Genomic DNA, 72,089 nt, shown 5'->3' with positions numbered 1-72,089 from the left:
CTGCTCATGTACTCTCATCAACAAAATTTGGGATTGCCCTCTCTTTCAGATGTAAATCTAGTGCCAATATTGGCAAGCCCTATAGCAGGAGGAGGAAGGAAGAAGGAACAGACCTGACATGAGCTGCTGAGCTGGAAGCTATGCTAGGCCAGACACTAAGGATCTGCTGGAGATAAATCTATGTATCTAAGAAGTAGCAGAGTCAAAGTCATAGACTGGTAAATACCTGCCACTATCTTTCTATCTGTTACTGAAGAGATGGCATTTCCCAGATAGCTGTCAACATAATAAGTGCCATAAAAACTATTGCACTGCAATATTGTGGCTCACCTTTGATGGAGTTGCTGGGGGACCTTTCCTTTCCTGTTGCTGGAGACCTTTCCTTTGACTTCAATTTGTGTTGTTTGCTCTGTGTTGTATGATCCCAGACAGATTTACATGTGTGAAGGATTTGAGTGTGAAAGTAACACTTTACTCCAGCTACTGATTGTGAAGCTTATGATCTCTTTCCCTTGCATTTTTCTGTTCATACATCTGTTTATGCTTTTATTCTGGCATTACCATTACAGGTCTGTCCAAGACAATGCCCAAATCCCAAATACTGTGCTGCAGTATGGCTGAGAGGGGGACATTTATTCTCTTGTTTGCAATTTCTCTTCTGTAATTCAGCACCCTGTTAATCTATGTGTAATTTTTGGCTATCGGTGCTTGATACTATGTTATTTTATTTTATTTAGAAGGAACTGAAAACAAACAAGGTCTTGGCTGAAAGAGGTTTCCAGCCATGGAAACTACCAGTCTTGCTCATTCGGTGGCAAGCTGCCAAGTCAGCAAATCATGAAATTTCTCTCCCATACAGATAACTAGTTTTCTAATGGGTATTTGTAAAAATCACCCTTAATTCAGACTTTATTTGATTTTTTTTTTCCTGCTGAGCCATCTTTTTCTGTGCCTTCTTCAATTCACTCCCAATATTTTTTTTTTCCCCCTGGAGTTTTGTTGTTTTGGCTTTGTGAGGTATGGACCAGTCTCAGAATCTTTCAGTGTACCTTTTCCATCTGTCAGATAGTCTCTTGTAAGTTTTAACAGACTGGTCCTTATTTGCAGGGTACTCAAGGCAATTCCTACATAATGTCTGATAAAGTTATTGCACTGTTGCTGTATGATTTTGTGTTAACTGTTTAGTCACATCGTATCTCACAATTCAAGAATAGGTGAGTCAAGTGTGTATTTCTGGTCATTTCACATTGCCCACCATCTGAAAGATGCAGAAGGTCCTTCTGCTTTAGGTACACATGAGCAAATATTTTGGTACAGGCACCATGTATTTTATTCACACAACTAGGAATCTAAGGTCCCAAAGAATCATCAGAGCCTCCAGAGCAACCAAGGAGCCGAAGGAAGGAGAAAGTGAAAGAGCAATGAGTTGGAAAAAGGGAAGGGTGGCAATTGAGAGGAAGATTAGTTGATGCATACTTCTAAACAGTGCTCCACACTGAAGAGTCTGCATTGCCTCTGAATGCTTGATTGAAGATTCAGTGAAAGCAGGCTTCTATACCAACACTTAGCTCAGATGCACAAGGTTGGTGTGCATACCTGTTCACTTCCCCTCTGCCCCTTGCGTCCCTTTAATAAGGAGAAAATTGATTCTCAGTTTCTGAACAAAAGTTGGTAGCTAAGAGAAAGCATGGTCTCTCTGGCTGAGTAACAGCTGGGGAAAAATGAATAGACCATATGTCGGAGAGCAGCCGCCAGAACACTGGGACAAAGCTGTGGACCATTGCCAAGCTTACAGCGAAAGCCATGGCAGTCAGGGCAAGGGGTGGAGGGAGACTGCTCAGAAACACAGTCAGGGACCCTGCACTGGTGTGCTTTTTAGGGATTGCAATATATGAATCCTGAACAAAAGAAGGAAAAAATGACTTGTTTTCAGAAGGTTCCATGGAAAAGAAAGTCATTCACCCAAGTGGCTCTGAGCATCCTTGTTAAAACTTGCCTAGTTCCCTTACGCATACCTTTTTTTCACCTGTCTGATTATCTCTGGGAAAGCATAAAGATTTACAGAATTTTATCTGTGAGAGTCATTGATTTCTTTGTTTTAGCTTTTCTACCCTTACTTCTCTCTCCCCACAATCCAGTTCATCAGTATTTCTTCTATGACCTGGACTCAATGGAAAAATATGATCTTCTCAAATGACCGTCATGAACAGGTGCAACAATTCTGCAGCCCCTGGAAGGGGATCTTGGTTTGTAAAGACTTTTATGCAACAGGAATCAATTTGCAATATGTTCAGTTTGAAACTTTCTTTTGCCTCCTACCTATAAACTGATTATATGTACCAGTCTGTTCCAGACCCAGGAGGAGGTCCTTGGTGGTGATGCTTTATTGGAGGTGTAATGGAGGGCTGAAGCTAGTGAACTTGGTGAGCTCTGAGAGGGAAATTAGGAAGGAGTAGCAGCAGCGCTGAGACCTGGATTCACAATGTAACCCCACAAGATGTGGGACACAGACATTTTTTTCACACGAGATAGCATTGTGCGCTGGGGTGGTTGAGAACCACGGATCCAATTCTACACTTTGTGCTAAGCCTCCATTGAAGAGTACAGACCCCATTGGTCTCACTGTTCCCATGTAACTTGATAAGTGAGGATAAGTGCTAGTAACTTGATAAGTGAGGAAAAATAGAATCTTGGCAAAGTTTTAGTTTTTAAAAAAAATCAAAGTTTTAAAGTAGGGAAATTCTTTATAGAAAGAATATATGGATGTTATTAAAAAAACACACTTCAGATTTCTAGTGAGAATCACATTCATCATACTCCTAATTGCATTTCTTTAATCAGACAGGTCTCTTCTGAAACTTTGTACTTTTAAACAGAGTACCTGCTTAGAGACACTTAAGCAAAAACTGTGTAACAGTTCACATTAATCGATTGTGACTGATTTAAGTGAAAACTAATTGCCTACATTGCTGATACTTATTTGTCTAACACACCTAAATGAAAGCAATTGAAAAAAAAAAAAAGCCTTATACAGTGTTTTACATGTTGTTGGTTATTCCTCTGTAATTACTCATTTTAGATTCTAGATATCTAGTCCACTGTAACTTGTCATATATTGGCTTATAATTGTTAAAGGGAAAAATAAATGAGAATATACTTCTGGAATGGCAGTTATATCTACCAAATATCCTTTAAATATGCACAACAAAATGGATTGTTAAAAATAATCCCCTGAGGATGGTGCTTCTTTTGTCAGTTTTCTACCAGAGTGCACCCTGCACTTTGACAGAAAATTGCTCATTAATCTCAAAGGAATGACCAGTTTTTCAAAATAGTCACTCAGCTATGCTGCTGATGTTAATTTTTTAAGCATTATGGGTGCCATTAGTTGCTTGCTGTGGCTGGAAACAACACTAATCCTTTTTTGAATGGGACATTAACTCCAAAACAAGTCATTAGCTTTTGTCCACATATTGTAATTAACAATTACCTTCCAGAAGGTAAGCATCGTGCCTTCACAGAAAGTGCAAAGGCCACCATGTCAGATGTCTTCCTATGTAATATTTCGATCTAGTCTCAAGACACTCAGGTGGGGTGCTTTTCTGGCTAAGCATTGCCACTTGCATTTGGACTTGCAGACATAGTAAAGGTAAGGTGGTAAGGATCTTCACTTTCAGCCTGTGAAGAGCTTTCTCTCTTTTTTTTTTTTTTTTTTTTTTCCAGATTTTTTTTGCCTTCTAAGATAAGGGGAAGTGTATGGGTGCCTCAGATTGCTTCCTCTCAGGTGTGTGAGATAGCACTATGTTTAGATAAAGGGAAGGTTGAGTTGCCTGTACAAGGGAGTTTGAGGATTGTTTAGAGTGAAAAAGGCAAGAAAGAATATGTTTCTATCTCATCCACCTCATGCTTTGCCTTTGCAACCTCTGCTCATGTCTGCTACGACTCATTCCCAATGAGTGATGGAGTAGGAGGTGAAAAACGAGGGAAGAGCTAAGCTTCATGGAGTGGAAAAACCTTCCATAACTGCAGCTGCTTAGATGTAAACTTGGTTAAGAAAAGTCATGTCCTTTTATTAGCTTTATGAGAGAGGTGGAAGGGTTGGTTTTCTACGTCTGTTCCTCACTGATACATTTCTTGGTAAAAAATGCAGAATTAAGGGGCAGCTGTGCATGTATGTAATATGGGGCTTGAAATCTCAGCAGTGGAGTCATTTTTTCCCCCAGGCTACTTTTATATGGCTATAATGTCAGCAAAGTGACTTCTAATTCTTATGGTATTACTTTAGCATCAAATATCTGGTTTTGCTGTCTGGGAGCAAACACATTGTATTGAAGTATGCATGCATGGGCAGAAAGATGGGAGAACATGAAATATATTTACTTTTATATTTAAGAAAACATTTTTTATTTGGTCTATGCTTCATAAATAAATAAATAAATAAATAAATAAATAAATCTAACCTGAAAAATAAACCTCTTGTAAGTGTATTAGTTGAGATTTTTAAAAGCAGTGCATGATTTAAGGATATATGGTCCTGCCCGAAAACCTAAGAAGTTTGCGCTTCTAGGCTGCTAAAACATATTTGATATGCCTGTTTATATTGGATTCTCTATATTGGATTCACTGGTAGCATAGCTTGAATTGAAGCAGAGCTTTGGTATATCATTCCTCCAGGACTGAAATGTCAGCTCCCGACACAGTCTTGAATATTTTCTCTTTCTGGAATGTGTCTTTTCAGAACATTGCTCAGTGGTAGCAAAGGGCACTTCCCAGTGGCAGTTTCTGCTGGTTGAGAAATTAGTAACCTGGAGATGCTCATAAGTCTTGCCTACTTTGCTCAGAGATAGTAAACATTCAAGCAAAATTACACGCAAGTAATGCTCCCTGCAGACACTCCAATGAAGGCACTGGAATTTCCTAGCCCTGCAGCAGATATACAGCTTACTTCAACGAATCTCTCTTATCTAACTATTCTTTATCTAGTTGTTTCCATACTCTGGCCAACAGGCCTTACATCCCCGTGCACAGTTTGCCTACATACACCATGAAGTTTGTAGCAAAGGCAGGTATTAAGCTTCACTTCAGGTGCTTTAGCCATAAGATCATTTGTGTAGTATTTTTGGGTGATGTTGTTGTCTAGCAATACTTGATATTCTCTGTACACTTGGAAGTATTACAGAATTTCCAGTCCTCTTTTCTAATGCATTTTACTTGTTCCAGGTTTTGGGCATCTTGCATTAATTTGATCATCCATTTTCTAAGATTTTTTTTTTTTTTTTCCATCTGGGACGATATTCTTATGCTTTGTATATTTATTTATTTATTAAATATATTGAATCATAAAAATGACAGAGGTAAAGAATGCCAACGCTTGAGTCAATAGCTTAAATTTAAAAAGAGAAAGTGTTTTCCACTTAAACCAGAAGGATTTTAGACTTTGACCTTAATTTATCTTTTTTTTTTTTTTTTTTTTTTTTTTTTTAAGGGTTTTGACTGCTGATGCCTTTTTCTGTAATAGCTATTCTGATGAAGGTATATGTACAATGAAGTATAAATTATAGAGGGAAAGAGTTAAACCATATATATTTAGAGGTATACAAACAAATGTAATAGGGTCTATTAAAAGCCTGTATTAAGTGCTTGGTTGGCCCAGGAAGACTACTTTCATGTGGTAACAATACAGTATTGATAATCGTTATCAAATATTAGGGTAGAGTTAAGGCTGTTGACTATAAAATCAGTATAAAGATTAAAATTGTCTAGAAACACCTTTGAAACCAAAAGTCATTTGTCTGTATCTGTGTGTCTTTTTTTTTTTTTGGGGGGGGGGGGGAGGGGCAGTGATCAGCTGTCTAAATATGGGGTTATAGAAAAAGCTCCAGGGAGACCACAGCCTTTCAATACTTAAAGGGGTCTTACAAAAAGGATGGAGAAGGGCTCTACTCAGGTAGATATTGATAGGACAAGGGGGAATGGTCTTAAACTAAAAGAGAATAGATATAGTCTAGACATTAGGAGGAGTTTCTTCACTGTAAGGGTAGTGAGGCAGTGGCACAGGTTGCCCAAAGAAGTTGTGAATGCCCCATTCCTGGAGGTGTTCAAGGCCAGGATGAATGGGGCCCTGGGCGACCTGATCTAGTGGGTGTCATCCCTGCCTGTGGCAGGAGGTTGGAGTTAGATGACCTTTAAGGTCCATTCCAACCCAAGCCACTCTATGATACTGTGATCCTATGACTATCAATTTCTCTGTTTATCACAATTGTAAAGGTATCCACGTTTGCAAAGCTATTCTGAACATATTTGGATAGCCACATCTTAGAAAAGTAACAATATTTGAGATGGCTATAACAGGACAAGAAAAGAAAATGACCCAAAGCTTAAGGATGATCTACTACCACCATTTCCATTAATAATACTGGTTTGTGTCAAACTGGAAGAGGCAACAGCACGAATGACCAGGGCAAGGGCCCGCACTTGCCCTGGTTGCCTGGTTCCCATGTCATCAATTTTTCAGAAGTTGAGGAAGTTTTAAGATAATCATTCCAATTTTTCTTCTCAGCTCTAAGAAGCTCTAACATTTAGCAACACCCCTAGGGTTCTTTTTCTAGTACCTAGGGTACTTATTCTTTGAGGGAGCAGATAACACAGGTGACCTATGTTTTAACTTGGGAATTGAGGTGATTTTTTTCTCCACTTCAAGAGTAAAGAGTAGTCAGGATTAGCAAGTGATGTGATTTTTTTTTTTTTTAATTTATTTTTCTTTTGTTTTTGTTTTTGTTTTTTTTTGTTAATGCACAACAGCAGTGGCAACACAGGACCATCAATCTGTGTGGAACAACTTGTGATGGGATGGTTACAGAGTCCTTGTAATTCAAGATTTCAGTAGCATGAACTGCAAGTCTACTGAGACCCTACTATTCCAAGTCCATGAGGAAGAGAAAATGGGACAGCAAGGATTTTAGTAGTTTGGCAGAACATAGCCTATGGCGAGAGGCCAGAGGGAATAGTCTTCTTCATTAGGTCAGCTTGATTAGATAAATTGTATCAGGAGTATTCGTGCTGCCATAAAAAAGCTTAATAAGCAGAATAGATAACAATGTTCAGTAGAAATGGAGGTGTGGGATAAGAGGGACACAGATTTGAGAGCTGGGATTGTTGCATAGTGCTCCCTGTAAATCTGTATCTTTAGGGTTGGAGTGTCCCACTGAACCTGGTGGGAGTTCAAAACCTGTGTCACTTCAGGATTTGTTTTGCACCAATGTGGCTGCGATTGCTGATGTGTGAGAACATGAGTTCAGTGCAGTAAACAATGTACACAAGTCTGTTGTAATGTAACAAAATGCCTGACTCTTCAATGAATTCTAGGAGATTTGAATTCAGGTTTAAAATTGAACTTGTACTTATTGCTGGAGAGGAATGAACTTCAGTGATTTCTGAGTTGGGACCCAGAAAGTGACTCTTGTACTTCTTTTTTTTTTTTTTTTTTTTTAGTTTTGTTCTTCTAAAATTCCCTATTCCTGCAGGGTGTGTAACCACCATTCACTTTCATTACGAGAGAAGGGATAGTAGTTCAGTGACTATACTGCATACTTTCAGCCCCTTGAATCAAATGCTGAACTGAAATGCTGAAATGAGCAAGGGTATGGCTTACCCTTCCCTAACCTCTGACTGCATTATTAGGGTGATAATATTATTTAAGCCTAATGTATCAGAAGGAAATGGTTTCATTGTTATCCAGTGGAGACCCCATAACAATGCCACAGTGAAAGAGGCTATAATGAGGAACTCTAAGATTTCAATGGCAAAAGGGATTCATTGCTAGTCCATGACCTCATGATGAAATCATTACAATGCAGTCAGGGATACGAAGTTATTATGGGAAAACTATTTCACAGCAAGTCTATAAGGACCTTTTTGATGGTGCCATTATGAAACCATTACAATGTAAGGTTATGATGGCAAAATGGTTTCAATGAAACCCTGTTATGGTTTAAAAACAGATTAAATGGTGTCAGCAGAAGTTATTTTTCCTTTCAAAAACTAAAGGAATTAAACAGACCTCTCTGTAAACCAAAACAATGACAAATTAGAAGTTTGGCTGACATTTGATCAGAAGCAGAGAGATTATGAGCTCTTATGAACAGCCAACTAAAATTTCCTCTAGAGTTACCTCGCTGGAAAATAATGGCCATTGAGTTTCTAGGATCTTCTTTAATTAAGTAAATCAAAATGAAATATCATCCTCACATAAAAGTTTACAACAAATAGCATTCTTCTGAATCCTCCTTGCTCTATTACAAGTGGGTGTATTGCAGTTTCTTGTTTTTCTTATGGTTGTGTTTCTAACTTTCATTTGCTCTGGAAAGGATAGCTGTGGCATACCTCAAAAATACATTAAAATTCTACTGCCACTCCCAGTCTAGTATTTTGAGTGACAGCCGAGACTGACTGTCAAACTAAATAGTATATTTCAAAACTGAGTAAAAATCCCCCTACCCAAGACTGACATCTCGTCAGGTAATATGGTTACTATTTATCTGATTTAAAACCTAGCCTAATCTGATCACCTGCTCCGTCACTGGTGCTGGACAGGAATAAAATGTATAGTTAAAAGTTTCGGATGATGGTACTCTGCTATAGGATAATTAGAACGGTATACCCACTAAGAGTGGGTATACCCACCTCTGAAGTAATTCAGAGTTTTCCAGAATATCCAAATCTTTCTTGTTGGTGCTGTTTTATTTTCAGTGAATAAATACATATTTGTTAAAAAACAAACAAACAAACAGCTAGAACTGGGACTTGGTAGAGGTTGTGTTTGGGAGCTCACTAGCCACCTGGGAGAGGGTGCACCATAAGTACAGAAAGTCTGTCATAAGACCAAGAACACTTTTATTGGAATGAAAGATTCCAGTAAAATGTTCCAGGTTTGACAAATGTGCCTTTTCCCCTCTACATTTAGGAAAGAGGAAAAAAAAGAAGTTGAAATGTTTCCATTGGTCTCAGGTAATGCTTGTGTTGAATGTGCTGGAACATTTTTATGGGTTATGAAACCTAAAGTCTTATAGGAGAGTTTTTTTCAAAACCAGTCATTTAGGTGGGGTCTCACTATACCCTCCTCACTCAGTACGTGTGTAAAATGATCTGGAAGGCTGTCATGGAGGGACATTATTTTTGTTAATAAACCGCAGTGTGAGGTGTGAAACCTTGTGGGTAGTAGTTGGTGTGCTCTTATTAATCAAGCATCCACAAGTTCTAAGACAGCTTGAAGTATAATCATTTTGCTTGTTTCTTTGTTAGTTTGTTTTCCTGTGTCTGCCACTGAAGAGGCATTTTTAGGGAGAAAGACCAGGATTCTGCTTAGCTCCTGAAGAATCCCATTTCTTTGCAAAATTTAGAGTAGAAAGCAAAGCCTTGAGCAACAAGAGTTTTCCTCTAGAAAAACAATCTCATTTACACTAGTTTGATTTGCACCTTTTGCATCTGCTTTGCAGACTCCATTGTGTAGATGCTCACTTTTCTTTTCTGGAACACATGCCATTTCTGTACAGAGACAGCAACAGAAAGTTATATTAGTAAATGACAAATGAGTTCTGTATTTCCCATTTGAGATATACTAGAAATTATAGATTTTTAAAATGATTTTGGTATTAAAAACTATGACCTAGCTATCAGTTCATCAGTCAAATAAATATCATCTAATATGGTAAAGGATGGATTTTGACTTCTCATGTGTCGTATACACAGAATAAACAAATTCTCCCAAACTTGGTAAGGAAAGCCTCCGTGCAACATTATAGAAATGCATAATATCCCAGTATCAAGCGTCCCAAATAATTCTGCCATCTTTTCAACATCTTAATAAGTTCAAAACCTATTTGACATCCTTGGAACAATACCATCAATCTCTGTTATCTCTGGTAATGAGGAAGTTATTCTGGAAAATGTTATAAATTGAATATCACAGTTACTGTGAAGCATATTGCAAGGAGAGATCTAGAGATCTCCGAATATGCCTCTATACTGCCAGCTTAGGTCAGTCATTGATAGAATTGAGATGGAGATGATAATTCTTCCTGGACTCACTGATTACTTGGATACCTGTATCACAGTCCCACTGAGGTGGATGCTGGGAAGGTGTACTGCCTCAGGCACTGTTCAACACAGAGTCTGCTTGTATACGTGCATGTCATACTACATCCAAGATAACGTGAAAGGATTATCTTGTTATGTGCAGCAAAACATAGGACAGACTGTCCCCATCACATCTTCAGGTCATGCTGCTATTCACAGGTCATAGTCTTTGCCTGAGAAGAGATACCTACAAAGATGCTTTTCAGATATTTTGTCTAAGAGTAGTAGCCTTATAGTTACAGCACTTGCCAGGGAAGAGGAGTTTTCATTTCAGTTTTAATTTAGTGCAAAGTGTTCAAATCCCATATCCCTTCCTGTACTCTGTAGAGTACCATGTAGCACAGTGTGGTATATCTACATACTTAAACTGGGCTACTGCAGCCATTTTGCATCTGGCAGGGCTGTGAGACAAGAGGGCATGTCTAAGACATCAGGCTTTCAACATCACCTGTTTTTAGACTGTGAGTGACAGAGGTGCATTGTGTGCATTGTCTGATGGTTTTTACTTCTGTGATCAGACCATATATCACTACCCTGCTTAATTAACTGAATATTCAGTTAAGTTAATGGGCTAATGTGTATGTGTGAAAGTAAAAAAAAAAAAAAAAAAAAAAAAAAAAAAAGAGCTCTCTCTCTTCTTGTTTTGTTTTTATTATTGTTATTTCACAGTCACTCATCACACCTTGTCCTCTTCTGTTTTGATGGTGACTATTATCTTTGTTTAATCAGCAAATTTCATCCTCCTTTTATCCCCCCTGGAAGTCATTAATGAAGGTCTTAGATAGGATCTGTCATATTAAATAAATGTACCCTTAATAGGTTTTGCTAGTTGTCTCTCTTTAGCTTGGTAACATCCTTTTCAAACAAACCTGGAAGAAAATGCAGATGAAGTGAACTCTCTGTTGACTGGTTTGTGACCAACTTTACAGAATTCCCAGGAACCAATTCATATGCCAATTTTAAGAACAATTTCCCACACTGTACTGAAATCCACACAGCTTAGATGACTGCCTCTTCTTTGCTTGAAAACAAGAACATGGTAATTATTTTGGAGAATAATAGGTTACATTCTGTTCATTACTTTTCTATCTATTTCTTTGTTGGTGACTTAATGGAATATTGTCTTGATACCCAGTCTGACCATTGCAATTTGACTATTGTTTTTTATTACAAGTAGGATAAATAGAACTAGAGATTTATGTAAAAATAAAAAGGTTGAGTAGAGTGGGGAGATTGTTACATAATGTGAGAAACCACTAACAAAACTGTTGGGTTATTACAGTTTAAGACATGTTTTAGCCATATGAATAGAAAGTTTAAAGATATCTAATATAAGTTTGGCATTATGAATTCTCTTTATACTCTTCTCACTTGCTTTGCTATAATGTTAGCAAATGAATAACTTGATCAGTGATAGCTGATGTTCAAAGCTCCCATTTAGGACTCATCTTAACTCAATTATTGTAGTTTTTCTGCTTTCACTTCTCAAGTAGCAACTGCCAGAGGAAATGTAAAAATGAAAAAAAAAAAGAGGATGTAGCCCGAAACAAACATATGTGGAGCATCTAATTTTTACAAACATGGAAAGAACCTTCAACTGGCAATTGGTTAATGAAAAGTCAAAATCTTTGGTGAACACATGTCTTGAGCATTTTGAAAATCATCAAGAGACTGGAGAAGGAATACCATTTTTTAAAAATATTATTGGTAGCATTGGGGGGAAGAATAATAAGATACTCTGTATTTACATCTTGTTAGAGTCACACCCTGATCTGACATGAATCAAATATTTTCTTACATGTTTTCCTGATCACATTGTCCTGTTCTACAGGATTGTTTCTAAACACATTTGCAATTTAAAATAGCAAGGACAGCAAAGAGTCTTTTGGTTATATGTGCCTCCGCAGGGCTTTTTATTTTCAGTATGTCAATGATTCAGACAAAAGACACCTTTTTAAGACTAAATTTACACTGAAAAAAAAAAAGGTCCTTAAATATATAAACATTTAGTCTTGCTCCATCATGGCAATGCTATAGTTTACTTTAGCTAAATTATTTTCTGAATATTTGTTTGCATAGAGGACATCTGGATTATAAAGATGTTTCAGAAAGCCCTTATTTTGTAGCACTGTTGTATATGGATATTTCCTTTTTTTCAGTTTCCCGGTATTCTTTGTCTTCCCAAAGGATCAAGACGGAGTCCCCTAGGAAACAAGGGCTTCAAATATCCTGTTGAAGAATGGGGCTCTGCACAAGCTCATTTACAGAATCTATCATATAGAAAATGCAGGAACCACAACTGCAAATCATATCCAGAAGAACTTAGTTTAGTTAATAAAAATGAGCAATGCAAACTAGGTAGGTTTAAATATATATTGAACAAAGCCAAAACTAGACAAAATTACTGAAACAATTTCAAGAGGTGCCTACCAGAGATGTAGAAGTATTAGTAAGTAGAATTCTTGTAAACCTTTCTCTGTGTTGCTACTACTACTATTAATACTACCACTACTATTATCAGTCACCATGCAAGATAGTGCTTAATCTGTCTAATATACACAAAGATAAGTCCGGACCTGGAAAGCTTATACTTTGAAGTATAACTACTCTTTTGAAGAACATAGAGAAATATCTAGGGGTTAAGTTGTTGCTTGTGTTCATAATGGCAGAAAGCAGCATACTAGAGGGGAGCTATCAGCAAGAGCGTGAGAGAAGAATGGTATATGTCAGGGCAGCGTGGAAAGTGAAGATAGGCTCTCAAAATCACCATTGTCCAGGAAGCTCTGTGTACATGTTTACAATGGACTGAGGTCTATTGTATCGACAAGGGCAATATTACAAAGAACCATAACAAAGAGTTTTAGAGTGTGACCTCTTAAAGGAGGAAACTATCTCAGTATTTATATGAGGGAAGACTGTTAATGTTCTGTGTAGGCTGGCAGAGTGCCAGAAATATGGAGGAGGAGGAGTTCCAAATACCATTCATGGACTGGGGTTGAGTTTGACTAGGAAGAGAAGGGGTAATATAGTTTGGACATCGATTTTATGAAAGATCCAGAGGAAGGGAAAATGAAGATCTTATCAGGGACAGGGAACTGAGGAAGAAGAATGCAGAATAAGCTCCAGGTTAAACTGATAGTGTCAGACATTAGCAAGGATCCTTGGGAAACTAAAAGAGAGAAGCTGAAGGTCAAAACAGGGAACAGGATGCAGAAGTGGACTGTGACTCAGCAGCACACAATGACCACAGCAATACATGAGAAAGGATGAAACAGCCAGTGGAAATCAGTACTCTGACGTAAGGACCATTTTCAATAGAATGGGGTCAATGGACTAGAACATGCTAAAGGGCTAAAGCATAGGTTTTGCAAAGTCTCATTATAGCATTTTGGCAGAGTCCAATCCAAACAAATACTGAACTTTCTTTGATTTTGTAATTGCTGGTCTTACCAGTAATTAAGTCTTTTTATATTCAAAAGGGATAAGATGCATATATATCCCTTTTGTGTCCTCACACATAAGCCTAAATCCACAGGTGTGAATCATCAATACATTTGTCCCTAAATAATAAAGGTTTGATTTTTTTTTTTAATGAAAACATCTCTTATGATTTCTACCATGCCTCTTCACTTTATTTTATATATCTTATTATCTCTGTGTAACGTTTGATAGTATTATTTCTTCCATGTAGTGCAAATGCACTTAATCCTCAGAAGAATTTTAGATTAGCCAGGTAATTTGTTTTCTTCATGAAGAAGCAAAATGATGTTTGCATAAAAGTCCATGGACAGAGTGAGTGCTGTATTTCTAAACACGGAAAGTGGAATTTCATATGGAATTCAGCAAATAGTTTCACCTCAGTTCTTTTAGGCATATAGTGATTCTTGTGTTGCATAAATGATGGAATTATTGACTTCCCTGCTATGCCTTAACTAGTGTGCTGTGGTTTGTCTGGCTTGATTCATGCTAGGAATCTCCAAATATAATCACAGTGTCCAAGTTTCAAGCAAAACAGGTAATTTTTTTTTTAATTTTTAATTTAATTTTATTTTTTTTTCAGTTAGAGCACTTTGCCTGGCTATTATGGAACAAAAAAAAGAAAGGAAAAACAAAAAAAGACACAGCATCTGTGTACACTGCTGGGTTAGGAATACTATGAGAGGCTTCTGCTGTCTGGGACAAGAATTCTCAAATCAAATCAATATATTCCCTTAGTGATGCATGGAAATTTGTTAAATGAAACATGATGAATGTTAAAATAGCTTTAAAATACATGTTAATGAAATTCTTTGTCTCACTGTGAGGTTTCTAGAATAGTAAACTATAGCTAGGAGTTTTCTTTGCTTTACTGAAGTCCTGCAGTAAAACCTTGTGTCAGAAGCAAGTACTTGAAGATGCATTTTCTACTTATTCTCACTCTTGAAAACCTAAAAAGAATCCAATTTCTATGGATGGTAACTAGGAGAAGTAAAAAAAATGAAGAACTATGGAAACTGAAGAGGTGTTTCTCACTCCTACATTTGCATTCTTCCCCTTTCAAATTGTTTTGATATATTTCTATCACATCATTCCTTCCTCATCTCTCTTACAAGCTGAAGTATCTTATTTAAAATGTCCTCCTGTGAAAGGCTTGCTATATGGTAATCATTCTGTTGCCCTACACTCTTCTTTTACAGGTCCCACCATATCTTTCTTGGGATGACAAGCACTGAGTGCAGTGATCAAAATGTGGGCACACCATGTATTAACACAGTGGCATTATGATGTTTCCTGTTTTGCTAGCTACATCTTTTCAATTAATTCCCTTTCTGAATACTAGTTTATCCATTTGACAGCTGCTGGCCGCTGCGCTTTTTCAGAGAACTGCCCTTATAAAGCGTTCATAAAATGTATGATTTCATTGAGGAACTTTTACTGCCTTTTTTGTGCTTCTCTCTAAACCTATGCTATTGGCCTCGGTCAGGCAGAGTATGAGGCTAGATGGACCTGACTCAGAATGTCCATTCTTATGTTATGTTCCCACATAGCAGCAGTATTTAATATATAGACCATCAATATGTTACTTTTGTTTTTCCCGTGCTTATGATTGTGCATTTATCAGTCTTGCAGTTCAGCTGGCAATCCAGTTGCTGAAGACTGGAGACCTTTTGAAAGTCTCTGTCATAGATCCCTGGGAGACTGCCTTAATAAGATTCATCTGATGCGTAGCTGGCCTTTTATTCTTGGTCATTTACCCTATCATTACTACTGCAGTGTAGTTTCTTTAAGAGTCACAGAATCACAGAATCACAGAATTTCTAGGTTGGAAGAGACCTCAAGATCATCGAGTCCAACCTCTAACCTAACACTAACAGTCCCCACTAAACCATATCCCTAAGCTCTACATCTAAACGTCTTTTGAAGACTTCCAGGGATGGTGACTCCACCACCTCCCTGGGCAGCCTGTTCCAGTGCCTCACAACCCTTTCAGTCCCTGCAAATGAATGTCTTCAGACCCTTTTGTATCATCCTGCTCCACCTTCTTTTTGCTCTTTCACAGAATTTTAATCTATTTGCGAGACATAACTCCTAAAAAAGTGTAAAAGTCGAACTGATACCTACCTGGACACACCAGGGAAGTGGGCCCACACGAACTGCATGATGTTCAAAAAGTCCAAGTGCAAGGTGTTTCACTTGGGTTGGGGCAATCCCAGACAGGAGTACTGACTGGGACAAGAACTCATTGAGAGCAGCTCTGCAAAGGACTTATCCAGGACTGTGCCAAGATTATTGTCTTTTTGTAGTAAGTAGTGGCCAGAATGTCAGTCAATGCCAGTGTCTGGTAGGGTGGCTGGTGCCAACAGGCTGTTTCGGAAAGCAAAGGACTTCTAGGCTTGTTCATTGTCTAAACAGCAGCTGCACAAGGAGTGACTGTGTTGTGGTGTGTGGTTGGCCTGGACATGTGACAAGATGATGGCTGTCCTAACAGCTGCAATTGACTTATTTCCTCCCTCAGCTGTGGTCTGATATTCTTCAGTAGCTCCCATGCCAGCCCTGCATGTGATGTAGCACATCAACATGATGCATATGATGAATAGTGAAGAAGATACATCTAAAAGCTGCAAGTAGTTCAAGAACCATAAGCCATTCATCCTCATTTTAGAGGTAAGGCTTTTTGTCCTTGGGGTCTGCAAACTCCGTTTTTCGGGCTATGGCCATCGATGAAATGTAGTTCTTTATTCCTCTTGGCCATCAACAGTTTTTAACCCTTTGAAATGTGGAGGATATTGTGACTCTTTTACTCATAGGTCTGTTCTTGGATTGTCCTCTGGCTTAGATTATTCCCTTATAGATAAAAAGTATGACTTTTTATAAGACTGTGAGTTTCCTATATCAGGGAATATCTTCTCTGAGTAATTGGACATCACTTAACAAGCATCATCTCAAGTACACTAATAGTATAACACCTTCTACTCCATCCCTTTGACCTTACCTGAATCATGTATATTTATTCTTTCCACTGATAAAAGCATTAACCTCTTATCTTGCATTAAGTTCACATATTAATTCCCTATTTGAGAAAAGAGAGAGGGAGGAAAGAGGGAGGGATGGAGGAAGAGAAGGGCTTTTAGCATTCCGTAGCTGAGCTGCCTGATGTAATGTGTTAGAGGATATAGGTGCCAGTAATGTGCAAAGAGCTTGAAAAATGACCAGACAGTGCCAAGCCCACAGTGCATGTTGTCAGGCGGGCTAACAGTATAATAAATCAACCTTTCTAGTGTCAAGGGTCAGGTAGTTTGATGTTCAAAGCTGTTTGGCCAGCCTGATCTAGCTAGACATATGCAATTCATTTCTGAGCTGTTAGCACTATTACAATACTAGGATCACTATAAAGCAATGCAAGCCCTGTGGTTCTTTGGTCTTTCAGTCAATATCCCAAAGGGGAAAATTATCTGGGAGAAGAAAGTGGAATGCTGCTTAGTTTCAGGTCTTACACTTTCCCCATAATTATTTTTATTATTTTTTTTTTCTAAGCAGCACTGAGAAGAACATGGAAAACCATGTCAGATGGATTTTTCCTATGCTTTCCATATAGGACGTTGATGCTTAACCTTTCACAGTTGAGCAAGCCATATGGACATATAGTGGCAGGAGGGGACAACAGGCTCTGCCCCCCTTCTGTTCATGTAAGTACTTGAAAAAAATCTCAAGCTTTGAGTAAGTGGAGGATACCAAGCAGAGTATGATTAAGTGATCCACTCCAGTCTGCTGCACCTTCTGTGATGTTTAGAGGGGCTGGAAGGAGGAGACCCTGCTGCTGGCCCTGACAAGCTAGAAGGAGGGTCTTCCCATATGTGTCTTCTCTTATCCTGTGTTTGAAGGGCTGGATGAGTACAAGGATCCTGCAGAAGGCATTGCAGACCAGTCTGAAACTTCTTGTGTTCAGGAGTTTTAATTAGCTTAACTGGTTGGGAATATGCAGGGCAAAAGGTTAAGGCAGCAAATCAGGCTAATTACAGGCTGGAGGTCCCAGGAGTTTAGATCAAGTGATCTTCCCTGGTCCTAATCTCTGAGATGGAAGCAGTTAATACTACTCTCTCTGTGAGTGCCGCAGGGATGCTGGCTTTCCAGCCACTCACGATGTATTCACCCAGGCTCTTCTGCCTGCGGGGCAGATTACTGCCACAGACCTGGGTGAGCTGAGTCACAAATTGCAATTCCCACTCAGTGCCTTTAGGCTGTGAGAGTCGTAGCTCTGAGGTTTCCTCCAGAGCACCACAGATCTGCAGTCTACTAAATCATGGGCTATATAGGCTCCTTTAGTGTACCCCAATTTCTCTCTAAGCAAATTCCTTTGTAATAGCTTCTTCCCATAGCTGTGAAAGTACTCCTGTACATTTCCCCCCTCTCTGGCTGCTGTTTGTAGCAGGCTATATCATCAGCATACTGATATTTCTTGTATTATGTAAATTAGTGCCCAAAATATTAGAATTAACGTGTCATGGGTGAAGGTGCAGGCAGCTGCAGCACCAAAACATCCAACTGTCATAAACCATCCCTAAAATCTATAAAACAATTAGGTATAAACAGTGTCTAGAGGGAAGATTCAATGTGAGAGGCTTGACTTGTAGTTTTCTGGGAATTTGATTAGTTTGTTTCCAGAATTTTTCTCAGAGATTCGTAAACTCCTATGTGGGAGAGGTTATTTTGTTTAGAGGTACACCTGTGGGTATAATGTAAGTTATAACTGTATGTGTTTTGTTTTATCATTTTATAAGTCCTATGTGGACATATTTCCACTGGGGCATTTCAGTGATTAGTTTTTTTATCCAGAAAATGACTCCTCTCACCAAGCCCCCACAGATACACTAGTTTTGTTTTCTCAGGTTGGAGTAAGTCACAGCAATTCAGTTTTTCTTGACATACACAAATCTTATGAAGGACTTTTACAAATGAAGATCAACATTTGTTTAAGTACTAGACTGGGAGTAGCACTGGAGTCTCCTACTTGGGCAATGTGCTACAAAGTCAGCTTTTACCAGCTCCTTTCCCCATCCGCAAAGAGCATGATAATGCTTGAAGCATTTTTAAATGGCTTTGAGAAATGTACAAGTCATTTGAATAAGCAAGTCATTATCAGCAGAGTGCCTAACCAGTGGATCACAGTGCAAGACAAAAGACAAAAAAAAACAGACAAAAACCAGATTTGATCATTTCATGGCCATATGTACTAAGATATACAATATTTTCTTTTTTTTTTTTTTTCTTCCAAATTATTATGCCAAAGATACTATCACTGTTAACTGCTTCTGAAAATCCCACCTACATATTTCAGTAGGAAAGTTTTTAAAGATGACGTATTGGAACAAGGAATTAGAACAAGGAACTTTGTCTGCAGTAGTTTTAGGCAATGCAATAATAAAAATAGAACAATAGATTGTAAAAACAGAGCAAAGCAACAAACAGTGAAGGCAGAGGGCAGAAAGGACCACTTGGTATAAAAATAAAACATATTCTTTGGCCATCGCAGTTACAGTGATAGCAGAGTTGGACTATGTGTTATCAAGGCAAACCTGACCAGTAAGCAAGTGTCCCCTGTGACTGAAGGGGAAAACCACGAATTAGAAGGGTGGGAAGCAAATGCAAGGGAAGAAAATATTCAAAGTGTGAGATACTGTTTCTGCCAGGGAGTTAACCGAGGAGACAACTTTTACACTTTTAAGGTTTTTGCCCTTTCTATGGTAGTGCTTTTATGGTTTGAAATGTGAGATTGTCACTACATGATATGTTGTCTTTGGCAGCAAAGCTGGCTAGAAAGTTCCCAAGATCCACAACCAATTTACTGCCACCTCAAATGTGTTAGTAAATGCTCATGGATCTGCTGCCCACAGGGTCATTCCGATGGTCTGAAGTCAAAATAACAATCTACACAGTTAAAAAATAAAAAAATAAAAAGGTTTTCTCACCTGAACCAATTTGGAAGATGAGATAATGTTGTAGGCTACAAGACATGAGCCTTGCTGCTGAAACACAATGTAGTATCTAGCAACAACATGAGACTTTTACGACCTTCCACTTTGATAATTCCACTCATTCAGTTGTGTCTTGAGTTTCTGGGATTACATATACAATGCATTCTGATATTAAGGGAATTATTCCTACAGTGTTGGAAGAACACTTGTTTGTATACAGGGAAATATATTGACCATAAGCAATTTATACTTGATGGGTAGGGAATTGCCTGCAATAAAAAAGGTTTCTTCAAGATTCACCTCATGTCAGGTTGATGTTAGTTTCACAGAATCAGAATGATATGCTGTTTGTTTTCCGTATGCAAGCAACAAAAAAAATACCTAGTGGATGTTTTCTATTTCACTAACTTTATTATTTATTTTTTTATTTTTACAATACAAAGTGCATGTCCAACCTGGTACAGAATGATATTTAAATGCTGTGAGATAAAAGAGAATTTAGTTTCCAAAATGTTCCGGACTGTTATTATAGCTAATCTAATATTCCAGTATTTTGAATAAACCTAATACAGCTGTCACCCCATACAATTTGTGTTTGTTTAAGCCATGCTTATTCAAAGTATCATAAAATAAAATACAAATTATTTTTAATTAAGAGTTGCACATTACCATTGGCACTTGTTTCATTCCATAATGTAGTAAGTGTAGGTAGTGTTTTCTGAACCTATAAGAAGGCAGTGATTGACATTAAGCAACCTAAAATGAAGTATGGGCTCTACAGCACCTTGTATACAGTCAGGCAGAAAGACACAAGGATTTTCAGGACTGTGCAACATCTGAGATAAAGTAAAAAATAAAGCCACAACAAGAATTTCTAAAAATGCATTTGAGGTATTTATGTGCAATATTTTAATGGTCTTATGGATTTTTTTTTTTATATATAATTTTGTTTAAATATTTTAGTGCAATTTGTTTTAGTTTGTTTTTCATGTTCCTAATCCTTTGAAGATCAGGTACTGAGCAATGGGGATAATTAGAGATTAGTGGCAGACTGCTAGAGTTAATGCACAGAGTTATAATGAGACATCTGCAATATTTTTCCAGGATGTAACAACCAGTTGACCCTGAAGACTGTGGGTAACACAGAGCAGAACTGTGCATTTGGTGGCCATCAGCAGCTTTGTGGGGGTGGCATGTTACCTAGCTTATGTAAAGTTACAATATTTTTCCAATCCTCTGCATATTTGTTTTACCAAATTATTCAGACAGCTGTTTGCCCAAGCAGCCTGTTGCTGTGCATTGTGTGACACACTCCAAATGGCAATTATTTATGTGACTTAAACTGAAGTACAGGTATTTTTGTTAGTGAGAAAAGTTAGAATTTGGTGCAGTGAAACAAAAAAACCAAACCACAGTATGCTTTCTACCCAGCTTGGGAAAGTGAAGGAATGGTGATTATGGGGTTTTCCTGCCCTTCTCCCAACATGCCCTTGTTTTCCACAGGAAAGTGACCCACCACATTGGAATAAAGGACATTTGTATCCTCATGTGCCTCAACAGTATGAGCTGGTCCGGGGAAGCAGTCAGCTCTGCCCTTCAAACTGCGATTGCATGCACCCTTGTGTGCTGCACAGGTTTTTTGTTCACTGGGTGATCTTGAACTGGCCTTGCTAAAAGCTTCCGTGACATTTCCAAAGGAGATAAATCTACCTAAAACCCTGGGAAGCAGGTGAAACAGCTCCTCTGTTTGAAGGTGAGCGCTTGACCTGAAGATCTCAGAGGTCTCTTGAAACAGATGGCGCTGAGTTTCCTGAGATGGAGTGGCAGTTCTTGAAACATTGCAGTGCTGTGAATCCTGGCATCCTATGGTGCCCAGCCCCAGCACACAGATTCACTAGGTCCATATTTTGGTCCACAGGGATGGAGGTTTGCTTTGCAGGGTGATAACAGGCTCACCAAATCAGGCTCTATGAAAGAGCAGCAGAAGCAGAAATGTGTGTGGAACCCCACTTGTCCACAGCTCAGGCAAATGATTCACAGCTAGACCCCTATTCTAGAGGCAAGAGCCTATTACTTTACTTTGACAGAATTCGGCCTGGCATACTTTCACATTTCGGAAACAGAGAAACGTGTAAGAAAAAATGCTAAATGATGATGATGGCAAATATTAAAGTTTATTAGAGATGTAGAGAGACTAAACATTGTTGTATGCTAATTTGTTGACTTGGAATATTTTATAGGAAAGATATTGATTTTTTTTTTTATTTTTTAAAAGAATTTAAAAAATGGAAAAGTCTTATTTAAAAGAAAAAAATATTTTGAACCCTTGATTAGCAGTTGTCCTCTGGAATATCAAAAACATTTTTAAAATGTATAAATACTAGTACACACTGACTGTGTAATTTTCCTCTAGACCTTAATTTCTGGAAAATATTATAGGTTGAATCTTAATCTTTTCTCTGAGTAGGAATTATTTTCTTTTTGCAGGGATGGAAAGTGATTTTTTCCTGAATCTCTCATCAGAAAGCATGCGCTCCTGTTGATTGCCATTTCCTAGGCAGTGAATGAGCAGCGATGAACTGCCAGTTGCCATGTCAGAGCCCCTCGCCACACCAGCCACCAATTTCTGAGCCCTGATAACCTTTATGGGATGTTCTGTGGAGGAGGATCGCACTGCTGATGTGATGATTCAGGTACAGCTTTTCTGAGCATCCTTTATGGAGGACAGTAATTCTCTTTCATGGCTGCTTTTGTGGTGTTGACATTGTTTTCAGTTGGCATGGGAACAAAACCAGAACCTTTTAAGTGATTTCCTAAAATTACTGGTTTGCAATGAAAAATCATGGGTTTTCAAACTGGGCTGCATGCTTTCTCTGTCTCTCCCATAAGAAGTGACCAATAGTCTTGTGTCTTGAGTACCTCCCTGATTAAAACTTCACCTAAATGGATGTTTTCCACAAAATGCTTTGGCTCTGACAGAGCAGCATATTTTCATGAGATTTCATTTCACGGAAATGATCTGACCAGCTCTAGATGTATACTTTAGATATGCATAGATAGTTTCGATTGCCTAGAGAGAACCACCTAGTAGGCAGAGAGGATTTGCCAAAAGCAATTATATTTTATCTCAGTTCAGTTTCAAACCATTCGTGAGGATCCAAGATCACGCTTTGGTAAAACAAACAGTTGTGGTCCAAACAGTGGCAAGAAGCTAAACTGTAAAAGACAAATACATCTATAAGTTGTTTGTGTTGCAGTGAAAATTAATATTATGCTGCTAGAGAATTCTGTCCACATCTGTAACAAATAAAAAAGAGAGAGAATTATAGGATATTATATTCTGAGGAGCAATGTGACCAGTGAGGCAGAACTTGATCCACAATTGCCAAGTTACAACCTGATAATACGCTATCAATTCTGCACGATAGCGATCCAGGACAGTGCTTCATAACCTGAGCAATTACTTCAAACGATTCAGCAGAGCTCTAAGATCTACTGTATCGAAAGCAGCAGAAAGATCCATCAGCAGGAGTACTGTAATTTAACTTGAATCAGCAGCTGGCGATAAATCATTTGTGACCTTAAGTAAAGCAATCCCAGGACTGTGGTACTCCCTGAAGCCAGACTGAAACCTCTCATATAATCCATTCCCAGACAAAATTGCTGGTAGTAAAAGGGCAACCACTCGCTGCAGTCTTTCCCTTCCTCACATCCCAAAAAAAGAGAGCTAGGCCAGTTATAACCAGGTAGAACAGAAACCCGTAATGTAAGATAGGGAAAGCTCTCACCATTTCTCCTAACAAAGAACATCTGCAAATTTTAGCAGATCAAGAGACTTGCAGAAAGCAGAGAGTCATTAACCATGTTAGCTATAAATGCAGCAAAGCACTGAAAGACTGTCCATGAACAGCCATATGGGCCAAGAGTCAAAACTAGGAGTAATGGAGCATGATTGCTTTCCCAACTGTGTGATCTCAGCAAGAAGCAAATACAAATGTATAACACTTGCAGATACAGGCTCTGGTAGCATAATTACCAGCCGTAGCGCTGAACAGTCGCAGCTGATTAGAAATTCACTCTGTACTTGCTGAATTCCTCACAGGAGGCAGCTGAAAGATTGTGCACAAGGAGTGATTTGTGGTTCAAAATGTGATCAATAGCACAAAATAAGGCTTCAGGTCTGTTTTTCCTCATTAATAACAGGACAAGAAAAAGTAGACCTGGCTGGATCAAAAGCAATGTGCTAAGACTCTACATCAGCTCGGTGCTTCAGGAGACTAATTTCTGGACTAAACAGTCTTTGAAATGATTTCACATCACGAGCTGTTGTCCCCACCTTAGTCAAGTCCTGTGATTACCAAGGTAGAAAAAGACAAGCACAGAAAACTGAGGACAAATCAGGAGCTTCACAGACTGATGTGATTTTTAAATGGAAGGAAACAAGAAGAGAAAAAAAACAACACAATTTGTACAAGATGGTGAGATGGATACATTTTATGAGAGTAATAAAATAAAATTTGGTTCTCATTTATTCTAATTGTCTAAGAAGGTCTAGGAGAGGCAAACGTGAGGGATGCAAGACAGATGATAAACTTTTCAATCCTATCACACGCGTTGTCACGTTGCAGACAACACAGGACTAACTTGATTCTGCCTCTAATGCAGGTCATCTTCTATGAGTCTCATTATACTACACTTTTTTAGGTTGGGTGGCCTGAATAGTTTCAGTAGCTCACTGTCACACTTAAACTAGTGTTGAAGCAATAGCCCACTTATGCTAAATATAGTGGAAAAACAGCAAAGAAACAGAAAATAAAATACCACCACTCCCAAAGAATCACTGATTCTATACTGACTGCATCTAGACTATAACTTTTAATGATCTGGATCCAGGACTCCATTAGTGTTTAATAAATAATGATGATGATACCCTACCTGCACAATGCATGCGAAGCTTCCATTGATGTCGATGTGAGTTCTCGGTGCAGACTGATGGCAGGATACTCCTGTGACAGAGATGAATTTTCCATTAGAACAAAATGAGGAAGACCTGTCTCAGTCAGCAGAATTCACAGCAACAATAAGCATTCCTCAGGGGCTCAGTGAAAGATGTCCATCCTGGGAGGTTGAAAGCAAATTGGGTGGGAAGCAGCGAGGCATACTTGGACAGTTGCAAAACCAATTTGGGCTGATGTGAAACTTCCCCAACACTAACCCCCCCCCCCAAAAAAAAAAAAAAAAAAGCACACACACACAAAAAAAAGGCCACCATGCAATTATATTGATATTTTATTTGTGTCATCTGGAAACCATGACTTCCTTTTTCATCACACCATAGGGGAAATTGCTATTCCTTTTTATATGAAGGCAAAGGATGAATTTAATACTGGGGGAGGTGAGAAAATGTGTATGTGTTCTACTATGTCTTGATAACCAGCTTTTATTCAGAGTAGATAAAGGAAAAATGAAATGCCATTATGGTAAACAATGAAAAGCCATTACCCATACAGAAATTTGGACAATGACCCAAAGCATTCAGTTGAATGTTTTTCTTCAAGGATTTTGTTTAAAATACAGAGACAAGGAGTTGATGTGAAGCCAGCTTTGCATGTGACAGAGAAGCGGCTAAGCACAACAGGGGCACAGAGAGAAACCACTTAGTCTGTTTCATAAAAAAAAAAAAAAAAAGGAAAGGAAAGCTTTTGGCAAGGGGTTGACTGAAATGACCTGAATCTGTAAGCCAAACAAAAGTTTCCTGGCTATTTAGCATTGGTTTTCTTGTGGAAAAGGAATGTATTCTCTCTAAATAATGAACAAATTAAAGAACCTGATTTTGTTATCAGTTTCTTCTCGTGGAAGATTACATATTTTGCTTGGCCATTTGGGTCAAGAGACACAACGCCTTCTACCATTTCCAAGGTGATCACTGAAGAAGAAAGGTAGAAGGGAAAAGATAAGAAAACACAAGCAATTACATTACATTTTTGATAGATATTTAATAACAATTGACATTTGCTAAATGAACAAGTACATTTTCAGGACCAAAATGCAACTCTTGTCTTTATGTTATATTAATAATCTCAAAAAAAAAGTCTTAGAATAGGTGAAGAAAACCAGCATCTAAGTGAAAAATCAAAGGCAAAAATAGTTTTAAGTAAGAAGGATAGCAAATTTCACCTATCAATGGAGTAAATGAAATACACCAGAAAATATCTTTTTTTTTTTTCTACATTAAATTTTTATATACAGGTAATGCATGATATATGGATAAGGATTATTAGGTGTTCCCATTATTTTATAATAACTATTTTTGGATGCACAGAGCTGAGGTATACACACCAAGTGTGCATTTTTAAAACGCAAGACTGACAATTCATGTCTCTACAGTAGTGCAAATTAGGCACAGAAAATGCAGAGTGACTTTTCAGAATTTTGGCTTGGCTTTCTAACAGTGCCACTAGAAAGGTGTACTTTTTATTCAGTAACATTGACAGCTTTTATTGCTCTAAAAAGTGATCCCAACAGTTTCTTTTACTTTCATTATGGCTTTTATATGGCCTAGTGCAAAGAATGTAAATATTGTTTGAGATACTTATGGTGCAAATGGAAATGTGAAAATATTTATTACTGAAACATAAGTACAATCTGTATTGCTTAATTATGATAATACAGGGAAATTATTCTTCCATGATGCCATATAAAGTAGCAAGACAACAAATAGCTAGCTGTTCTTTTATGTTGCTTGCTTGAAATAGGTTCAGGTAAGATGTTTGTAAACTTGTATTTCATGTTGAATGTCTTTTTTAAGCCATAAGTTGAAAAAGTGTAGTCCCGTATTTACAATCACTACTGCTTGCAAAGTGCTGGGAGAAGTTAGAGATTTCAGTGAAATATCATTTAAACTAGTATCTGAGCCTATAGGGACTTTTATTTATTTATTTGTAGTTATTTAACCCTTTTTGACTTCAGGGTTGTGAAGCTGTTTTATAGAGTTCAAGCAAGTTTTGAACAGAACTAAGTTATTTCTAGTCCTCCTGGCTGTGAAGTTATCTTCTTAATATAAATAATTGCTGCAACTAAGTTTATGGAGCATGTAACCCTTCAGGCTGTGGAACTCATTATGTTTTCTGTAAATATGTATAGATTAGTCTTGCCTAATGTGAAATTTTGAAATATACGCATTTAATGTCAATTCTTACTTTGGAATAACCAACTGGAGAAAATAAATTATAATGGCTTATAGAATTTGCAAAGTATTTTGTCAAGCTTACATGGCAGAAAGAATTGTCAGCACCAAGGTTTTAAAGTGTTTTCTATGAAACCACCACCACTACCAAAAACACAACAAAAAACAGCACCATTTATTAATAGTAAAAACTATGCAGTGTGGCTTTCCATGCTCATTTTTTCCTTGTCGGATAACTAACAGGAGAGGCAAGCACTGAACTTTCTGGAGGCTGGAACTGGAAAAAGCTAAGAACTTTTTCTCATTGTTGCTCATAGGTGTCCAAATGACTCCTCAGCCCCTACCAGTCCCAGTTTTGGGGACTCAGACTGGAGTTTCTGTCCTCCACCTGGCCATGTACTTTCACGATACTTGGAGGAACCCAATATCTTCAATACCTGTAACACTGAAAATGATTCACAAGTTACTGAGAAGAAGAGGAACGCCACAGGCAGACAACATAGGCTTTATTTCCATAGGAGACCAGTTGAAATCAAGTACTTCAGTCCCAGACAAAACGTGGTGGTGGTTTCTAAGGCTGAATATGAGCTGCCTAAGGAAAACTGACACCTCCTCTTTCCAGTTTAAACGCTGTGCTGGTGCTGTCTCACAGTCATTTCAAGCTGAGTTGAAACCATGCTGCTCCTGAGAGCCCTTTCTTCCCCCTGCTGCTTTCCCCACATTGGTTCTGCATATGTTTCTTTTGGTGGCTGCTCTCGCTGAGAACTGCACATGCCAATCATCAAACTGCAGAGTGAGAATGAACTGATGATGGCTTCCTGCTCTGCAAGCTATTTTGCTTTGTTTTAAAAATTTGTGAGTTTGCTATAGTTTTAAGACAGCTGTTTTTTGGGACTATATTTTTAACTTCATAAAGAATAAAGATCTTCAGTTTGACACTGAAGGAAGGAAGACAGCTGAGTGAGTTACCTTATCTGTGTTTTCAGAAAGGGCTACAGGCCTAAATTTATCTTCCTCTGAACACAGTGGAAGTGTCCAGAAGACTACTGTATTGAAAGGCCATTGACTTTAATAGAAGCTGGACTGGGTGCTAAATGATTATAGACTCTTCGGACAAAATTCTGATCTCTGTTGCATAGCTATAAATTTGAGAACATCCCCATTTCTTTCAGTAATTTCTCTGGTGGTAGAAGTGAAAGGCTGGAAAAAGATAAGGGAGTCTCTGGTACCCTGTATTTCTCAGAACACTAAAACAACTGGCTGGTCTGGTGATGCTCTTCCTCAGGTCCTCACTCTTCCTTCCCCAGAGTGAGCAAGTAGCCTCAAAGTGAATTTTGATGTATTCTACCCATAATACAGCCTAAATACAGCCCTTCTACTGCTTCTTGGATAACACATTTTGTCTTCTGGTAGGTATTTAGCCATGAGGCAATGTTGTCTGAGGAAGATCATAGGATTTGCTTGTTTTTGCTGTGTGTATGTGTGACTTGGATACAGTTTGTGTTTACAACTCCAGTACTGTACCATCATTATGATTTTACATCAGGACAATCAGTGTGCCTCCATTACTTGAGATGAAACCAATGCTGGTTCAGTGAAGACAAGTACAGAGTTGTGTGACCTTTCCAGTTTTGTTTGTCTAGAAAGTTCATGTCATCCCAAGATGTTTGCTACCTGATTTTGTGTCTGCGTCTGCTGGGCAGAAGAGAAAGATGATTCAGCTTTGCTTATTCTATGCTAAATAAAAGGGTTAGGCTTAGGAAAAAGGCTTTTCTACCACCTTCCACTGTTTTAGTTTTTCAGCCTTTGATTTTGTTTCACTGTCTGTCTTTTCTTACCTGCTCTTTTATCCTGTCATTTCTTCTTGCTCTCCTTCTTTCTGAATTATCTCTCAGTTCTTTCAGTGACAGTTCCCTGGTGTAAAAGGAGGCAGCCATGCGTTGCACTGTAAGGGTCTGTTTGCAGTCCCAGTTTCAGATGTGTGCCAGATGCTGTAAGAAGAAGGCAAAAGGGTGGGGGTGTTGCAGCTGCAGAGTTGCAGGTGGTATTCCCATCTCTGCAGTACCAGGCTGGAGCACGTCCTGACTTTCCCTGGGCTTCACCCTTCTCCCGAGAGATCTGCAAGGGGAGGTCTCTCCTGAAACTGTGAGATAATTGTCATTTCTCTGAAAGGTAACAAACTGTCACTATCTTTTGTTTGAACCACCTGTGTGGACTGCAATGAAACATTTTAAGAGCCAGGGCACAAAACTATAAATACATTTACAATTTCTTTTTCTTCATTTGCATTTAAGAAACATATTTATTACATAAACTCCTTCTAGTTTCTAGTAGCAACTCTACAGCTACATTTGCAGTAGCAGCTCCCCTGCTACATTACTGCAATTATAATAAATTATTGAAGTGTAATCCTAAGTATATACCTAGCCTACTCTTTCAATTTTAATTCCAATTTAAATATTTTATATAGTTTTCCTATAGATTCTTTGTTGATGGCTAGTAATTGCACCATCACAGCAAATACAGTTTTGTTTTGAAAGGTGCTTTTGGAAATTGTACCTGGGTTGTTAATTATTCAAATCAAAGAAACTAGTTAGGATTGTCTGCCTTCAATATGTCAACAGGATAAAAGAGAAACTGTTTGTATCAAGGAGGTTATGCTAAGCCCAATCATAAATCTGATAATGTAAAGAGGGAAAAGGTAGATGCATGTCTGAGACGTATTATGAAAATCTGGTCTTAAATGTGGAGGTGAACTATTTTATTGACTGGCTGAACTCTAAACTGGAATAGCGATACAAAAATAATTGGTGTTACCCATGTTTCCAGACTTACCTGCTAACTTGCCCAGTTTTCTGATGAGACCATATTTCTACTTTCCTTTGATATGCTTTGTCTTTTGCAGTAATGTTATGATAACATTAGCAGCTGTTATTATTTGCTAATTATTTAGTGAAGAATGGTGATGGTGATGTGCTAGAAGATTATGTAAATAAAAAAAAATATTTCTGTGGTGATGTGGTGTTTTTTATTTTTAATTATTATTATTATTTTAATATTTATTTTTCATTTGTTCTGCTTTTAGAACCTGTACCTACTGAGTGATGCATTTCATTAGTGTCTATCCAGCACAGGGGGTCAATTTCCATCATTGGCTTGAAATGGGGAAGCAGCAGGTCTCTGCTTGCCTTGTCTCCCCCAACTTATTTTGTTCTACTAGAACTCCAGGTAAGTATAAAATAGAAAAATAATCTATTTTTAAGAGTTGCTTTGTACTGAACTATATAACTAAACATTATATGAAAACAACAGTTAAAACTTATAATGCAAAATCAAATTTCTGTGAAGACATGAAATCTGAAAGTTGTCATGGATTTTTTAGACATGATCTAATGGAGAAAAAGAATAAATTTGTTTAAATTTTGGTATCTATCACAAGTCAGACCCATCTCAATAATATGAGTTTTCTTTTAAATTAGGTAATGTTTGTTGTGTACATTAAAGGTGGGCAAATAGCAAGCATAATTATAATATCTGTCTTCATACAAAACTAGGTTCAACATTCATATTTAAATATGAATGGCCATGATTCAGATAATTATCATTATCTGATAACTAAATAGTTGTTTTAATATGTGGTTACTATTTCATAAAGACAACTATTTTTGGTTTAACTCCTTGTTGGTCTCATGACTCTTCATTTTACAAAGCTTTCTTTACAAAATGATAAGGAAATGATAGGACAGTAGGGGAAACAGCTTTGCAATTTGGTGAAACTTCAAAACATTTCTTATTCCACAAGATAAAACCAATACTTCCTAAAGATCTGAGAGGGGATACAGGATTACAGTGCTACAGCAGGGAACCTGGACTGCAAGAGAATCAGACCTCTAGCTTGGGTCTTTTTTAAGGGACTTGGATTTCCATGGCTGTGTTATAACCACTATGCTATTCTCTTTTCTGTCTTCTCTCTCATTTTGATCAGAAATTCTGTCCTGGAGCAAAAAAAAACCTACTCAATGAAAGTTTCATCTGAACTAGTACACTCCTGTGAAAAGTTATAATTTCAATATATTGGCATTTTTGGCAGAGTTGACTAGTGCTACCCATGATTACATCTATACCAGTATAAGTACCGAGTGCAGTAAGTAGCTGAGTAATCACATAGTTGTTAGCTAAGGCTTTATTTTATTATATTTTGATGTATTACTTCTTAATAAATTGGAACTTATATGTGATGTATTGCTTAATAAAACTCATATCTGAAATTCAACACGTTTATGGGAAACAGGCTATGGGTAATCCTCAAGCTAAAGCTACTTAAATGTACTGGATCTGCCTTATTTTGCAAAAGGAAACAGTCACTCTCCCCCAACCTCTGTTGTATCAGAGGTGAGTTAGAGAAGAAAAAAGCAATGACTAACTATGACAACAGTGTTATGTCAGTAAGTTTTGTGTCTTTTCCATTAGCATCCTCTCTCTCTATATATATATTAATGTTCAGTTCCAAAATTGCATAGTATGTTTCTTGGGAGGATGTTTTTGCTCATTAATCAGAATGTTGACCTGAACAACTGAAGGTGTCCAGTCATTTGTTTATAGACAAATTTACAAAGGAATTACAATGCTTAACTGTGAATGTTAAGTCTCAGCGAGTATGATACATAAAACCCAAGATAAAGTGTTTAATATGACACTAAGAAAAGGCTTTGATGGAATCAAAGGGAAGTCTTTTTACCTCATTTGGGTAGGTGCTTTTGTTGAAATTATAATGGCAGAATCAAACTATATCTTTTGTTCATTAATAGTGTTATTTGCAATAAACCCTTTAATCCTGGAAAATAGCTTTTTGAATTATTTTGACAAGGGATGATATGAAAACTAAGCAGATGCTGCTCTTTCTCTACATGTTATACATATCCCAGTTCAGAGGATGCTCAGGCCAATACTGCAGGAGGCTTTTTGAAAAATAGATGCTCAGAGGCTCAATCTGGCTGCAGTCTTATGCCAAAAGGGAATGTAATATACTCCATTTTTGATTTAACCCTTCTCTTTGTTTTGTTTGTTTGTTTTTTCTCTATAAAGTGTCAGTCTTACACAAGCCAATTACATAGGGAACTCTTGTACCAATACAATCTGCTTAAAGACATACTGCATATTACCTTAAAAAGTATGTGCAATTGGAGTCAACTTTTTGAAATAAAATGCTTTTCCTCTCATTGCACATTGATTTCAGCATTACTGTGATTCTGGTGCAAGTATTGTATCTGCAAGAGCTGCATCTTTATATATAAGTGTGTTGTTTTTGTTTTGCTATGTTTTGTTTTTAGTTCATGAAAGAGATGAAGAAAAAAAAGATCACTGTGAAAAGAATAAATGAATGTTTAAGTAGAAATTCATGGATCCTAAAAGTCCTCCTTAATGCAGTGACCTTTGTCTAATAATTTCATATTTGGATAGTTTGTTTTATCTTTTAAGTGCATTGTAACAAATACACCCATACTCTGCAGCCACAAGCATAGTGTGCACGAAGAGCAAAAACTTGTTTCTCACAGCTTTTCCTAAAGTACCATTTGTTTTTTTTTTTATGTCAGATCAAAATAAATAAATAAATAAATAAATAAATAAATCACCCAGCTCTACTAATTCCCTCACAGAAGCTGTCAAACGAAAGTCCTGGCTGCCAACTCTGCTAAAAGTTTCCTGGTGCCCCAGTTGCAACGGGTGATAGTCCTCCACAGGCTTCCAAGTGAAATATGATCATTTCTTGCCCATCCTTGTGTTCTCAACACCATCCAATTAATGGTGGCCCCCGACCAGCAAAGATCTCCAGCAGTGAATATTATTGCTAACCCAACTGAGCACCTGCTGGTAAGGTCTCCCTGTTTCCCTCTGCACTCTAAATACTCTCATTGTTTATTCATAGAGTCAAAGATTAAAGCCAGAAAGGACCACTGTGATCATCTAACCTCTAATCAGAAACCTTTCCAATTTTGTCAGCCTTCTCATTCACTTGCTGACATTAGCTGTGGATGCAGAATGCAGTTTACAGAGACCCCATTTATCTGTTCATCTACCTCTGTAACAGGTTTTGCAGGACTGGTTTCTGCTCTCCATCGCAGTTGTGAGCTCTGCCTCGGATACCTGTCTCAAGTCTATCTCAGAGGTCCCAGTGTTTAAGAACTGTAGAGATCCTGGGATCTGAAAACTTGATCCCAGCAAGTACTGGTAAATGGGACTGCCTTGATCTAGAAGGCAGCTCTGTGGACACATGCTATGTTATGTCACTTGACCTTGGTGCCAGAGAATGGATTCTTTACCTGTTTAGGGGTAGACATGTAAGTGTTTCTGCCTCCTTAGACTGTGTTGTCTCCAAGAAAGAGGCCTGCTGGTCTTGAATCCCAGGCAGACATATAGACACTAACTAGAATGGTGAGTCAGACTAAGCTCTGGAAAATGAAAGATCCATTAAACTCTTGTGGTCAGACTTTCCTTCTGAAAGTCTTCTGGTCAGATTTCCTTCTCCCCATCCATGTGTGAGTCTTTCTACTTGATGTTTCTCATCTGCTTTCATTTCCCTACTGGCTGAACAGGAAAGCTAGGTGTGTAACTCCAGTTACCTGAATCATCTTTCTGGTCAAGGTGTCTTTCTACTTGGAATTATTTAATCTCAGTTTTGCCTCTAGCCTTTGTGTTTCTCTGTCCAACATCCGTAATACAAAGGTATTACAGATGTTTTTACCTCAAATCATAAGAGCATTCAAGTCTGTGATTCATACAGGACCCTGAATAAAAAGTTTCATGATAAATATCACCATCTGGCAAAAGCTCACACTGCTATTATTGACGATTTATCAGATACTTATGTTCTTTCTCCTTCCATTTCTTCCTTTCCTTAGTTTTATTCTCAATGTTTTATTTTCAATTGCCAGCACTTCTGGTTTTGTCTTGTGCTTTTACACCAGTTCCAGATGTTTCTCTAGTTTTATTTTCTCTCTTTTTCATGAATGAGAGCTAACTATTGCTACTATGATAAAGCTGTAAGATTCCCCAGTCTTCCTTCCATCTAGCAAAGTGCTGCCTCTCCTTTGAGACCACTCATAGCATGTGAACCACAGCATGACAACTTTGACATTGGTAACTGTGATTAAGTTGAGTTAAATGCTTTGTCCATGAAATTAGTCTTTTCTTCCTTCTGTTTACGGAATATGCTTAAGGATATTGTTGCTTCTTTGATAATTAACAGAGATTTTTCAGACGAGTCACTCAATATTTTTGCGGTTTTGATGAATTACACTCATGAAGAATCCTAGTGTGAAGGAAAATATCTTTTTCTGTGTACTTACACATGTATATTTCAGTGTTTTTTGTTTTTTTTTGTTTTTGTTTTTTTTTTTTTTTTTTTCCAAGTATATTTAAACCAGTAAAATTAAAAAATAGATGGTTCCTGAAAGTGAATGTGGATAGAACACAGGGTTAGAAAAAATAATTTTTTTTTTTAAACAAAGTAAACTGTACTGTTAATCCATCCTTGGGGGAGTTTAAACTTTTTATTCTGTCTTTAGAATTTAAATATTGTCTTTGGCAGAAGATTTTAAGCCTCAATCAAATGAGCTGGCATTGACTGATTATGATGTGAATGGTGTGTGATATTTACATTTAGAAACTTAGGTAGGCCAGAAAGCACTCTACGGATTTAGGAATGCTGATACACCAAAAGGGTGTTTTGAACATAAATATAGTGACATTAGCAAAGCTGTATTTGATTCTGAAGTGGCAAAGCAGTCTTCCTTTAGCAAAATATACCAATAGTCTAGTTTTCCTTCTCTATTTAAGGCTAGAGGTCCAGGTGGTACAGCTTCAGGGATGTAACTCTGATTGACACAGCAATGCCATAGAAGTCTGGCCTTAGGAAGTGACACTGATTCTCCGAATCTCCTGGCAGAAGTTTGCCTAGTGATTAGCATACATAACTGAAAGTCAGGTTACCTAGGGCCTTTTTTTCTAGCTAGGTCATTGGCTTGCTGGGTGACCTTTTGAGAGACTTCTCATGTTGTTTTGCCTCTTTACTGTACAATAGAAAAAAAATATCTCAGTAGGAATGTGAAACTTAATTAATTAGTATTTGTAATGCATTTAGTGATTTGTAGAATAAAAGCATTCTAGTAATGAATAATTCCTATCCTTGCCTTATATTGAAATAGTATTATTCTTGCCTTTATAATTAAAGTGGAGATAAAACAAAATACTACACAGGTGACAGTGGAAAATAGTTTGATTCTTACCCAACAACATATATGCAGCGTGTGCAAGTCCACGGAAGCAATGAGAAACCTTAAGAAGAGAACTGAAAGACGAGGATACTACTTTTCTTCCTCTCATGATTTTCTATTTTAAAATTGTAATATATAGGGATTCTACTGAATATCCTACCATATCTTATAAAAAAAAATGTTTTAAAGCTAATTGAAGCATATTAACAGTCTATGAAAGTATCAAATATGAGGATTCCCTGTATCAACTGCTCTCTTAGAATATTCAAGCAGAATTTTTATTTCAGCAGCTATATGATAAAAATACATTTTCTCTTTTCCACTGTGTTCCATTGTATAGATATTTTATTTGGTGCCTTTGTAGTTTCACTGATAGTATATAGTTATGTCTATTATGCTTTCAAATATTGCTAAAAACATTGTTTGACTGGGAAGCAGGTGAACATTCTAATGACATCCTATTTGGAAGCTCAAACATCTTTAAATCCTTTCTCACACTCAAACATTTTTTGCTTTTTGTGTTGAGGCATTTGAGGTTTAACCCAAGTTTGTTAATGTCCTGCCACCCTAGAGTCAGAGGCTGAATCCATCTGAGTCTAGGGTTGCTTCTCTCCTTCAGCAAGTCCTAAAGAATGACTTACGTGCAAAAATGTTTTTCCCTGCCGTCATTTATTCTAGTTAGAATGCCATTTATTTTCTCTCTACAGACCTCATCTGGTTTGGTATGTAGTGGAGCTTTTCATCATCAAGAGATAGCAAATAAAGTAAGAAAGATATCTGCCATGGAAAGTATTTGCAGAATTAAACTCTTAAATTAAGAGTATCATGTACCTTTGATTAGTTGTAAAGAGAAAGTAGCAAAGGCATAAGTAAAGAGATTTACTTCATACATCCCGTTTCTGTTTCCTGTAATGATAAATAGAAAAATTAATATATCAGCACTTAAATACTTCTACAAGTCAGAACAAAACACTCATTCAGACGTTTAGATGTAGAGCTTAGGGATATGGTTTAGTGGGGACTGTTAGTGTTAGGTCAGAGGTTGGACTCGATGATCTTGAGGTCCCTTCCAACCTAGAAATTCTGTGTGATTCTATGTGTGATTCTTACATACTCATGAATATACCAGTGAGCAATGTACTGCAGCACAACTGTGCAGAACTTCAGAGGGAGAAAGTAGGATCTTGGAAAAATGTTAGAAAATTCTTTTTACATGAGCTGGAAATCCACAAGCTTTATTCAAAATTTGTGTGGTAAAATATGCAGGTACATGTTCATCTATTTGGCAAAACCCTCTGACTGCCAAGTTGCATCAGTATTTAATTTGAAACTGTCATTATAACACTAGTAAAAGAAGTTTGTAAAGCCAAAGAAGAGACTTGAGTAAATAGACTGCCTTTCTGTCTGTGCTTTTCTAGTCTGAGTTTCTTGTGGTGCATTTATATTCATGTCTATCACATTGTTAATGAGTTTTCTTCTGTAAATTGACCCTGACTGCTACTCAAAAATATATCTTAAATGAAGTGTGGCTTTGAGACCAGGCAGATTATTAAAATATTAAAGTATATACATTGAATCACATAAAGATCTTTCTTGTTGATATTTCAAGACTAAATTATTTTTTTGAAAGATGACCTTTAATGAACAGACTTATGGTCCAAGTTGTCCTCATACAAAGCTCCCTCTGGATCTTTTAGTCATTTACACATCTGCAAAATGGATTTAAAATAACACCACTTAACCTAGTAGCATTTGACAGTCACTTTACTTAAATATGGATGAGTGTTTAAGGTGCAAAACAGAAGAAAACTGTGTCCATTGTCTTCTCTGTGAAATATGAACCCTAGATGGTAGCAAAAATTAGTTTATTCTGGCTATGACCAGCAAGCTCAATTCTTAGTGGGAAAAATTCATAAAAGCAAAACAGGCTTTTTATAAAATTAGAATAAAATGTATGTCTGGCTTAGTGGTTGCATGCTCAGGGAAACACACACAAGTATCACTGGAGATTCTTGCAAAAACATTCATATGCCTGACTCTAATTGGTTAAAATGCCTTTATTAGGATTTTATCCTAAATTCTTATGTTTTTGAGTATTGATCATCTCTCCAGTGCAAAACCTGTAAATTAATACACAAATCTATGTGTACATAAACTCAGTGTCACTTGTATGTATTTCTGTTGGTAAAATAAAATTATTAATTATTTTTGGATACATACATGCACACATACATACATGCACGCTATTTTTTACCCTCCAAGTTTCAGTAAACTATTCAGCTACTAAGTACCATAGAAGTTGCTTGAGATATTGTGACCAGATGGTTCACAGGGCTAGTAATGGATTATAGTGCTTTCTAGCTCCAGATTGCCAGTTCAAATCTGGGTCAGGTTGACACTGTCTGAAAATTATTACTGTTTGGTGGCTTATGTGAAATGAGTTGGAGACCTCAATATAGTTCCTAAAGGCTGGGTTAATATAACACAAATGTCACCAGATGATTGTCGGTTTCAGGGCTCAGGCGGAAGCACACTGAAGTCAGTGGAAAAACTTCCATTGATTTCAGTGGGTATTGAATTAGGTCTTAATTATGGAGAATGAATCCTTTGTGGTCTTGGAAGTGCTTATTTACAGGAGGTGAAGGACGCCCATGAACTGCTCCTGGGAGATGTGTACTGCTGCCAGCTAGGATAAAATAGACAGAGATGTTTAGCTCTCTTTGTACTTCATTGAGTATGAGTATATCAGAATGGACCAATTCTTGAATAAAACACAGAAATATTCCTGAATTTAGGTAGGAACTGATTTATACTGGCAGAGTGGTTGAGTGCCAAAATCTCTAATTGTTTGCAATAACATTCTCTCTTTCTGGTCAGCAGGTCAGATAAATGGCTCCTAAATTTATCACAAATCGTGTGCTCTCACAGAATATTCATCCTTTTGTTTGAACAGCAGGCCTACTTTGAACTCCATAGATGAGGATGGGGCTTCTGTCTGAGGTGTGTTTTGCCACCATCTTGGCTCCATTAGTGCAGCAATGAATGATAAGTAATTTGATCGTTGAAGATAAGAGTCATCACAGAATAGAAATATTAAAGACTCTTTAGTTTAACTGACTGGAAATTTAAACTGGAAATGTTAAAGTGGGAAATGAGGCACAGTATTATCACCATATTTGATTAACCAGTGGAACAAACCAGTAGCAAAAATGGAGGAATTGCCATTTCTATCTTCGTATCAAATTCAGATACACATCTAGAAGATATGTGTTAATCAGATCTGCCACTGGGCTGTGTCCAATGACACTGTTTGCACTGTTATATTAATGTAGTATTATTGCCAAGGGACCCCAAAAAGGGATAAAACTGAATGGCTTGTCTAGTGAACTGAAAATATTTACCCCTGCTTTCTCCTGTCTTTCTAGCTTGGTTCCTAGTCCTGCTAAAGACGCATTTGTGTACAACTGGGATCACATATTCTCTGTACTCCGTAAGTTAAATTAATTCAAATTTCAAATCTGTTACAAAACTGTAAGAATGTCTTTAAAAAAAAACAGCTCTTGGCTGCATACCTGAGAACTCAATAAAACTTTTTTTTTTTAATCCCTTTTGTTTTTATCATAAAAAAACAATTATGGCTTTATATTAAGTGATGGTGACTTGAGGATTTTACTTTCTATGTACATACTCTAAACAAAGGTGCAAATTTGCTGTTGAATTGCAGTATTTTAGAATCTCTAATTTGTTTATTTGTATACCATTTAGCAGAGAGGAAAATAACTATACTGACCATTTTTGTTGTTGTTGTTGATAACCAGTAATCACTGATACTTTAAAAATGCTCTTCTCTAGTTGAAAAAATAATAAACCAGATTTTGGCACTTGGGCATGAATAGAGACAGAAAGAGACATACATATTTTCAAAGTAGAAAAACTCAGTATGGAAGTTTGTATTATTTTTTTGATCAAGAACTAGATAGCCTATAAAGAGAGTTTGTAGTTTCACAAGGCAATTCGTAAGCTTCAGGAGAAGACGTGAATGCTCACCAGAAATCTGAAGACCAGCCCAAGAGCTTCTTCACATATGAATGGAAAAAAAAACAGAAGGAAACGAATGAAAGTTTATGATTTTGTCCAGGCCTTCACTCTTGTATACAAAAGTTAGGAGTGTTTAAAAGTCAGAATTTGTTTATTTTTATTATGTCTTATGTGCATAAAGAGCTAAAGTCACCAAACAGAAAAGGCAGCTCTTCATTGGGATGCTGTCAGTCAGGTGAAGTTGTGTGAGAGACTGTTCCAATTTCAGCACCAACATTTGCATAAAGGATGATGTTTCTATTACCAGAAGAAATATCAACCAACAGGTCATCAGCACCTGAGCTGTGACATAAAATTAGATATGGTTTAAAACCTTTTTGCCTTTTTGAATTTATTTGTATTCATTTAACAATTGATTAATGTCGATGATGTTTAATGATAAGATTGTCATTTTTTTAAATATTAAACATAAATTTAGATTTAATAAAGACATAATTAAGAACATTTCTGCTGTTTTTGTTACATGTTTATAAACATGGCGTTGCCCATTAAATGTTTAATACGGCTGAAGCTTGTTTAAAAGGAATTTGTAAAGGAAATTCAGATTTACACATTAGCTTAGAGAAGAGTGTGGTTCATATTCGTAAAATATTTCTGTCATGTATTTAATTTCAGATGCACATGTATTACATTTGTGAGCATTTATCTAAAACATTCAATTTGAAAAGATATTTTCTTTGAGAAGCAATTACCTTCTCCTTTAATGATAAAATTTAGAACAGATTTACAGAAAATAATAAAAATCAAACATGATATTGTTTTCTCAAATCCCACAAAAAAACAAACAAACAAACAAAAACTTTCCTTTTACATTAATTATCTTTTCCATGTTACTTTCCCCCAGTCTCCTTCAACTGTCTCAGTAACTTTTAAGTTCATTTAATTGGCAGCTGTAATGGGGGAGAACACAAAATCTGTATGGAACAATCACAAATCCTGGATACTTCACTCACAGATATACCTTTTTCCATATAACTGTCTCATTTGTCATTGTATGGTCAACAGTTGCCAAAGATTTAATTGCTTATTGAGAGACACTGAAAATTCTTGGTGACTACACGGATTTGTACTTTTTTTCAGAATTTGCCTGGCACAAAAAGGAACAGAAGAGATTTCATAATATCATCTTCTCAAAGGTGAATCTGTACTGAACAGGAGCTATTTCCATTAGAAAACTATGTAATGTATTATATGGACTGAGAAAAGCACTATAGCTGACTGTTAAGGATAATGTTACACTGTGATATATATATTTGCTTATATAATTAGAAATACAGAATATTTCAAGAATTTACATATTTTTGAAAATGTATTCAGTTAATGAGTTTTGTGTCTGTTCACTGATCCACCTTATCTGGCTTTATGTCTTCTTCAACTGCCAGTGGGATTGTCCATTTATTTTTTATGATGATGTCCGTTGCTTTTTGTGGGATACCTCTGAATATGGAACCATGGTTAAATCTATGTGAAAAAGCCATATATGTGGGTAATTTAAAGCAGGAAGATCATGTGAATTAAAGAATAACCACCGCTAGTCACAGGTCTCTAGCTGGACTCTGCGCAGCCGATCACTACCCTAAGACAAATAGAAAGCCAGTGCCTCATTAATATCTCCATGAAGACTGAACAACTTCTGAAAACTACAGTACACCCAGTCAAAGCTTTCTGCTTCAATGTTAGATACCAGCCTATTGTGGAATTTAATTATATTTCAGGAGCAAGGTCAGTATTGTATTTCAAATGCAAGGTCTTGCACCTGGGTCAGGGAAATCCCAAGCAAAAATACAGGCTGGGTGGAGAATGGATTGAGTGCAGACCTGAGGAGAAGGACCTGGGGGTACTGGTTGACAAGAAGCTCAACATGAGTCAGCAATTTGTGCTTGCAGCCCAGAAAGCCAACCATATCCCAGGCTGCATCAAAAACAGCGTGGCCAGCAGGGTGAGGAAGATGATTCTCCTCTACTCTGCTCTCATGAGACCATGCCTGGAGTACTGTGTTCAGCTCTGCTGCCCACAGTACAAGAATGACATGGATGTATAAGATTGAGTGCAGTGATGTATGAGTCCAGAGAAGGATGCCAGGCTGGATGGGGCTTTGATCAACCTGGTCTGGTGGAAGGTGTCCCTGCCCATGGCGGGGGGTTGGAACTAGGTGACCTTTAAGGTCCTTTCCAACCCAAACAATTCTATGATTCTATGGAAGTTTTTATTTGAGGTTATATATCAAAATTTTGTGTGAAAAATTGACTGTATGCTTGTTTTGACATTCCAGAACAGATCAGAAATATTCAAAAATTCATGTATTCTAAATTCAGGCAAATACAATGTAATAACAAAATCTTATTTGTTGTGGGGAATTAACCAGCAAGGCATTTAACTTCTAGACACAACAACACTGTTTGATATTAAGTGTATAATTCTGGTTATGGGACCACTCCCAAAATCCTTTTCTTCCCTTTGTCTCATGTACTGGGTACTCCAAATCCAAAAGAGATTCTCCAGTGATATTAGGTTATTGCATGTGATTTGGAAAACAGTCTCAGAACCTGCAGAATTCAAGGTGACTGTATAAGCCTGAAAGCATTGTGAAAGGGAGAAACAGTTATGCTTTTGAAGATCTGTCACAGAACTGAAACATCTCACTCCACACATGCATATACTTCACACCGTAGGTTGTGTTTCAAGTTGGTCATTTTTTCCAGATGGTTTAACAACCCCCAGGATGTTACTAATTCCACCCTAGCACTCAGAGAATTGGGGTGAGATTTAATATTCCTTCTTGCTCATTTAAAACCGGTGCCCTGCTATTTCCTAGATTTGGTTGCATTTTTTTCCTCCTTAACCCTAACAATCCCTTATTGTTATGTTAGGACTTGAAACACAGTAGTTAAATGACCTGCTTTGCAGCAGATCCACTGGGTTATTTTAGGCATTTTGTTTTTCTCAGTACTGCAGTTCCATCTCGGTAAAACAAGGATTGAAACACTGATCTTACCCATGCAGGGGTGCATGAAGTCTTGCTCACATCCTGGGATGACAGGAGAGAAAATAGGCTTGGTCTTGGAATTGTCAATAAAAGAGAAAGTGGTTATAGTTTTAATATGTCGTCTCCAATCTACCTAACTTCAGCAACCTTATTTAGATACCCAAGCTAGGAACTAGCACCCCTAGATGTAGCCAATGGAGAAGAAATCTGTCTCCAAGGGGTAGTTCAAAACACAACCTGAATGAAGCTCACGCCCTGAATTGCCAGCAGAAGTTGTTATTTATACATAAAGACTGTTAAAACCACCTCCTAAATTGTGAACACTTTGCATTATGTATCTCAGTCAGGGTATATAAAGGCTACAAGTTAGTCACCCAAATGTTTTCCTACAGTGTGGCTACTACATCAGTCTTCCCTTTTCCCCAGTGACTGCCTTATATTTGGTACTTACGAGACTTGTAAGACTGCAAAAAACAGTTCAACCTACATAGTTTTCATTTTGATAAGTCAATACATCTTACATTGCAATATAAATATTAGGAAAACCCAAGAAACTGGATAAAATGTTTTTAACACAGGAGCATTTGGGGGCTCTCTGAGTTCTATTATATATTTTCAAAAGCATGGTATATAAATTTCTTGCACTCGTTCAGTGCTTTCAGGAGGCTCTTGCTGATACATGAGGGATTTCTGTGCATAGCTAACATGAACACTGAAGGAAGAATAGAGCCCTTTAGTTCTCTCCTGTCTATGTAAATCTTCAGATGTTCTGAGCTGTCTTTTGATACTCTTCAGAAGCATAGCTGGAGCCTGGTTGAGAATTTAAGTGTGATAATCCCATGTTGCTAGTAATATTATAAGTAATATTAAATGTCAGAAGATAACAAAAGACTTTTTTTTTTTCCTTTTCCAGGCAAAGAAATAGAGATATTCAAATTATTCCAAGCAGAAGCATATTTCGTACTTCACAAATTGTGGTAGAAATCTGACTAACATCAGTGTTTTTTTTTTTTTATTTTTATTTTTTATTTTTATTTTAAATGCAGTCAGACTTAGGTGATTTCTACTTACTCTATACATATGCCTGGGCAACGATAAGAAATAAGTGCTAACCAATCTTATAACATGTCCCCTGACAGAAAATATTATAGGTCACAAAATCCAAAGCTACTGACCACCCACTGTGTTGCATTTATTATTAGGAAAGCTCTAAGGAAAGCTACCTCTCTCACCAAGACTTTGCACAGAGACCCAGTAGTAGCTGTCACTCTCTGAGAAGTCAATTTGTATTGTAATTACAGAAAATACAAATAACAAACTTCCGGGCTACCAAATAATGGTCTATTTAGAGTACTTTTTAAACTTTTTTTCTCTACACCAAGTTTGTGCAAAACTCTGTTATGTGACAAAATGTGCAATGTGGGGCTTTTATTTATTTATTCATTATTATTATTATTAGTTTTTAATGAATGCAGTCTTATTTGTGCAGGTAGTGGGTGAGAAGTTTGGAATTAGAGTTAATGCCAGCCAAGTAGGTATCAGCAAGGAGGCTGAGCAATGATGGCTGGAGTTATGGCTATGCTGAGCTTTGCACTTCTGGAAGGCATTCAAACTCCTCCTGAATTAAAAGTCTAGTAGATGTAGTCAGAGAATAGACAAGGAACTGGGTAAGAGATGAAGCTGATGAAATAAAGATCAGACATTATTTATGTTGTGTCTAGAACTGAGTTCTCAGTTCAGTGTTTTCTTATTTTCTGGTCTACTTTGATATGTAATAAAACCCACGTCTTTTCAGAATGTTGCTAAAAGCATCCTGGCATAGCTTCCTGGTGGATGTTTTTTCAAGGCTCTGTAAGCCTTCAGTTTGAATACAAATACTGAAGGCCTGACAAGCACTAAAATCTGAAGTAGAATGAAGCACCCCTCTTCTGCTGAAAAGCTCACTGACCAGAAAATCATTTCAGGATGACCAAAATTCTGTTGGGTTTGGCCAAACATTTTGGATAAACCAAACAGCAAAAGAGGAAAACTTTTTTTCAGAACAATCTGCTTAATTTCAGGTTCTTCAAAAGGAAACATCTTAGTATTGCCAAGTGACAGATTTGAAAAATGTCCTTTGAAACAGATTTTTGGAAAATGTTTTGTGAAACCTCACACAAAACAAAATGTTGTGGCTGACCCACAGTGATTCTTCCCCCCCCTCCCTGCCTTGGTCCTGAACAAACTGACAATGTTTATTTCAAATTAACCTGATTTTACATTTTGCAACTTTTTAGTTTTGAATAATGATAAATCAACTTAGATATATGTAGCTCTGCACTTAGTTGTAACGTTTTCTCACCATTTTATAATGGTTTTCCTTTTTCAGTGATAACCCTTTGCAACCTGCAATAACAGGGTCAATTATTTAGTTCAGGGCAATAGAGGACTTTTGTGACATAATGCTAGCTTTGATCTCACCTACCAAGGAGAATCCAGGTGGGCAACATCACATATGTCTAGCCTAGATGATGAGATGAAAGCTGCAGATATCTAGAGCACTGTACTGGGTCTGTCTGGGATGGAGTTAACTATCCCTGCAGCCCATACAGTGCTGTGCTCTGCACTTGTAGCTAGAACAGCCCTGTTATCACACCACTGTTGTGTCTTGCTGCACAATACTGCCTCAGGACTCCCTTCAAATCCCCTAAAGCCAGCAGGCTGGGTGTGGGCAAGGGGTGGGGAGGGGACATCACCAAGGCAGTTGACCTAAACCGAACAAAGGAATATTCCATGCCATATGATGTCACACAGAAATAAAAGGGGTGATCTTATCGCTCTCTATAAGTACATTAAAGGAGGCTGTAGAGAGGTGGAGGTTGGTCTATTCTCCCACGTGCCTGGTGACAGGACGAGGGGGAATGGGCTAAAGTTGTGCCAGGGGTGTTTTAGGTTGGATATTAGGTAGAACTTCTTTACTGAGAGGGTTGTGAGGCATTGGAATGGACTGCCCGGGGAAGTGGTAGAGTCACCATCCCTGGAGGTCTTTAAAAGACGTTTAGATGTTGAACTCAGTGATATAGTGAACTTAGTGGTATGGTTTAGTGGAGGACATGTTAGTGTTAGGACAGAGGTTGGACTTGATGGTCTTGAGGTCTCTTCCAACCTAGACAATTCTGTGATTCTGTGAAAAGGTGGGAAAGGAGAAGGAGAGGAGGGCTCTTGTTATGAAGATGTCTGTCCTACCAGAAAAACACTACGTGTATTGAGGTTCTGCTTCCCAGGATGTGGCTGTGCATAGTGCATTGATAAGAAGTAGAGAATAATTGTGTTTGTTTTTGTTTTCTTCTTTGCTTCCACGTGGCCTTTGCTTGTTTTTGTTTTGTTTTGTTTTGTTTTGTTTTGTTTTTCCCTCTTTCTCTACCCTTTAGTTAAATTATTCTTAATCCATGAGCCTTTTACTTTCCATTACACTTTTTTCTTCCCCTCTTCTTTTGAGGAGGAGGGGTGAGGAGTGGTAGTGGTGGAGAACAGCTGCCCAGCAGGGTAAAACCATCACAAGCACAAATATACTGTTATTACAACCCTAACCCAAATCCTGCAGCAATGCACTTTTCTCCACTTACACCCTGCTTTTCATTATTTGTCTCCAATATTTTCTAGGTTCTTATTTCCTGTTTTTAACTGCTATATCTTGTCACCTTAAGTGGTTGCAGAGATTCGCTTCTCCATTTGAGACGAAGGCCTGGTGTTGTAAACAAATTTCATATGTCCTTTTAGGCTTAATGAAGCGGAGCAAGCACTGTTGGCTTTGCTCGCTGAGCTTGTGGGTGTCAGGATTGTGGAAACAGGCTGGCTAGCAGGGACTTTGAGACTGGGAGTGCCAGGGATGCTGGTAAAGTATTCATGCTTGAGGCTGGTGTCAGGAACTGGTCAGAGCTGCATAGGGACTGGAAGGGAAAAATAGGATCAAAGTAATGAATTTATAGGAATTAATATAGCAGCAACAGAAATCACAACATAACGTGACAGCCTTGGCTACCTGAGCCAGAGAAATTCTTACTTTGTGTTTGACTATATCTCTTTATTACTTTGGGAGGGCTTTGACAGTCTTATTAACCTGATGCGAAGGTTCCCTTGCAAGTTATTAGACCAGCTGACAAATCCTTCCAGGGAAACTGAGGTGCAATGACTATAACACTGTACTGTGCCAAGAGAAGTTACACTGCAGGTCATAAGATGTACTTTTAGGTGATTGAGCTGGTGTAGATTGTGGGTTGCTTTTTTGCTAGAGGTTTCCAACAATGTGTCAAAAGTGATTAATCCAATAAACACAGTATATATTCAGTTGGCCTTGACAAACTATCTCTCTCTCTCTTGAACTGTGACGATCTAAACATAAGCAGTATTAAACACTTACCTTCCTTATGTAAGAAGTATATTTCAAAATGTTTATCTGTAGCAGTAGGACAGTACATAAAGGGATTTGCTAGGATATAAAGTTAAATTTCTGAATGATATCACTGGGGTCTTTGTGCTGACATCATTAGGAATTTGGCTTTTGCCTCACACCATGAGTATGCGTAGGGACAGAACTCAAACAATGTCTTGTATTATATTTACATGTGTGATTAGCAGGTCAGCCATTAATAATGTTATCAACATTGTTTGGATGCTAATAAGAAAGGGTCGGGAAACAAAATTCTCTAGTTATGTTCTAGATGTCACTTGCTCCACCCAACTTAGCTTCTTCTCTTTAGGCCTTTTCCCTAAATTCATGGGATTCAGCCTTTTCTGTCTGCTTCCCCTGTCTGTCCTACATCTCATGGATGGTGTGGTTGCAAAAAATTCTGCTGCATTGTAGAGGTGCCAAGAGAACTTCTGGGCTCTATGATGGCATCAATAGACTGTGCATGGAACATGGTCTTCTAGGGAGCTAGCATATGTGTCCTTGAACCATGATGAGGATTGTTAGTCATGACCATGAAGCAGTAATCAAGATTTAGCACTCCTATGTATTGATTGCCAGTATTGAATTTGAGTGTCCAAAGTTATTCACCTCTCTTGGTGTGGTCAAAAATGCAAGCAGGATGTTTATTAAGAATATTAAATACATAGTGATAAAAATGCCAAAAAATGGCTTATGCAATATCCTCCCACACCACTAATACTATACATCTCATACAATATATCTACCATTCTACTTTTCTCTCTAAGCTATATCTTGCATTTCTAAAAATAAAATAAACAAAACAAACAAACAAACAAACAAAATAAAAAAGTCCCTGGTGAACCCTGCAGTTTCTTTTGTTTACTAAGAAAATCTTTATCCTTTAAGTCATCAAGCTCCAGCTGTCCCTGGAGTTCACTGTTGTGTTAGGAAGGAATTACTTTAACACTTCCATAGAGAAATATTTACTCAAACAGACTGTTTAGTTTTGACTGTTGTTCAAGGGTCGTTTTCCCTTTGCCACTACTTGCTGCTTCTCTGCCTCTTAAGCCATCCACTTTTCTGCCCACCATGAGCCATCCTTTCCCTGCCAATGGTATTGTGTGTAATTTTTGCATTCAGTACCATGACTGCCAGAGTTAGACCATACCCTCATGACCCATTTAAAATCTGTTATCAGTTTTTTCTTGCTATGAAACATAAATTATTAACAGACCTTAAGCCTTTGTTACACCAACTATTTAAAGTCATGAAAATTTTTCTTTAAACAGTAGAAGCAAAGACACTACATCAATTATTTTTATTCTGTAGCATAAGTGGATTAGATTTATCACTGTTGGTTCAGGTCCCACAGTAAAGTAGGTTTATTTATTGTTAGCTTGGGTTAACAAAGGGAAGGAGGTGTCCAAAATCCTTCCACATACATCTGCTAGATTTGAACATGGGAGCCCTTGCACTTACTTTTACTTGTTTGCTTGCTTCACTGCTTGCAGCTCGGAGAGTCAGAACAGTGTTGGTGGGAGAGTACAGCCAGTCCTGACAGAGCGAATTGTGTTGAATGAGTGCACAACTGAACATGCAGTTGTGTTCTAACACTCAAATAAATGTAGGTGTAGATGCTACAGAAACATTTGCCAAAGCTTTTTATTTTATTTTTTTTATTTTTATGGTGATATGCAAATGTCTATGTCCTGTTCACCTAAGAATTAGCAAATGTTGTAGATTCTTCAACAGTATAATTAAATTATATTTTTTTGTCCTTTATGGCTTGGGCACCTGATGCCAGAGAAAAAGTAGGGGGACACATCAACTGCAGATGCTGGATGTGCATCCCAAGTGTGGTGCTGCAGTTTAGTCCAGAATCACACTTGCTGTCCCTGGTGCTGACAAGCAGCTTGGGGTAATAACTGCTATTGATTGTCTTCCTTCTTCTTCTCTTTGTAGCAATAGCATGTGCCCTGATCCCTCCTCAGAAGCACCAGTGCAGGCTTTCCAGAGGCCCAGGCATTGGAGAGAGGAGAGCCTCAGGGTCTTCTGCTGCACCAGCAGTTCCCTGTGCATTGAACCAGCTCTGATAAATGGTGAATTATTTGCCTAGCTTCAATGGAGTGGGATGGTTGCTCATGGGTCCAGAAAGACTGGGGGATGGCAGCTGGAAGCAGTCAGATGAGCTATTTCTACCTCTGTGCTACAGTGTGCTCTCTTGATGGGATCCCACAAAGGAAATGCAAGTCTTAGGGACTCACAACTGCATGGGTCCTAAAAGAGCTGAATGTCTGTATTTTAGTTTCTTAATCAAACATTATTTTTTTTTCCAAAGAAATGAGGTTTTCTCTGAAAGCCAGGTCAAAGCTCATTTGAGTAATGTATTTTTATCATATTTAACTAGTTAGCCTTAGCAGTCTCACAGGATATACTTTTAATTTTGTGTCCAAAATCTTTTTCATGATGTTGTGGCGTGTTCTTAAATAGCAGATATTTTCTACAACAGAAGATGCATTGGTGCTTCTACAGTGAATATACACCTGATTTGCAAAATACCTTGAGATCCTCCACATTTCTCATAGGAAATATTGTGTCTGGCTTGCATTTCTCTGAAGTTGGCAAAGTCATTAAAAATCCCAGGAACTTCTAAATAATGATTTTCTAGCAATGAACACTGTTTTCAATAACTTTTTAGTATGTCTGTTAATTCTTGCCTGATGACAGGTCAGTTCTTTCTCAACAGAGTTTTTCATCATTGGCTTCACATCCAAGCATTGACAGTTTGCTGTTTAAAAGAAAACAGTGTCTAAGACACCATACACAGTTGTTTTCAAAGTCATGCAGTCATTTTCCTGCAATCAAGAAATCTTTCAAATTTTACCTATTATATGGGAAATAAATAAAGTTCAGGACTCATTGGTTAGGAGTATTATACAATTTTTTTTTTTTTTTTTTCCCTCAAAATAGTGTTTTTGTTTGTTTGTAACTGGAAAAGAAACAAAGAAACAAAGAAACAGAAACAAACAAACAAAATCCATCTCCAGTTATCAAGTTAACATCAGTTAAAAAGTAATCCCCTTTAAACTATGACTAAAATTCATAGATTAAAAGGAACATAATGTTATGGCAAAGTATTCAAAATCATTATATATACTCTGTTAGTTGTATTTAACACTAGAGCTGAAGTTTTTAAATCTGGAAGAAAAATTTGACATTTTACAACTATTTTCCATATACAGCAACTTATCCCTTCTGTATGAAGCACTTTCATCTTGAGCTCATCAAACACAAACAGCTAGGGTTCACATCAATTTCACTGGGTGAGGTTGCATGGACACATCATGGAGGCATATCCAAATTAAAACCTGGATTATCAGAAAGTCTGTAGCAAAGCTAAGAACTGAGTCACAGGCTCCTGATTCTCCATAGTCAACGTGAAAATATGGACTTCAGTCAGTTTTGCTGCCTTCAGTATGCATTCCACATCCTCAGGATGACATGGCATCTCTGATGTGAGAGCTTAAATCTTCCAAGCAAAGATTTATGTAGGAAACATTAGCAATTTAACTGTGATACTGAGAGGAATCATAGTTTGGTTTTCTACTTCCTTAGAAAAAGACCAAGGACCAAACTCTTACCAGATTAAATAAAGCCCTACTTTCTTTGTATTTGTGCTGTTGTCTGGGAAGAATACATAGAGGGAGTTTGCCCATTTTCTGAATTGTGAACTTCTTTGAGGTTTATACACTGCTCCTATTCCACCCTCCCTCAAGTAAACGGAGGCTTGATTTCCATGATGCCTTTCATCTTCCTGAACAAATAGCAGCCTCTTCTGTTGTCCTCTGTAGTTTTCCCACCTGATTTCTTTCTGTCTTGAGCTGCTGAGGAAACTAGATATGCCATTTCTGATTCAGTAGGGGTCTCTTTTATACTGTGTTCACCCATTTCCCTTGGTTGTTTCATAAACATAAGACTTCCTTTGGCCTATCTTCATTTCTGGCTATCTTTAATAAAGACTATTTTTTTTTCTTTTATACTCTATAGCACATGCTTGTTATGCTTCACAGGACAATATTGTCTTTTAATCTGAAAGCTCATATTCTCCATATCTGTGGTAATTTCAGAGTTTCTGCAATGCCTGGAGACATGTTCAATGCAAATTTTGTAGCTAGTACATTCCTTTACTGTGCTGCTTTTTAAATTCCTATTTTCTCCTGGGAGACACAGAGGCCTCTTTCTGCTGTCACCTTATTTTCACACCCTTCTTTCTGTGACTTTGCAGCAAAATATTCCATTTATTCTTCTGGGAAAGCAGAGTCATTACCACATTGGAGACAGTGAAGGTTGCTTTTTCAGCCCCAAACTCAATAGAGAACCATGAGGAAAAAGATTTGGTTTATGTCCATGTCAAACAAATAGCTTACTTGAAGATGCAAATAATGAAACATGGTATTGAAGTGCATGCATGCTTTCAGAGCTGGATGTTTGCTAGTGCTAGAGACTGGCCAGCCTAGATTGAAGGTTTTCTCCTGCAATGTTTTGTTTGTGGAGTACCATGTGCTTGGCACTCAAGTTGAAGGCACTCAAAGGGCCAGCATTAGTATCTGTGGGGTTATCTGTCCGCGTTTGGGGAAATATAGATTCCTCATTAGTTTAGCCTTTCTTAGCTAAACCTAACCTCCAAAATCCCAAATCAAATATGTCAGAAAACTTGTGGGGTATTTGCTCAATTTTCAATATTTGCTCTGCCTTGTGAGTTCTGCCCTCTTCTCCATCCTCTGCACGTTGATAGGATTTAGAAAGCTGGCTTCTTGGGGGAGAGGCTACCCATTTGTAATAATGGTGTCCAGAAGAGTGGAAAAAGGAGAAAAGGAGTCCTCACCTGATCTGTTCCTTTGACACCGCCAAAACAATAGCATTTTTTATGTCACTCCTTGACCATGGGAGATTCCAAGGATGGAACGTAATAGTCCTTTTTTTTTTTTTCTTTTTTGTAATCTCATCATCATAAAAATTATTACAAATTCTGATTTCCCCATTAGTTTATTGTGTTTATTGATAGAGTTCATTATTTCTAATCTAGTATAGCTTCTTTCGCCTTTTACGGGTCCCCAGCACTCTGCAAACAACAAATGGGATTTGCTTAGCTCTGTGCAGAGTTGCAGTCATCTCCAGACCGAAATACAGTGATGATTTAGGATTGCTGTATAAATTTTTAGAGAGAACATTATGAACAATGTCATTTGCAGTAGAACTGCAAGAGTGACTTTGGTCTGCAGGATGTAAATTTCCAGTTGGAGCCTGATGAGGATAACTGAGCAAACAGCCTTGTAAAGTAACAGTGTGGGACTGTCAGTGTTTCTGATCTCATTGCATCTTGTCCAGCAGCACTGTCCTCCAGCATCATGCTGCTGTGTCTGCTCAGCTCTGACTCAGAAAGGAGAATGTCACCTACTGAGTCACTGATGTCCTCCGTCATCTTGGGTTGCACTGGAATTTTTTAATGCATGCAGAGAGACCAGAATCAACCCCAGCTGTTTTGTGAATGAGCCTAATGCAAGGCCAAAGCAGAGCCACGTGGCATCCAGAAGGCTCCCTTGCCCCAAATGACCTCTGCAGCCTGAGCCATTCTCCTCTCACCACCCAGTTACCTTTCCTCTCATGGATGTGTTTTGTCTGACCTGAGCTACTTGCATTAATTTAGGCAGTGTGGAACATGTCGCTGCTCAGCAATTCACTGAAGGCTGTGATCTGCTATCATTATTTCATTTCAGTGCCTCATCAGCTCCTGATGTGCTGTTTGATACATTAGTAATGTTTTTTTCTGCATGCATTTATCACTCTCAGGTGTCATACAAATGTTATGGGGACCATAGCTGGCTTGCAAACCAGGCAGCAGTGCTGAGGCTAAACTTCTCAAGCAGAGACTAGTGCAAGGTAGGACTGGTAGGATTTAATCTTAGCCAGAGGTCGCAACTGTAAGTATTAGGTTAGATAACAAAAAGGTCAGTACATTTGAGATTGAGCCTATAGCCAAATGGCAAATCAAGGAATATGTGTAGTGAGGGACCCTAAGGAATTTACGGACTCGGATACATTGGCTGCTTAAACCTGAGGCCACTATTGATTGTTAATATAAATTCATTTGTATTAGAGCTTTGCACAGGAAGTGTTATTTTCTAAAATACTAAATTCTAGTCATTTGGCCTAAAATCTCTCTCACTGTCAATGAATGCTAGATTCGGTGGATAATTACGCTAATTTATTTTCAATAAATTTCAAATTAAAATGATATACTGTGGAGAGACCTGATTGAAAATCTTGCTGTTCTGTTCCTCATTTGAAAACTTGTTTGCAATTAGTCAAGCTGTCAGATACCCAGGGAATGTGTTTATTTATTTATTTTTACTGAAGGGAGGGGGTGGAGGGGGAAGCTATTTCTGCTGCAACCATGCAGGAAAGCTTCTGGTAATCCTTTTTGTGCAGAAGAAATTTCACAATAAAGAAACCATAGTTCATCATAAGATAGCTCTTATGTTTTTCTTTAGTATGTTGTTTTTCAGAGGTACTAGTGTAAATCACAAGTTATTTCACAGGTGCAAGTTCTAACAAAATAAATAGGATGCCTGAAAATAGGTGTGGTGTGTAGTCTTTAAATACTTGCTCCCCTCCTTCCCTTCCCAGATGTCATACACAATAGATGGAGAGATTGAGGGGCCTTTGGGTGGCATGTAGAAGACCTGACATGCTGCTGTCTGCGTGCTTAGCAATGTAGTGGGTTTACATGGCAAGGTTTTGGTAGCAGGGGGCCGTAAGGGTGGTTTCTGTGAGAAGGATCTAGAAGCTGCCCCATGTTTGGTAAGGGCCCCACTGCTGACCAGAGCCGAGCCAATAAGCAATGTTGTTTTGCGCCTCTGTGAGAGCATATTTAAGACAGGGAAAAAAATGCTGTGCCACACAGCAGCTGGGAGAGTGAGAGGAGTGAGGAATGGCCTTGCAGGCGCCAAGGTCAGTGCAGAAGGAGGGGGAGAGGTGCTCCAGGCGCCGGAGCAGAAGTCCCCTGCGGCCTGTGGTGAGGACCATGGTGAAGCAGGATGTCCCCCTGCAGCCCATGGAGTACCATGGTGGAGCAGGGTTCCACGCTGCAGCCCGTAGAGGAGACCGCGGTGGAGCAGGTGGACCTGCACTGATGGAGGCTGCCGCCTGTGGAAGACCCCTGCCAGAGCAGATTCCGGGCCGGACCTGTAGCCCGTGGAGAGGAGCCCACGCAGGAGCAGGTGACCTGGCAGGAGCTGCTGCCCGTAGGGGAGCCAGGTTGGAGCAGTTTGCTCCTGAAGGATGGACCCCGTGGTACGGACCCATATCTGGAGCAGTTCTGGAAGAGCTGCTGCCTGTGGGAAGCCCATGCTGGATCAGTTCATCAAGGACCCCACAGCACAGGGGACGAGAGTGACTGAGAAGGAGCGGCAGAGAAGAAGTGCTGTAGACTGACCATGACCCCCATTCCCCCATTCCCCTGCGCTGCTTGGGGGGAGGAGGTGGAAGAGGGTGGATGGGGGGGGAAGGTACTTTTGTTTTCTTTCCTTTGTTTCTCACTTCTCTAGCTTGTTAGTAATTAACAATAAATCTTACTATCTCCCTATGCTGAGTCTGTTTTGCCCATTACAATAATTACTGCGTGATTTTCTCGTCCTTATCTCAACCTTTGAGCCCTTTTCACATATTTTCTCCCCATTCCTCTTTGAGGAGGGGGAGTGAGAGAGCGGCTGTGGTGGAGCTCGGTTGCCCACTCAAGCGGAACCACGACAAGCAGTTGCTTGCTTGCAGCAGTCCAAGAGGGAACACTAGGTCCATGAGTGTGCCTCAGCAGACAGAAAGCACTGCCTTCATCTTCTCAGTGCTCTCAGCTCCTGCTGACACTGAGCAGGGATTTTGTGTTGTATGGTGGCCAGAGAAGCAGAGCAAAGTGCTGCACTGCACTCCTTGCAAACAGCCTCTTGGTCATGACACTTATGAAGGAAGTTAGAAATTGAGAACCACCCATTTTTTTACCCAGAGGGTTCCTCTGGGGAGGAAACACTGTTCTTGTGTACCAGGCTGCACCTGAGAGCATGCACTGCAAGGGTGAGCAAGACTTTCACCTCATGGGCAAGAAACTCACTCAGGAGGCAGAAGGGGTCCCACTGCCTTTTGTTCCCTGTTGATACATAACTTCTAAAATCCTTACTTTCATACAACAGTACAGAAGTAGTTCTGGGCAGGACATGGTGTTCCCTTACTCCTACAAGTCACCTATCCACAGAGTTATGTAATTGTTTCTTCTTTCTTTTTTTCCTCTGGTCTTTCTCATATTATATCACACCTGGCCTTTCAAATGGGTCATTCTATAGAAAGCTTTTGCACAGCAATCTTGAGAAAAATTTAACATATTTTCAGAACATAAAACAAAGAGATGTTTTAGGCTGTGGTAAAAAATAAAGTAAAATAAAATAAATAAAATATAAAATGCTGCTCCTGCTGGTTGAAATGCTATTGCTCTGTGTTATCTGCTGCTGCCCTTAAATTTACAGAAGACAGTGAATAGTTTGCAGTGGTTTCCAATCCATTTCAAGCCATCAGGGTTGACTCAGGTCAGCAATGTAGACACAAAGATGCCTTCTCCTGTCAGTACTCCCTCCTGGAGTACCAGTCCTATACCCAGCTATAGTAAGGGATACCACTTGATATGAGCAGCTTCTGCTCAGGAAATGAGATGAAAACATGTAAATGAACGACACATACAAGTGAAAAGAAGGAAGGGAGAAGATGAACTGACAAACTGCAGAACTGTTAGGTACCATGACCTAGAGACAAGCAAATAGAACAAAAGTCATGGGCTTCATTGTTCTAATGTCATTAATGAGAAAATGCTGAGATACCAATTGTAATTATTTTAAATTTGTGACGGAGTGCCCAAATATTATCTAAGATTTAACAAGGGGACTATTTGAGCTTGCTTAGTCTTACTGCTAAAAATTATTTTTTCCTGCTGCATACCAACAGAAAAGGAGCTATAGATATGTTCCCTGGGAAAATCACTCCTCTGAAGGCAAGATACCCTTGTGAATTGCAGAATGAGCTCCTTAAAGCAAATGGGCCATTAGTGATTGAATTCAATCATCCAGACGATAGCTCTAGCTAGCATTGGGGCGAGTGCAGGATGACAGATTTCAGTCTGTGTTATGGGCAATCATCAAGAGCTCTCCAGAGACAGAGTAAAAAGAAGGTACTTGCTGGGTGAGCCTGAGGGATGGCTGCATCTTGCATAGGTACATGTGAGGCAGCTTGTACGCTAGCAGTTGTAATGCTGCAGCAAGTGTGCTGACTTTCCTGCACAACACAGCAGCCACGTGGGACCTATACAAAAGCTGGCAGAAGGAAGAGAGGAAGAAGCAGCTTCCAAAGTATTGTGTTTTTGCTGATTTTGCTGTTTTCTGAGCCCACTTGGAGCAGGTCATCTCTGTATGGGAAGAGACTGACTGCTGGTGTCACAGCGACCCAAGCTCTTCTTTCATGTCCTTGGTGCTTGGTCGATGTGTGCCTACAGCATTGCCTACAGCAGCCTAACCCAGCTGCTGCTGTTACCTCTCTGTAGCAGGAGATGGCTGCCATAGTATTTCTATCTGCTGCTTTCCTTTTTTGTTTTGTTTTGATTTTGTTTTTCTACATAGTCTGGATTAATTGACACAGGTGAAAAATATCCTGTATGGTTTATTTTGATTTTAAGCCAGACCACCTAGCTTGCAGGGCTGAAAGGACAGGAGGTAATGCGAGAGCAGTGGCAACTGGTGGGATGCACTGGGAAACAAAGCAGCTCCAGGCAGTGCCCTCCTACCTCCAGGTTATTTCATCGGCTCTGGATCAGTGACACCCAGGTTATTTCATCTACCTGGAGACATGGATTGATGTGTTTTGGGGGATGTGCCGCGGGAGGGGAGAAGCTTGAGATTACTTACCTCTGTGACTGTTTCTGTGATAACCTGCTGCGGAATCAGGGTGGTGACTGATTAAAAAAACATGATAATTTGAGAGATCTGCTGGACATCTGCAAAAATTCACATGGTTATCTGTGTCATAAGAGGGACAGCTAACGTTACAAGGAGAGCATTAAATTAAAAACTGCTAGGCACCAAACCCACCCGCTACCTACACAGCAGACACACAGACACACGCAGACACTTGTTCTGCCTAAAGGGTAAACACAAGGCTCTCGTCTCTTGAAGGTGTGAATCTTAAAAGCAGCAACTGAGTGGAGGAGGTGCTGGGAAACCAACATATAGCCAGTACTGGCAGTGCTAAATTCACGGTTTATAGCTGTGATGCTAACGTTGACATAGGTGGGTTATAAACATATTCCAAGCCTACCTTATCATATTGGTAACAGCTTCATGTTATCTGTTTTCTTCAGTTTGAATACACAAGCCAGCTGGCCTTTCTAGTCCACTCCCATGCCTTTTGTAATTTGACAGGGAGATGGTTCAATTAATTAAAAATATGATTTGCTGTAAAACATATAATTTTATCTCTATTGCTTGAGAGTGTCCGTTTAAATAGCTATAGGCATTCAGGTCCAGCAGATTTGCATAGGAAGCTCATGCAGGAAAAAGAATGAGCTGATCATAAAAAGATACCATTTCACCACAAAAAAACCCTTCAGGTTTATTTTCAGGCAACAAATTGCTCTATGTGGACAATAACTGTTCTATGGATGTTGCTCTCCATTGTTCCCTACAGGTAGCCTCCCTTCCTAGTTATGATTGCAGAATGACAGTCATCAAGAAAGACTGGCTTGGGCTTCCATGTCTTTGATTAGAAAGATCTTAAAGGATTGAGCTGGATCAGTGGAGTCAGTTTTAATTAGGATGCAACAATGAGTGATAAAAGCTGCCGGATTCTGGCTCAAGCAGAGTAAGAAAGGATCAGGAGCCAGTCTCAAAGGTGAGCAAAATAGCGAATCTTTAGAAAATAGGTGTTTTGAGGGAAATGGGAATGTCACCACTAAGGTTCAGGAAAAGTCAAACGGTAGGTAAGCAGTCAGCACACAAACTGGGATCTGGACGTAAAAATGACAATAAAAGTGTTTCCCAATTTGTGCTTTAGATGCTGAGTGTGTTACCAGTGCAATCAGTTGCACCTCATTCTGGAGCCTTTTCTTGGTGTAGAGTGACTGCCTTCAGGTTATATTCATCTAAGGAGACAGAAACATTAGATAGTGCCAAAACATGAACTGAATTTTGATAAGCATTTGCTTTTAAAAGGTTATACAGAATTTGATTGCAATCAGCAGCTCAGGGTATACTAGTCATTTTCAGACACCTTCCATATGCTTTGATATTTGGCTGTAGGTACATGCACAGTCAGAATTTTAGTGAGTAATTTAGATGCTCGTACACAACTTTTCAGAGCCTGATTTCAGTCCATCTCCTTGATTAAAGCCCACGTATCTCACTATTCATTAACTCAATACTATTCGTAATGCCAAAGCTTTGCCTTTTGGCATATTTCTCTGGCTACCATGTGGCTTTTCTGATAGAAAATTCTTCCAACCCTTTGTAAAATATATGTTGAAATATTAACTCATGTTTCATTTTTGTCATGTTGAATCAGAATCTGTCACATTTGCACTTGTAATATTATTTCTTTTAACAAATAGTTTCATTTGTTTTAATGATAAAGCTATTATTCTACATGGCAGTATTGGGGTCTTATTTACTTAATATTCTGTATCCCTTAAAGTTCTGCCAAAATAAAGCTGCACCTTTATTTGCCATAATAACGAAGTATTTGAAAAATAGATCAGAGTTTGGGTGCTTGCCCCTGATAAGAAAATAAATAGGTGATTATTGTAATTAAGCAAAAGGCAAATGCCTTCAAAGGGTTGGAAATGTTGTTATCTTACTTTACAAAATGGTTAGAGAAATCAAGCAGCCTGATGGGCTCCCAGCCAAATGGTTATCGTATTATAACTGCATGGGTCAAATTGTTTGCCTAATCATTTTATATTCAAACACACACTGAATAAGAAATTTCCAGTTTTGTGGAAAATATAGTATCTTAAGTGTCTCAGAATAGTCAATATTTATGCTTTTCAATGGAATGGGTGTTACATTAAATATTTTGATATTGGCTATGTGCATATATATTTTTCCAGCTACAGCTGTGATGCCTTAAAGAAGCTCCTACCCTTCAGCTTATTCTTAACTACTTATCACTGCCACTGTTTTGAAGATGGCAGCCTCAAACCTGCTGGTGGAGCTACTTGAGCAAATCTGTCCAATTCAAAGTAAATTGGGCTAATAAAGAAAGACCTAATATTTAAACAGAGACAAGTCTAATGAGCTAGATTAACTTGAGGGAAAGAAGCAAGGCAACTGTATTGCAACTATACATCTGTTCTTGTCTTGCCAAAAAAGTTGACAGAGAGCCTGACGATTCAAGCTTTGTGCATTTTTGTGGCTAGATATCAATTAATTTTAACCTCTTTTTTTTTTTTTTTTTTTTTTTTTTTTCTTCCCTGTTCATAAGAGGGAAAGGAATTCAAGAAAAAGAAGCTTAACAGCATATAGTGAAATAGGAAGAACCTTTTTGGATGGGGGAAAAAAAAAGGTAGTGAACCAAGTAATGGAAGAACAGCAAATGGAAAAGGCTCATCATAAGCTTTATTCAATCAAATTACTCTCTGATACCAATAGTGAACAAGAGATAGCAGTAACAGGTATAAGTACAAGGTTATCTCAGGAATCTCAATATCTAAGTAAGAGGAGGGAGAGAAAGGGAATTATCACCCATTCTTGCAAATGATAGGCTTTTGTCTCTGGAAAAAAAAAAAGTCAGATGAAAAATCTATAGAAGGAAAGAAGCATCAGTAAGAGTGCTTGGAGCCAGAGCTATATTCAGGAAGTTAACAATGTGCAATGCCTGATATCACCTGCTTAAACTTTACAGAGAGGCTGCAGAAGCCTGCCTATGGGAGCTCACCACTGCTCAAGGCCCTGGGGTTCTTTTCAGCAATAATATGCTCTCAGTTTTTCCTCTAATTTTTCAAACAATAAGTATAGAGGGCAAAAAGGCAACAAACAGCTGTTGTAGCATGGCAGGTGATAGATATATTTTTCTGATTCTGAATGATAATGGCAAAAGGCAAAATCCTGCTCTTGTTTACACTGGTGTGTATGTCCCATCACAATCACTTTAGCATTATGAATAAAATGTAATTCTTCTCTTCCAAGTTAGGAAAATTTATTTTGTTTTGTTGACAAAACAGAATAGAGGTCAGCTGGGTTTGGGAAAGTGAGGGAAGAGGAGGCTGGGAAACAGTAGTGTGGGGTGTTGTTGAGTTTTAAAAGCAAAGCTATGAAAGAAGAATTGAAATCTGGGGTCTTTATCCTCCTTTCACCCACCCTTGCTGCTCACACTTTTCCAGAATTCACAGATTTGACCATGCACTTCATAGCATCTGCCTGTAGACTTAAATCTGAGTCTTGGAAGAAATTCCATTCACTGCCCTCCCTGTCACCATCTTCAGTGTTCAGCCAGCTCCATCTCTCACTAAAGTATTGAAAAGACACAGATCTGGGTTCACTCATGCTTCAGAATGGAAAAAGGGTGGGCTGTGCCTAATAGAACCTCCTGAGATATTAAAAGTCTAGCAGAATTTCTTTGAATTTCTCATTCGCTACATGTAAGCAGCAAGTCTAAGAAAGAGTTTGCGACTGGTTGTTCAGGAGACATCTGGCCAGGGCACAGTAGTGTCTTCTCTTGTGAGACCCCACCTGGTGTACTAAATTCAGCTCTGGGGCCCCAGCACAAGAAGGATATGGAAGTATTAGAACAAGTCCAGAGGAGGGCCACACAGGTGATCATATGGCTTGAGCACCTCTCCTACAAAGACAGGCTGAGGCAGTTAGGTTTGTTCAGCCTGGAGAAGAGAAGGCTCAGGGGAGACCTTATAGTCGCCTTTCAGTACCTAAAGGGGCCTACAGGAAAGCTGGGGAGGGACTCTGTCAGGGTGTGTAGTGACAGCACCGGCAGTAATGGTTTTAAACATATAGAGGAGATTTAGATTAGATATTCAGAAAAAAATTCTTTCCACTGAGGGTGGTGAGGCACTGGGACGGGTTTCCCAGAGAAGCTGTGGATGCCCCATCCCTGGAGGTATTCAAGGTCAGGCTGGACAGGGCTTTGAGCAGCCTGGTCTACTGGGAGGTGTTGCTGTCCATGGCAGGGGGTTGGAACTAGATGATCTTTAAGGTCCTTTCCAACCCAGACCATTCTATGATTCTATGATTCTAAAAATAAATAAGAAACGGATCACATAGATTAAAAAAAAAAAGAAGAAGAAAAAAAATGGGGGGGGGGGAGAAAAAAGAAATCAGAAAGCATGGGTGAGTGGGTTGTTTTTCTAATGCCTTTTATGACTAGTTTCTAATAGAAATGGCTTGTGGTCCATTGGAGAAGGTAAGGCATTTGTTCAGGCATGTTTGTATCTTAATAATTAAAAATATATCATTTATTTACTAGACTAAAGGTAACAGAGAACATGTAGGCTGAAATTTCACAAGCTTAAGGAATGAAGCTTTAAATGGATTTTATGAAATTATGAAATTTTAAATGGATTTGCAGAAGGAAAAGTAGGGAACACTGTGGTTTTATTATAAATTTTGCAATTTTAACATTGATGAGAAGGAGGAGAAGGAGAAGAAGAAGGAGAAGGAGGAGAAGGAGAAGGAGAAGGAGAAGGAGAAGGAGAAGGAGAAGGAGAAGGAGAAGGAGAAGGAGAAGGAGAAGGAGAAGGAGAAGGAGAAGGAGAAGGAAGAACTATCTTACAAGTGTGAGAGGTCTTGCTCATTATGAACAGTTCTGGAAGAGACAGAGCAAACCCCTGAATCTTGTTTTCAACCAACCTCCCCTAACTTTCACAAACCCATAACATGTTCTAAGCTACTATTACTTTCCTGAGAAAGACATACTGCAAGACATATTCTCCAGTTGGATTATTTGTGTCCAATTCACTTTTCTTAAATGTCATATTTGAGAGTAAGCCACAGTTTAATGATTAGGAACAATTGAATTAATTAAAATTTGAAACTTGATTAGGCCATAGCTAAAGGTAGACAACCATGTATGAATAATTTCACTTCCTCCACCCCAACTAATTCCAAAAATATCTATAAAAGACAACTAAAAGTTCTTGAACAATCTTTACTTTACCTTGACATTCCCAGCCTGACATTCTGTTGAGTATTTACCTACCATGTTCTACCCATGTAAATCCTTGACATTGATTTGAGCCATTTTCACTGAAGTACAGGTTGAAATATGTTATCAATTTAATGCTTTTTCTTGTGTTTCTAAGTCAAGAATGTAGACTCATTTCTTACATTAATGTGAAGGCAGTTTATCCTTGTCTCATATCCCTGAAGGGAGAAATGATAGCATGGTCCACATGGATGCCAGGAAATCTGAGTTTAGGATATGGGGTATAAGAAGGGGCTAGCAACTGGACCATGACTTTCAGCTTCCAGAAGAGGGATGCAGACAAAGGATCTGCATATACATGGTTATATAATCTTAGCTAGGAGCAGTGCCTTGGGTTTGGAAATCTAAAGCAAACAAGCAAGTTGGACAATAAAGTCAGTATTATTCAAACTGGGGAAAACAAGCACTAACGGAAGAGGCAAAGCAAAGAAATCCAGTGTCCTGTGAAAGGCCACTTAACCGATTAATTATAAGGAACTTTAGGATAGTTCCTTGTAATTATGACTATTATGTCATTAGATGATAGTATAAATTTGATATTGCATTAGGCCTTTTATATGATGTTTTACTGTTATTGCAATAAACATGTGCTTTATAAATCTTTATACATTTATCAAGTTCTCTCACATGTGAGAGATTGGATGGGAGATGTTAGCCAGCTGCTGAGCGAGGAATTGCAGCCAGGGTGGGAGCTATTGAGCCTGGGAGTAAAGAAGGAATGGGAGGGTGAAACCAAGAGAGGCAATCATGTTACTCACTGCAAGAACTATAAACATTGGGATCTTACTGTAAAGGGGGCATATACACACAAATAGCTGCTGTAGAGCACACCACTGCAAGACCCTGTGGGTGAAATTGTAGTTCTTTTGAAATCAGCTTGAAATTTGCCTTTAAATTCAATGTAAGGTCAGCAAGAAGGTCTCCCTTTCTTATAAATTTTAGTTTATTTGCCTGCTAAAAGAGAAAAAGCATTGCTAGGTTTGGTATTTCTACTTTTCGTATGTTCATGTAAATTACTAAAAGAAACAACGAAAATTTTAATTGCAAACACATAAATCTGCTGAGTGGCTGGCTATTCACCTATCTTACCATTTACAAAAGCTAAACACTGAAAAGCAGGGAAATAAATAGCCAATGATATAATAAATCTTTACACTTTGCCCATCATAAACAAATGCATTACTTTTATGAAGTGCAAAGACATTAATTCTACATTGCAAAGCAACTACTTTATCACATGAACAGTAGGATTTTAATACACAAATATGATTTTGCCATCTGTTATTTTTAAGTAACAGTATTGAAAAGGGAGTCTCCATGAATAAGCTTTGATTAAATAATTTAATTCTTTCAGAATGATTTTGAATATATAATTAATAGGAAAACCTTGATCACAGAATGGGTTGGGTCCTTGGTAAGAGCAGTTAGAAACAGGATGTTTTGACTAGGAATCATTTTTTGTCACCTATACTTTCCCTTTTTAAGTACAAGTTTTACAGAAATAAAATAAGCTAATATTGGAGTATAAGACAGTTTGCTTCATAAGATTATTTACATTTGCTCTGTTTTTCCTTTTGTCTGAGACAACAATTTTGATACCTCAAAGTTATATTAAAGCATAACTGTGTCTTAAGGATGACTGTGTCTGTAATGCTGTGATTACCTGTAAGACCTCCCACATTTTTTTCTTATTTGTCTGACAAAAATCTCTCTCCTAACAGAAAAAAGAAAATTATGCAAAATCTTAACTGTCACTTAAATCTGAGTTTCCCATTTTTGTGGTTACTAATGTGAACAGAATGTTGTGTTGTTTGAATAAATCCTTAGAGACTGAGATAAAATACTTCCAAAAGGATATGCATTGTTCCTGTTAATCTCGATGGCATGTAACTCTGATATAAAGTAAATTGGGTACTGCTGTTTAGCCTTTCTTAAATAAGAACAAAGTTTAAAAGTGTCTATCAACTAAATTGATAGACATAAAATGAAAAATGAACAAACGAAGGACACAATTATGCTACTACTTGTGGAATTTATCTACACGTCTTTAGCACACAAGAGGACTAAAGAACAAAAAAAGATTAAAATACTAGGTACACATATAAAAATAAAGAGGAAATTCTCCACTGACACAAATGTGAGAGTCAGAAAAAAAATATACGTAATTATCCAGTAGAAGGATTTTCATTTATTTCTCAAATTCCTCTGATTCTTGAAGTATTAGCTAGGATCAATACAAGTTTCATAGATAACAACACCTGTATATGAAAATGTAAACTCTGCTTTTAAATAAGATACTTAAAGGAAATGGAATTTAACCTATCCCTGAGTTTAAGTTCCAAGCAATTCTGATGACAGCTTCTACCAAAATTATTCAACTGAAGGATGAACAAGTGTTTTCATAGAACTGAATAAGCTTCACTGTATTTAAAGTGGAATTTACTTTGGAAGTAAATATGGCTACATAAATGTTGTCCAGAAATGTTTATTTATTTATTTATTTTATGTCAAGAATGTTTACTGAAAAGTTATTGACCTCCTCAATAAGATAAAATTGTGTCTTTTGCAAAACGATAAAATCATAGACCTTATGTCAAAATCAATGTGAAAAAGTTCCAGTATTAAAAAAAAAAAAAAGAATCTTAATCTACATTAATTATTCATTCATATATTTTGTCTCAAGAAAGTCTTTCTATGTACACTCTATTTTTTTTTTTTTTTTCTGGGCATCTAATTGTCTTCCTGCTGAACTGGAAATAACTTAGACTATATAAGTACATTCCTGAATCAAAGCATTTAACTTCCAGACATAGAAACACTGTTTGACATTAAGTCTAAAAGTGTGGTTCTGGGACCGCCCCCAAAATCCTTCACTTTGTCTCATGTTCCAAATCCAAAGGAGATTCTCCAGTGATGTTAGGTTATCGCATGTGATTTGGAAAACAGTTTCAGAACCTGCAGAATTCAAGGTGACTGTATAAGCCTGAAAGCATTGTGAAAGGGAGAAAGTTATGCTTTTGAAGATCTGTCACAGAACTGAAACATCTCACTCCACACATGCATATACTTCACACCATAGGTTGTGTTTCAAGTTGGTCATTTTTTCCAGATGGTTTAACAACCCCCAGGACGTTACCAATTCCACCCTAGCACTCAGAGAATTGGGGTGAGATTTAATATTCCTCCTTGCTCATTTAAAACCGGTGCCCTGCTATTTCCTAGATTTGGTTCTATTTTTTTCCCCATTAACTCTTTGTAAATATTGAAGTATATCACTGATATTAGTGATCCTGTGCCAGAGGATTCCCCACTGGCAAAGCCACTCATTAAGTAAATGGAAGCTACTTCCTCATACAGAATGTTTTTAAATAGTAGCCATATCGATTATCATAGTCTCAGGTTTGATAGAATAAGACAAAAGTAGAACAGACATCAACAATCTGGATGAGGGGATAGAGGACACCCTCGGTAAATTTGCAGATGACACAAAGCTGTGGGGAGCATCTGATTCCCCAGGGGACCTTGCTGCCATCCAGAGGGATCTCAGCGGTCTGGAGAGATGAGCTGACAAGAATCTCATGAAGCTGAACAAGGAGAATTGCCAGTCCTGCCCCTGGGGAGGAACAATCCCAGGCAATGCCAAGGACATGCTGGGGCCCACCCAGCTGGGAAGTGGCTCCGCATTGCAGGACCTGGGGGTCCTGGTAGGTGCCCAGTTGACCAGGAGCCAGCAATGTGCCCTTGCTGCCAAGAAAGCTAATGATATCCTTGCCTGCATTAGGCACAGTTTCAATAGAGGATCACAGGAGGTGATCCTTCCCAGTATTGGTGGGGCTGCACCTGGAGTGCTGTGTCCAGCTCTGGGCTCTCCAGTCCAAGAGAGACCTGGACGTACTGCAGAGAACCCAGTGGAGGGCTACAAGGGACTGGAGCACCTCTGCTTTGGGGAGAGGCTGAGGGAGCTGGGACTGCCTGGAGAAGAGGAGGCTCAGTGAGGTTCTTATCAATGTCTATAAATACCTGAAGAGAGAGTGCAACTCTGTGCTGTGAGGGTGACAGGGCACTGGGCAACCTGTGCTCGGAGAAGTTGTGGCATCTCCCTCCCTGGAGATCTTCAAAAGGCACCTGGACATGGTCCTGGGCAAGCAGCTTTATGTGTCCCTGCTTGAGCAGGGGGTTCGACCAGATGGCCTCCAGAGGTCCCTCTCAACATTAACCATTCTGTGATTCTGTGAAAAATTGATATTTGTTGTTTTACATGTTTGTTTTCAAAACATTCTGATTATCCCAGACATATCAGTAATTTTGATTAATTGATTTCTTTGCTTCTGAATTTCCCATTGTAAGCTCTTCACTAAGTAGAATATTTGGCTCTAGAATCAAATGTATTTTTGAAGACAACCAGAATGTGAAGCGAACATTTCTTTGTTCTCTGTTTAGGTGCTTACTCTCCCTCTCCCTTTTCCACTCAGATAATTGCAACAGTTGTAAGGGTAATGGAATCTTCCAAGGACTCCTAGGAGCTCTCTGGGCTTCAAAGTATCGTCCTTACATTAACAATTAACACACATTCCTTTCTGCATATCAAGCACTTTCATCTGTTTTCATGGCTTTGGGAGAAAACAATCCATGTGCTAGGGCCATAGAGATGAAGCATAAAGAATATCATATATTCTTTCCTTCCCTCCTTAAAATTTCTCATATTTCCACAAATTAGTTTCTTTTCATGCCCCTAATACCAAACCAACAATTTCTGTCCATCTTTTGGACTTTCTTCATCCATCTGGAGGTGTGGATAATTCCAGATAACATAGGCATCTTCATCTAAAGAAAAAACAAACAAACAAACAAACCTCTCCACATCTTTTAGATGACAAACATCTGAAAGAATTCATTTACGAAGGATCTCAGAACTTCACAGTACTTCTATTCTTCAACCAACTTAAAGTGGAAAAACTTAGTTTGACCAGCAGCCCAGCAGAACACAAAAAGCATAGTGCTGATCTTTTCTAGGTGCATAAGATTATGACAGTAGCCGACACAGGTGAAGATCTTAGCTCTAGATATTAGTCCCTGTTGGTTAGAACTATGTAATATGACCGATATTCTTCTCCTGCCGTGATTGTGTGCCACAATCCTATAGATGAACTCAATAATTTAACTGTAGAAATTTTAGTACTGAAGGTGGCTCATCCTGGTTTGGTAATGACAGACATTAAAATCATAGGTACTCTCTGAGCTAACTCATAAAAACTCCTTCGAGGAGGTTTTGACACCAGAACTCAGCTGGTGAGGCAACATGAAATCAGACCTGCTTAAGCTTGGATCCAGGAAGAAGATGCCTTTGTGTCTTGGGACAAAAGCTGTGTCAGGGTAGGGGGTTGTCTTATCTCCCTGCCTGAGCTCTCCTGTGGAAGAGACTGATTTTCCTTTTCCATCAACAACTGATGATCATACAATGTCTTTTGCCCTAGAAATTCATAGCTAGCTATATAAGAACTTGCTGTTGAAATTCGATACTTTTTTCAAGAAAGGGAGACCCCAAACACCTAGTGGAGATGAAAGCTGGTGACTGTATCCTGTGAGATCAATCAATGTATAGCTGTATTTATCTTTTTTTTTTTTTTTTTTTTTTTTTTTTCTTCTGTGACCTGTCAGCTGCTGGCAACTTCCTCTTCTAGGAGTGCTAACATTCCAGTTTTCTCCCCGTCAGGGTTAACAGCATGCTTGTTAGCAGTTTTTGCTGTTTCACAGGTGCTAACTACCTTATCCCTCTCAAGTTGCTCAGCTGGTTAGCAGTTTTGTGAGACCCGGTGTAGACACTGCGTGCCAGCGAGCTCCTGCATTTTGCCCAGATGGCCTTAAAATAAAATTGCCTTTCTCTTGTCCCTCGACTACAGGGTGCATGAAGGCACTGAGGCCAGAGGGTGCGGGTGCCAGGGTGGTTGCTGCCTACCTCGGAGGGATGCGCGGGGATGTGGGGCCCGTCGCTGCAGGGAGAGCCTTCCCTGCCAGGCTGGGACTCTGCCCTCAGGTTTCCTGCTCCTTGTCACTTCCAATGACTTCTTTTTCAGCCCTTTCTGTGTCTGAGGAGGATGGCCTGCAGGTGGCCCAGTAGCTAGCTGTCTCCGGAGCTGCTGGGGAGCTGCGTGTGTGTGTGACCTGAATTGCAGCGTCTGGGCTGAAGACCCTGCTTTACATGCAGTGTGCGTAAGCAAGAGGCACAGAGCAGCCCTGCTGATATGGCTGTTGTATAGCAGTTATTGCTTCAACACATTTAGACACAGCACCTCTGTAATTTGTCTCGACGTGATATCATCTTTTGTCTCAGCAAACTGACCCTTTTATCTGTCTTAGTTCTGCTTTCTTTAGCTCTCCCAGTTTCTTGCCAGCAGTGACAATGGACAACAGCAGAGGAGGAAAAAATAGAATATTCAGATGGTGACAGCAGAAATAATAACTGACTTCAAAGTTATTCATGGTTTTGATGTGTTTATGGATTTCATCTTTTTTTTTTTTTTTTTTCATTCAGTTTGTGTTTGTTTTTAATTGAAGCGTGTGTAGCACATATGAGAAATGCTGCATGTACTACATGACTGTTCTCATTTAGCTGTTTGAAAACTACAGTGAATCTCACCCATGAAATGACAAGTAAAGGGTATGTTACAGCTCCTTTTTAAAGCCATACTTTACTTACTGGCTTCACTTTTAAATATTTGCGTTTATTACATGTTTCTCCACATAGATGTATGCAAAATGAGATATTAGAGTAAATATTGTTTTCAATTCTCCTAATTGTCCTTGTGAGCTAATCATTCCTTTGCACTCGTAACTAAAATGTTGGGGCTGATGTAGGCTTTGCCTTCTGGAAGGAAATTTGCTATCCCCTTCTGCTCATGCCCTTCTCAAGCACTTCTTACACTTTCCCAACAGAAGAGTCACTGGAGAGTGGTAGAGATGGACTCTCATGCTGAAGAATTTCACTTCTGCAGTATGGACTGTCTATTTTGGTCAGGACAATGCAAACAGTGCAGAATGAGATAACTGAAGTTGTCTCTGCTTCCTTCTCCTGTTGATCCTGAGACATTCTGTGGGAAAGGAGGGGGGTTCAAAAAACCCATATTGACCAGACCTTTACATTAACAATTGCAAAGAGTTTTATTTAACAAGTAAATCATGTAACATATAGTAAGTAAAGAAAAAGCAATGGTTATTTTAGTCAACAAACAGAATTTTTCAGTCTATACATATTAATTGGATATAAACAATATACATCTCAGCTGAGCAAAGGCAAAAATTATCTTCATTGGCTACTTGTCAGCCAAGCTGCTGCATTTTACCCAAAGAAAGTCCTATATTTCTGTGTTGTACCTCTGACATTTTCTAATCCTATAACTTCCAGATAGCATAATGTTAAATTGACCTAAACTGCCTATAATAGTAACTCACATGCTAAACTGCTATTCATATTCTTACCCTATTATATCTCTTATGTTTATCATATGTGTCTTCCTATATTAAATTAAATACTGTACCTAGACCCACTAAAAGGGTTAGGATTAAATGATAGGTCTATGCCATTCCATAAAGATTTTAGGATTTAGTGTGGAGAGTGACTCTGAGGAATAATAATGATATCTCAGATATTACCACCTATTTGTTTATTTATTTTTTTTTTTATCTCTCACTCTAAATTGGTAGTTTGCAAGTACATTTTTTTTTTTAAATTGTTGCCAGGGACTCCTGTGGCATATTCTTCGTCCTTTTCAATCAAGGGTTTATGAGACAGATCAGAAGGTCACAACAGTGTCAAGAGGATTGTTTTGAAGATTTTCAATGGACTTTTTTTCTTTCAAGTGTTCCAATAAACTAGGGACCAAAAATATTATGAAAATGGCTCAAATAAACAGGAGTTCTGTGATAAAAAAGTGTTATGAATACTATATCACATGAAACTATTAAAGGCAAATATTTACAAATATTCATTTTAGGTGCCTGGGGGAGAGCCTTGTTCTTGATCTGTTCGCTTCCATTGTATCAGAGGAATGTGATTTTTTGTAGTTAAGTTTAAGCCGTGTTTTGCAGCCCATTTTCTAATCAGAGGATGAAATTCTGATTGCAGCTAGGCAATGTTGTGCTGGGTCATGTGATTTTTAGAGTCTGAAAATCTGTTGAGCAAAACTGTTGAGCAAAACATGGAAAAACAACATAAACTGGTATAAAAACCTTAATTTATATCCCAGAAAAGCTGCATAGTCAAAGAAAAAACAAAAACAAACAAACAAAAATCCTTAGATTTAAATGCAGCTCAATTTCATGCACGATGATTTGCTTGTGTCTGGGAAACTGAGGCTGATGGAACAGAATTCAGTGTTTGGGGATGAGAAAGCCTGCCTGAGCAGCAGAAGCAAGTGGGTCACGGGCAGGCAGAGTTCAATAAACAACAGCATATGTGCCCCGCAGTGTCTCTTGCCATTCCCTCAAGCAGAGTCTGGCTAGCCAACCTTCCTGGCTTGGGAGCGAGCTCTTCTGACCTTTATCAGAGCAGAAAGCTGCTGACACTGGGGACCTTGGAGGCTTTGGAGGTGCCCTCCTGTGCCTATTTTTGGCACAGGTAAAAGGGGGAGATAGTGGGGACATAGTAGTGCGTCACCATAGCCTGTGCTGTGCAAGTGGAAGGGAAAGGAGTGTTTTTTTGTTTTTGTTTTTGTTTTTGTTTTTTCCTCTCTCTCTCTCTCTCTTTTTTTTTTTTTTTTTTTTTTTTTTTTTTTCCAAGCAGCAACTCTCCCAAGGGAAGCCTAGCTGTCTGCTGAGCTGGGGAGGAGCAAAGGTGCTGGCATAGCCAATCCTCAGTCTCCTCTCCTGGCTGTGACAAGCATTTCCATACCCCTCGCATGGCTATATCACTGAAACCTCTAAGACTGATGTATAAGACTTGTGTTGTGCCACCATGTATTATAGCATGAGTGCACATATAGATTTGAAATGTGTACAGGGTCATGGTGGAGATAATTTAATGAACAGAATACCGGGTGTAAGGTACATAATAAATGCAATTTCTGCTGTAACTGTGATTTTTTCCAAAAATTTGTGAATATATTCATGAATGTACATTTAGTTAAACCTGTACTGACCTTTTAGGGGCATATTTAAACAAAATTATGACTGCCTCATTTTTTTCTTAATTCAATTATGAATAAGCATGTGGATTTTCAAAGGCAGAGAAACCACTCCACACAGCAGAAGCCTGAGAAATTCAGCCAAAAATTCCCATATCCAGACTAAAAGTAGAGCGTATCTTTGAGGCAGATAACTTATTCAAAATTTTCAGGTGGTATAGATCCATTGTGTCCCTTGCTTACTTTGAAAATTGTAAAGGGGACTCACATTTCCATTGTGGCATTACCCAGTCACCTGTTAGATGTTCTCATGATGTGTGGTAGAAAATCCTCCTTCTCACTCTCTTGCAGGTTTCAATTAAATATTTGTAAGCCAGTCATAAACCGGTTTAATTTAACTGGCAAACGTGCTTTAGTTGAAATGGGTCTAGTGGGTCTAACTACTAGGTACAGCTCAGTTCAAAGAAACTAGATCACCAGCCTTGCCGTGCTGATGTTGTTTTTTTTTTGGTTGGTGAAAGCCAGGATAGCTCAGCCCTATGCACTCTGAGGATGGCTGTGCCTGATGCCCTTCTGGGTTGTCTGCCTTTGGCTCCCCCAGCTGGGAAGGGTTCTCACCAGAGGATGAGGAGAGGTGTGTGCCCTCTTCAGAGCTTGGGCAAAGCACAAGCAGACAAAGAATTATTACAACTCAAGTGCTGTAACTCATTAGCTGCCATAATTCAATTTGCTATCTGAATTCTCCTAAAGTCCCCCCTGGGAAAAGGTATGTTTTTAACCATGCTACAGTCTGTTGGTAGCCATGCAGATTGTAATTTAATATCCATCAATTGCCTGGTGTTAGGTTTCTTACTTGCAATTACTTGGACTGGATGAAATGTGTCAAAATTTATAGTGTCGTGTCTATATGGAGATTATACCATGTTAAAAATATCTTTTTAACTTGGCTAGGCAAAGGTTAAGTTTAATTTATAAAATATTTTGCTTTAACAAAGTATGTGCATAGAGAAGACCTATGCAGAGTTCTGTGCTAATACAGATAGAGGAGTGTTTTTGTCAGATCTGCAGACAGCAAAATGTCACTACTGGAACAGTGTGAATGTTTTTTATCCATAAAAAAAAAAACAACA

This window comes from Anas platyrhynchos, chromosome 3 (genome assembly GCF_047663525.1).
Source record: "Anas platyrhynchos isolate ZD024472 breed Pekin duck chromosome 3, IASCAAS_PekinDuck_T2T, whole genome shotgun sequence".
Classification (NCBI taxonomy): Eukaryota; Metazoa; Chordata; class Aves; order Anseriformes; family Anatidae; genus Anas; species Anas platyrhynchos.
The sequence above is the reverse complement of the archived record's forward strand: the minus strand, read 5'-3'. Positions refer to the sequence as shown.